The following is a 72,089-nucleotide window of genomic DNA, read 5'->3' as shown; positions in this document are numbered from 1 at the left end:
TCATTGAGGCCTCGGGAGTTAATGCACGGGAGCAGGTTTTGTCCTTCTTCTCCACAAACAAGAATCCTGCGCCAGCGGGGGAGGCAGAAGGACAGATACACCCTGCAGCTTGGGAGTCCTCTATGAACAGTTGAAGTCGGAAGTTTACATACACCTTAGACAAATACATTTAAACTCAGTTTTTCACAATTCCTGACATTGCGCCCGTCCAGCGCTCTAACGTCCATGGGAATGGATAGGGGCTGAGTGAGGATGCCCAGCTCAGACGCCAGGGTAGGATCCAAAAAACTCTCATTGGTCCCAGAGTCGATGAGTACCCGGAGCGATTTTGACTAGTTCCCCCACAGCAGGATGGCATGGAAAGGGGTGCGAGTAAGGGGAGAGGAAAAGTTCTCTGTATGACCCACCAGAGTAATCGCCCCTTCTTGATGAACCTGGATTTTTTATGGGCAGGTAGCTACGAAATGTCCCATAGCTCCACAATATAGATAGCTCTGGGTGTGGAGTCGGTGTAAGCACTCAGCTGGAGACTTCGGGGGCGAGGTGGGAATCGAGGATGAACGAGGGTGACGGCACAGATTCCTTCTCCCTTCTACGTTCTCGAAGCTACCCATCAATCCAGATGGTCAAGCGTATGAGGGAGTCAAGATCCATGGGCAGCTTCCGGGCTGCGAGCTCTTCTTTGATCACCTCTGATAATCCGTGAAGGAACATGTCGAACAACGCTTCCAGGTTCCAGGCACTCTCAGCCTCCAACGTGTGAAAATCCATTGCGTAGTCTGCCGCACTATAGGAGTCTTGAATTAGCTGGAGCAGCTTACGAGCAGCCTCTCTCCCGGACAACAGAGAATTAAACACCTTCCGAACTTCCTCCACAAACTTCTTCAGACTAAGGCAGACAGTGGACTGTTGCTCCCACACTGCCGTGGCCCAGTCGAGTGCCCTCCCGGACATCAGCGTTATGATGTATGCTATCCTCGAGCGGTCCGAGAGGAACAAAGGAGGCTGCAGCTCGAAAATGAGGGCGCACTGGGAGAGAAAAGCCCGGCAGGTTCCGGAATCTCCAGCAAAGCGCTCCGGAGGAGGTAAGCGTGGTTCTCGGGACACTGGGGTAGGCTGGGAGATTATGGTTGTGACCTGCTGCCCAGTGGGAAATCGGCGGAATTGCTCCAGCAATGTATCAAACGCCTGGTCATGGATTTCTGCAAGGATATGGAGTCCCTCCATAAGACATTGCAGGAACTCCTCGTGTCTTCCAATGGTAGCTCCTTGAAGGGAGACAGCATTGTGGAGCTGGTCTGAGTCTGCTGGGTCAGTCATGGCTAGTTCGTACTATCAGAACTCGGGATAAGACCCAGATGCAGACAGCTAGACTCACAGATGTTTATTGACCCAAACAGGGGGCAGGAAAAAGACAGGTCAAAGGCAGGCAGAGGTCCGTAATCCAGGGCAGAGTCAATAAAGTACAGAACGGCAGGCAGGCTCGGGGTCAGGGCAGGCGGTATGGTCAGAACCGGGGAACTAGGAAACAGAACTTGAGAAAGCAGGGAGACCGGAAAACATGCTGGTAAGACCTGACAAGACAAGACGAACTGGCAACAGACAAACAGAGGACACAGGTATAAATACACAGGGGATAATGAGGAAGATAGGCGACACCTGGAGGGGGTGGAGACAGGTGACACTGTGTATGTGCCATTCAGAGGGTGAATGGACAAGACAAAAGTTTAAAGTGCCTTTGAAAGTGGTATGGTCTTAGTTCCAGGTGTACTGGTTTGTGTCAAAAACTGCAACACTACTGTGTTTTTCACACTCAACAGTTTCCTGTGTGTGTCAAGAATAGTCCACCACCCAAAGGACAGCCAGCCAACTTGACACAACTGTGAGAAGCATTGGAGTCAACATGACCCAGCATCCCTGTGGTACTCTTTGGACACCTTGTAGAGTCCATGCGCCGATGAATTGAGGCTGTTCTGAGGGCAAAAGGTGCAACTCAATAAATGTTTGGTATACTCAGTGACGTAGCCTAATGGGGAATCTATAGACACTAGCAATCAAAGAGCAAACCATTCAATAAATGCACACAAATTGGTGGAGAGATTGCATTCTGGAGAGAGACGTGCCTTGTGCATCTTAACCACACTCCCCTTCTTTTTGGACTGTGCCATCCCCGTGGCCTCTGTAATGGATTAGTCCACTGAGACAGGCGCGAATTAGACAGGTGTCTCACGTGCCATTAAAAAAATGTATCTATTTGCGACTTCTCGACTAAAACAGTCAACAGCCTATCGACCAGACTATCGACTAGTCGACTAACACGCACGCACGCACGCACACACACACACACACACACACACACACACACACACACACACACATACACACACACACACACTGAGCCTGGATGTGACAAAAGCAGAGTCATATATTTAGCCAAATATATGGTTCTGTACCAAAATATGTGTGTGTTCTTTGGTTCTTTGTTAGGTGAAGTGTGTGTGTATTATTCATTTATTTGATTTTCCGGAGATATGCCGGGTCAACTCTGTCTGAAGGCATAATACGGTGGAACGGCTTTCATCTGCAGATCTGCTATAGCTTTCTCCTCAGCTGATGAACATTTGAGCAACCGTTGCTCATCGAATAGCCTGCAGACATTCTTTATTCACATTACAAACTTTAGTACTAACTGTACGATCTCACAAAATATTGAATATATCCTGAAGGATGACTGAGTATCTTTCCACAACTCCGATATTATGTTCTGAAAATTCACAAATCAGAAATATCTGCCATCGCTGGTGTTTGTACTAATGAGTTAGCAGTAGATGATGGAAATTGTGACCGTGAAAGATGCCTTGATTCAGACAAGGGAAAGAGTATCTACTCTTCTCTTTCAACTCTTCCATTTGTGTGTGTGTTCGTTCGTGCTTGCATGTGAGGTGTGTCTGTGTTTTATAATATTTTTGGGGGGTGTAAGTGAATGTTTTATGTTTTGGTAATTTAACACTCTGACCCCTTTTTCAGCGTTCCAGCTTTACTGTACATCCTATTTGGGGCTTGTTTAAATAAAGGGAGCGTAATTCTATGTTCAAAGCTATTTAAATCTAGTTTGAGAGGTGATCCGTGAGGGTGTTTCCATTCTCTCTGTCTTTACCGTCTCCCTCATACATTTGAAATTCAAATAGGCTTAATTTCCATATAGGCATTATGTATAAGGATGGTAATTTTTTAAAGCCATTACTTGATGTCTCTCTCTAAGTCTCGATTGATATCCAAGTGGGCTATTCCTATATGACACACACACACACACACACACACACACACACACACACACACACACACACACACACACACACACACACACACACACACACACACACACACACACACACACACACACACACACACACACACACACACACACACACACACACTGATCCTGGATGTGACAAAAGCAGAGTCATATATGTAGCCAAATATATGGTTCTGTACCAAAGTATGTGTTTATTCTTTGGTTCTTTGTTAGGTGAAGTGTGTGTGTATTATTCATTTATTTGATTTGCTGGAGATATGCCGGGTCAACTCTGTCTGATGGCATAATACGGTGGAACGGCTTTCATCTGCAGATCCGCTATAGCTTTCTCCTCAGCTGATGAACATTTGAGTAACCGTTGCTTATCGAATAGCCTGCAGACATTCTTTATTCACATTACAAACTATAGTACTAACTGTACGATCTCACAAAATATTGAATATATCCTGAAGGATGACTGAGTATCTTTCCACAACTCTGACATTATGTTCTGAAAATTCACAAATCAGAAATATCCGCCATCGCTGGTGTTTGTACTAATGAGTTTAGCAGTAGTCAGAGCAGAACTGTAGTCATTGTGTGAAGACTGTCTGAAAATCCCAGTAAATAATGTGATTCTGTTTCATGTTGCCAAGTAACATGAGACGAATGTGTTTTAATAAGGCTTTTTCCACACATCGTGTTTTCTACTCGAGCTGCGAAGGCCTCTTCTAGCAAAGCAACGCTCCTCCTATCAAGAGCTGCTCAGTAAGTCTAGGAGCCGTGTAGGCTCTGCCGAGTCCCCAACAACCGGATGTTCCGGTTTACAGGGGAAATGGAAAGAGCCTGTAATGCCACTTCCACTTTTGGACGTTAACAATGCGACACACAAACTTAACTCCTTCTCCACAGTTACTGGATTGGTTGAACAATGCAGAAGAGAACCTCCCCCAACAGTTTTTTTTCTTCTTCTCGTCAAGACCAGTATGTAGGGGATCTAGTTTCGGGTGTTTCTTTTACGCCTGCTACGCTAGGTTAAGAGCTGTGGAACAGCTTGGCAAATGACCTCTTTAGATGAAGTGAGGTTTGTGGGTGATGTTACCTGGCTGACATGACGTCTAATGAGTCAGCCCACAGCTCTCTGTTTTCTAACCACAAGGGTTTGGGATGGCACGGTCTGTTCCCAATTAGTGTGGGATAACTTGGCTTGCGTTATGACCGTGAAAGATGCCTTGATTCAGACAAGGGAAAGAGTATCTACTCTTCTCTTTCAACTCTCTTCCATTTGTGTGTGTGTTTGTTCGTGCTTGCATGTGAGGTGTGTCTGTGTTTTATAACATTTTTGGGGGGTGTAAGTGAATGTTTTATGTTTTGGTAATTTAACACTCTGACCCCTTTTTCAGCATTCCAGCTTTATTGTACAATCCTATTTTGTGCTTGTTTAAATAAAGGGAGCGTAATTCTATGTTCAAAGCTATTTAAATCTAGTTTGAGAGGTGATCCGTGAGGGTGTTTCCATTCTCTCTGTCTTTACCGTCTCCCTCATACATTTGAAATTCAAATAGGCTTAATTTCCATATCATGGCTGATCTAATGTTGCTAAGGCATTATGTATAAGGATGGTAATTTTTTAAAGCCATTACTTGATGTCTCTCTCTCAGTCTCAATTGATATCCAAGTGGTCTATTCCTACATGACACACACACACACACACACACACACACACACACACACACACACACACACACACACACACACACACACACACACACACACACACACACACACACACACACACACACACACACACACACACACACACACACACACACACAGAGCCTGGATGTGTACAGAAGCAGAGTCATATATTTAGCCAAATATATGGTTCTGTACCAAAGTATGTGTGTTTTCTTTGGTTCTATGTTTGATGAAGTGTGACTGTATTATTCATTTTTTTGATTTGCTGGAGATATGCCGGGTCAACTCTGTCTGATGGCATAATAAGGCTTCATTTCCATATCATGGTTGATCTAATGTTGCTAAGGCATCATGTAAAAGAATGATCATTTTTAAAAGCCATTACTTGATGTCTCTCTCTAAGTTTCGATTGATATCTAAGTGGTCTATTCCTATATGAAAATGTATTGTTAATGCATTCGGAGACCCTTCATAAAAGTTGTATTTGACAATGTGTAAAAGCCGGGATGAAAGACTCTTGAAAAGGGATGGAGACTCTGGGAGATACTCAATTGGGCAAAAGTCTGTCCTCTCCTGGACTCCTCCATCCTCCGTGACACGGAAACTGATAAGTGGTCGAGTGGAGGAGTCTGCTCATCTCGATTACCTACTTCAGGTAGTTTTAAACAACTAGTTACATTTGTTTTTATCCCATTACACATTTATTTGGGTATTTCACCCCTCTAAATGTAATTTGCCCGATGACCTGCAAGTGGAGAAGGAGAGTCTCATTTCATACAAGCGCATTTGTTTCCAAGTTTCCTCCGCTCCTCGATTACCTTTGACATTTTTTCAAAAGCAGGTGAGGAGAGGACGGAGGAGAGAGGCGATAGGAGTTGAGCCAACCAATTGAGATTGTCCCCGCTCTTTAAAAGAGAACAGTTGACTTGAAATATAGGGCACCTGGTTTGATTAACAAGCTCAACTTTGGACGTTAGATGCGTGTAGGCTATAGGCCTCTGAAATCACACGTCAGCTCTCCATTCCAAAGGCTTACTGAGAGCCTTTTAAGTTCTCCTCTACTTTCTGAGAGACAGTTGTCAGCTCAGACATGATCCCACTGGCTGTCTTCTCACAATCACTTCTTAGGAGGAAAGCCCGTGTAGAGCTCAATGGCAAGGGAAAGAGAGAGGAAAGAGAGCCAGAGAGAGACAAAGTGATTGAGAGAGAGAGAGAGAGAGAGAGAGAGAGAGAGAGAGAGAATGTCCGTGGCTTACAGAGAACTCCTGAATTTGTTCCAATCTCTGTCATTATTTTACTGTATGGTGAGAAGGAAACAACTCTCATAAAACCTGCATTGATTCACAAACATCACAGGGAAATGGTGCAAGTTTATGAGGCGTTAAGCAGAACCTGGATGTGAATAGATTCTATGGATGTGAACTGTTGTGCAGTTAAAGATCAAGGCATCATATTTCTGTCTGGAAACCTCAGATTTGATGCTTTCTGCTTCATTTCTTTCATGCCCTGCATTTGATAGTGAATGATGAAACTGCTCTTGGAGTGTGAACATCTGCAATGGATGTTTGTTAATCAGTGTTTTCTTCAAAAGAAAGCTTGGTCTTACATTGACATGGGATACGATGGGTAACCATTGTATAAAAGTGTAAGGGATGGTTTGAAATGTACAGAATGGTTACCTAGATGAAAATGAGGGAGGGTCATGCTTTTTCAATTTCAGTCAAGGGGAGGGTTTAGTAATTTAAAAAAAAAAATCTAGTCAAGGGGAGGGTCACGTAGTTTGTAATTGATGTAATTTCAATATTTCTCTGTGTTTTAGAATTAGTTGCTTATTAGGCTATATGTCGTTGTGTGCCGGATGCCGCCCCTCAGCTCTGATTCTACTCTGGGCGCACAATGTCAAGTACGCCTATAGGCTATCTAGTGTGATCTCAATCAAATGATCCATAGCCTATAGTATATAGGCTACGAAGTGCATGCTGGGAGAAGAACAGAGCAAAGTAATATTTCTAGTAGAAAAAAAATCAACAATACGTTTCTTGCCCATCAGAGTTATTGACCTCATAATAAGACAGATTCAAGTAACTTCCATTGTAGTGCTGAAACTTGAAGCAGCAGCCGCGGCAGAATTAATCAGAAATGAACAGCTCATGGTGCTGAAAGTAGGAAATTCGAGTAGGCATAATTCATTTAAACCGTCTACATTTTAATTTAACAACAAGAGGGCTTTTTGTTGGAGCCTATATATTCATTTTTAAGAAATACGAGGTAGGCCTACCTGTTTGACAGACTAAATTAGACTATAGACTGCTAAATCCATAGATTTCTCTGTCAATTACTCCACCCACCATGCACTTTAAATAGCCTACCTCCATGTCAGTGAAGTGCTGTTAAGTTAAAACCAAGACTCGAATTGAGGGGGTATGAGAGGGTATTCCATAGGCCTACCTTTTATTAAAGATAATGACAAAAAGCACAGGTCTACCCCTTGTCAGCTTAGGATTTTGAATAAATTAAAATATATAAGCGATCGATAACAGCGCTTTGGTCCACAATGCTTTATGCTAGAAACAAGCTGTAAAATATCCTGTCCGGGAAAGACGTGACTCCGATGCATATGGGGATGTCATTGTTTAATTTCTTTGACATTTAGAGGCTGAGCTACAACTTTCTATCGCCAAGGAGACAAAACAATGGACTTTGCTTGGGAACTAATCTAATTCTCTCACTATCAATTGATTAAGCTATTCACTTTCTGTACAATAGAAGATGTGGAAAGGTAAGCCTAACTTTTGAAAGTACCATGCTCAGATTCCTAATGGTGTCCCAGATTAAATGATTTGCACACTGGGACAGTTTCACTGTAAACAAGACACACTGATTTGGCATTAGAGAAATATGCTAAGATGAACACATACACTTATCTCTCTGTTCATTCTTAGCCTGCAATTTCAGTTATTTGTGTGGTATTACAAAAGTATGTAAAATGATGCATAATTGACATTTTTATAAAAGGCAATTTTCTCTCGGACCTGCAAACACAATGATAGAGTCACGCAATGCTTTCACTATAAAGAGGATCTTTCCACCCCACTCTTGTCCACGGTGGTCTGCAAACCGACAACCTTCTGGCCCGCAACCCTGTGTGTTATTCAAAATCCTGCGTTGCCATGTAATGCGTACAGGACGAAGAACAGTTTCTTAACTTCTTAAGACTAGGGGGCGATATTTTAAACTGCATGTCCATGGCTCTGGTCTGTCCAAGAAGTGAAGGTAAATGGTAGGCATGGTTTCTGCTATCAACTGTCAGAGCTGCTAGGAGTACTGGATGGAGGAGTCAAGCGCAGAGAGCAGGTATTCAAGAACGTGGATATTTATTTCCTGTAGACAGGGAAAACGATCATGCCCAAACACACGGGCGCATGAAAATACCAGTCCAAACACATAGGACTAAACTGTCCGGAAAATATAGAATCCACATAAAATCCAACACCAAAATAACAGAGAACAAGCCCGTACAAAAGCCAGCGGGCCTACTGCCCTTAAATAGCCTACCCACAAAACTAAACTCAAAACAGGTGCACCCAATCAGCCCAAACTAACAGAAACAAAAAGAAGGGAATCGATGGCAGCTAGTAGGCCGGTGACGACGACCGCCGAGCGCCGCCCGAACAGGAAGAGGCACCATCTTCGGCGGGATTCGTGACATCAACTTTATGTTTAAATATTATTTTGGGTTCAAGGGAGGGTCACTCGTTTTTTTTTCAAGCATTCAGGGAGTGTTTTCGGTCAAATATATTTTGCTGAAGGGAGGGCCATCCATTTTCATTTCAAAGAAGTCAGATTTTCTCCAGGAAACCCTTATTATAAATAATGTTCACTTCCTAAATGATAGATGAGGAGAGTTGTGAATAAATGGGATGTTGCAGGGCATGAGCATGAGGCTGATGTTTGCTGATGTTATGAAAACAGAGAGGCGAAGAGGAGAATCACCCCAGAAAAAAGAGAGAGAGATGGTGAGAATAGATGAAGAGTAATATCGTTGTTATTGCTTTAGTGTGCATGGAGCCTGGAGATAATGATTAGAGTGACAGGAGAGTAGAGGCAGACTATTGTTGTAGACAGAAAGACAGACAGGCAGACTAGCTGTTGGGGTATTCTGCTGTTTTCAATAATTGCAGTGAGAATTCTGTGCTGGATGACAGATGCCATGCTGGCCAAATGCTTATATATTTATAACAGAACAAAGGAAAAATATCACTAGCTAATATCACTCTGGCTGTCAGATTTCAGGCTGAAGTGTCATGTTGGATCAAACAGGGACATCAATGGCCTGGTTCTGTCAGTCATGTCCTTTAAGTGTTTCGCGGGAGGGGCCAACGAGTTACCTGGGATTAACACCTCTACAGGATCGGTGTCCCGACCTCGGGAGGGTTGAGCGAACGTAGGCTAATGCGATTAGCATGAGGTTGTAAATAACAAGAACATTTCCCAGGACAAAGACAGCCAGAGTGATATTAGCTGGTGATAATTTCCCTTTGTTCTTTTATAAATATTTAAACATTTGGATAACATGCCATCTGTATACCAGAATACCCCAACAGGTAGTCCGTCTGTCTGTCTTTCTGTCTACAACAAAAATCTACCTCTCCTCTCATTGGCTCGATTCATTATCTCCAGGCTCCATGCACAGTGAAGCAATGCAGCCGCTTTTATCTCAATATCAAATCATTTCTGGGTAACAATTAAGTTCCTTACTGTAATTGTTTTCATTTAAAATGGTCAAAAAATAAATAAAAAACTGCTTCTTAGCAAATTTTGCCAAGACTGTCTGGGAGTGGTCTGCGTAGGGAGGGGAAATGGAAAATGACCTGTTATTGTCAGAGAGGTTTGGAATTCTCTCTTATTTGTATTTGCATTTATTAGGGATCCCCATTAGCTGCTCTTCCTGGGGTCCAGCAAAATTAAAGCAGCTATACAATTTTAAAAACATTACAATACATTCACAGATTTCAAAACACACTGTTTTCCCACAGGCCCCTACTCCACCTCTACAACATAGCTACAACACAAAATCCATGTGTATGTGTGTGTATAGTGCGTATGTTATCATGTGTGTGCATGCATGTGCATGTGCCTGTGCCTGTGTTTGTGTTGCTTCACATTTCCTGCTGTTCCATGAGGTATATCTGTTTTTTAAATCTAATTTTACTGCTTGCATCAGTTACTTGATGTGGAATAGAGTTCCATGTGGTCATGACTCTATGTAGTACTGTGCACCTCCAATAGTCTGTTCTGGACTTGGGTACTGTGAAGAGACCTCTTGTCTTGTGGGGTATGCATGGTTGTCCGAGCTGTGCGCCAGTAGTTCAAACAGACTGCTCGGTGCATTCAACATGTCAATACCTCTCATAAAGACAAGTAGTGATAAAGTCAATCTCTCCTCCACTTTCAGCCAGGAGATATTGACATGCATATTATTAATGTTAGCTATTTGTGTACCTTTTTGTGGCACCTGACCACATGACTGAACAGTAGTCTAGGTGCGACAAAACTAGGGCATGTAGGACCTACCTTGTTGATAGTGCTGTTAAGAAGGTAGAGCAGTGCTCTATTATGGACAGACTTCTCCCCATCTTAGCTACTGTTGTATCAATATATTTTGACCATGACAGTGGTCAACAAAAACCCACAAATTCTGACAAACTCCAAGCATTGATTATGCAAGAATGGGCTGCCATCAGTCAGGATGTGGCCCATAAGTTAATTGACAGCATGCCAGGGCAGATTGCAGAGGTCTTGAAAAAGAAGGGTCAACACTGCAAATATTGACTCTTTGCATCAACTTCATGTAATTGTCAATAAAAGCCTTTGACACTTATGAAATGCTTGTGATTATACTTCAGTATTCCATAATAACATCTGACAAAAATATCTAAAGACACTGAATCAGCAAACTGTGGAAATTAATATTTGTGTCATTCTCAAAACTTTTTGGCCACGGCTGTAGACTGCTTTACGGGAGGCCACTGTCTTCGGCTTCCATGGCTCGTGACATGCGACCATCGTTGATTGCCATGCTCCTCTTGCTGTGCTCCTTCGACTCCACTATCAGAGGGGGAGCTCCAGGCAACACCGGACAGTCGTATAACGACAAACGACAAGGCAGAGATGCATCCTACAAGCACAAACGCCGTCCAGCCTCCGGCGTTAGAAAAGGTAAACATTCCACTCTGTGTTTTCCCTAATTTCTTGCGTAGGCTGGTGACCTGCGTGATCAAGGAAGCCACCTCAAGCCTATAATCCACGGCAAGCAAACAATTGCTGCTTTGGAACTCTGAGTGATCCGGTTTGTCCCGAAACAAAGCGTTGTAGATACAGCTCCTACAGCGCTGGAACCTTTCATGTATTTCTCCAGACAAGGAGGGTTCCATTGCAAAACTCATCTGGGAATAACTTTGTTAGCTTGATGGCTAGCAGCTTAGCGGCGCTGTCAAGCAGGTTTCAACCTGTCTGTTAAGCTGGATTCCGGGACAAGAAATAGCGGTCCTAGCTGTAAGAGGTTGGATTTCTGTTGGACAACACCTGTACATTAAATCATTTTGTAGTACTATCATTCATGGTTTTCTGTTACACCAATAATATTATGCATTACATTAACATAGCCATTGCTATTCTGCATGTGTTTATTGAGATGTGTAGACAGAGACAATGTGATTGAACACAGCTCCAGCCCTATCCATATCGGTAGTATGTAGTCCCATCCTGTTGTTTTGCTAGCGGTATAAATGATTGACAAAACCGGGCATTTAATATCACTGCTGAGTCACGCTGTAGCAAGTGACAGAGACACTGCAAGGTCTGTTGAAACATATAGCCTCAGGAGCCAACACACACAGGCAGGCTGGCGCACAAACACGCACACACAGGCACATATAAAACACACGTGTACACACACACACACACACACACACACACACACACACACACACACACACACACACACACACACACACACACACACACACACACACACACACACACACACACACACACACACACACATAAACACACAAACACACACCCTTGTCCTGTCTGGAAGCTGAGAGGCCCGTGATGATTGTGCAGAACAGAATGGGCTGTAATGTGAATGAGTGGCCTCTTCTGTGAAATGTGTTAAAGTCAGCATGGTCCTGGGGGAGGTGAATTACTGAGTGTGTATCTGTCCCCCTGTCTCTCTGGTCCTCTGTTACCCCATTAACCTGTCCCCCATCATGTCCTGCCACCCTGTCCTTATTTTCCCCGACTTTGTGGGGGTCCCCCAGTCCATAGCAGCCACAGGCAGGGGCCTGGATGATGTAGTGTCAGAGCAGCTGACAGCGGCCAACCCTGCCTTCATCCCCTCCCATCCTCTCTCTCCTCAGGTCCCCTGGCTCCAACCCTGGCCCCCACCCTGCATCCCTTTCTCTTCACCCCTCCTCTCCCCAGCCTTCTAAGTCACAGAAGAGAAGGGGCTGATGGGGGCTGACATGCTGCCTCTGGACATCCCCGTGTCATGACGCTCAGACCACAGAGACCTCATCCCACCAATCAGGAGATTTGTCCTGCAAAGTGCACGCTCACACACACGCACATGCACACGCACAAAACCCCCACAAGTGTTGTTCTTCTACCCTCATGGGGACCTAAAATTATTTTCCATTCAAAATTATATTTTTCCCTAACCCTAAACCTAACTCTTACCTTAACCTTAACCCTAACCTAATGCCTAAATGTAACCACTAACCCTTTTCCCTTACCCTAACCCTAATCCTAACATAACCCTAATTGCAACCCTAAACCTAACCCCTAAGCTTAAAAAAGCCTTTGTCCTCGTGCACACACACATGCAGTCATTGTGATCTCCAGTGGTTAGTGTAGGAGTGGGAAGTTGTGTGTTGAATAACAGGGCGGTGGGCTGGGTAACTGCAGTGGGTCTCAGACAGGTCACATGACCCAGCTTCTCTTCCATCCCCACCAGGCGTGTCAATTCCTCTCTCTTATCAGCCACGGTAACAAGATGGAGGGAACTGCATCTTACTGATTGCCTCTGTATGGCCCCTCTGAAACGGCTCTGGTCAAAAGTAGAGCACAATAGGGAATAGGGTGCTATTTGGGACTCAGACGGAGACTACTTCTGTATGACAGACTTTTAAACAGGCACAAAGACAGAGAGGATGGAGGAAAGGAAAAGGATGGAGGAAAGCAAGCAAGGGAGTTGTGGAGCAGAGTGGAATATGTGTATTAGACCATAACAGTAAGCGAGTGTGGTGTGTTATTAGGTGTGACATGTTGATTCTATGTGCTACCTCTGTAGTGGCAGGGCCCAGCGGTGAGCCTGAGGCCCCACTGAGAGAGAGAGACAGACTCGCTCTGAGACAGACTGCAGGGCTGGGACAGGGACACACGGAAGAGGAAGTTAGTCTCACACCATGCCCTTTATATCCACACACTCCTTAGGGGGGTGATCCAAAATTGTCCGCTGAAGAAAGGGTTTCGAGGCGTAAGAAATGCCAGGTGCAAAGGTGTTGTTAAGAAGTGATAAAGAGCTACTCTCCTTCAAATCACCTCCTTCTCTTACTAGAAGATAAAAACATATTTCTGCTGGCATGGATTCAGATCAACACACTCGCTCTCTTTATCTTAATTATCTGAAAGCTTAAGTGACCGGTCATTGACATTAGATGTGGCATCATTTGAATGTCTTTTAATGGTGCAATAAACGTGACCACATTTTTCTAATAACTTAAGTAAGTAATTATTCACCACTAATGTCCTGCTTCATTATATGTCATTTAAATAATTTTTAAGTTGTCAAAGTGACTGTTTTGACCTCAGACTCTCCAAACGATTTCTGCTGCTGTCATAATGATGAGAGGGAATCTAATGAAATCTGTCTGACCTCTGAGCTGGAGAGAAACTGCAGGCCATTTTTATTTTTACTTCTGACTGTGAATCAGACACGGTCGCCTGAGAGGATTGACTATGCTGAAATTCAGTTCTTCCATAACGATAGTTTGTGTGTATGTGTTTATGTGTGTGTGTATGCGTATGGGTGTGATCAAAGTCCTCTGTCAACACTTAGAAAGCGATGTATCTTTGATGTATCTTTGAACATGAAACATCTTAAGTGAATCTACCCAAGTGTGGACAAACACATAGGGCCCACTGACACCCCATAAACATGACAGACTGACTGGACCACTGTAAACTCACATGAGATCCATATTCCATAAAACTATAGAGGTGAGGTGCGAGTGTTTCTCTCTGTGTGTGTGTGTGTGGGTGTGTGTGTGTCTTCTGTAAGCACACCTCCCACGTCCCCTAGCCGAGTGCTCTCCAGCTGAGCCTTCAGCACTAATTTATATAATTGTCAAAACCACTTGTGAGGGATTTGTGAGAAGGTCAGAGATGGAAGAGAAAGAAACAAAGAGAAATGGAATTACGTCTGCCGCCTTTAGAGGAGTATCGATCAGAGCCTGTGAATGATTTAGAGCTTCTGAAGGAGAGGTTCCAGTGCTTTTCTCCATTGTCTGAAGTGCTTACTGATGAGAAGCTTCGTACTAATAAGACATGAAGCTTTTAGCCACACGCACACACACACACACACATTTTAGTCATTTAGCAGACGCTCTTATCCAGAGGTTAGGTGGGAAAACCACATATCTCAGTCATACTAAGTACATTTTTCCTCAATAAAGTAGCTATCATCAAAGTCAGAGTTAGTTAGGGGAGAAAAAGTGTGAGTGTTCGTTCATGAAAGGGGGGGTGCAGGGTGAGGAGGGGTGCGAGGGGGTGGGGTGGTATGGGATTATTTAAGATACTCTTTGAAGAGGTAGGGTTTCAGATGTTTCGGGAGATGGGTAGGGACTCTACTATCCCAGCTTCAGGAGGAAGCTGGTTCCACCATTTGGGTGCCAGGACAGAAAAGAGCTTTGAACAGAATACTTGGGTTGTAGGGTTTGGAGGGTAGGGAGGGTCTTTTAGTGGATGCAAGCTTCTACTGGAAGTCAGTAGGGTGTGTGTGGAGGAGTGGGGTGACATGGGAGAACTTGTGGCGTTTGAACACCAAGTGGGCTGCAGTGTTTTGGATAAGTTGCAGGGGTTTGATGGCACAAGTGGGGAGCCCAGCCAACAGCGAGTTGCAGCAGTTCAGACAGGAGATGAAAGTGCCCTGAGTAGGACCTGCACAGCTTCCTGTGTGAGGAAGGGTCATGCTCTACGGATATTGTAGAGCATGAACCTGCAGGAGCGTGTCACTTCTTTGATGTTTGCAGAAAACGACAGAGAAGGGGACACCGTGGAATTGTCAAATGTGATGGAGAGGTCTTGGAGTAGGCAGCCCTTCCCCGGGAGGAAGAGCAGTTCTGTTTTGTTGAAATGGAGCTCGAGGTGGTGGGCCGACATCCAAGCCGAGAGACCTGCCAGGCACCAGATGCCTGTCGCTACCGGGGTGTCAGAAGGGGGGAAAGAGAAAAGTAGCTGTGTGTCATCCGCATAGCAATGATAGGAGAGACCATATGAGGATATGACCGAGCTGAGGGACTTGGTGTATAGAGCCAAAAGGAGAGGGCCTAAAACGGAGCCCTGGGGGACACTAGTGGTTTGAGTACATGGTGCAGACACAGATCCTCTCCACGTCACCTGGAGCAGCCAGGTAGGATGCAATCCAAGAGTGTACAGAGCCTGACGCCCAGACCTGAGAGGCTGGAGAGGAGGATCTAATGGTTTACAAAGGCCGCGGATAGATCTAGGAGGATAAGGACAGAGGAGAGAGTCAGCTTTGGCAGTGCGGAGAGCCTCCGTGACAAAGAGGAGAGCAGTCTCGGTTGAGTGACCCGTTTTGAAGCCTGACTGGGTCAAGAAGATCGTTCTGAGATGATAGCGAGAGAGTTGGTCAGAGACAGCATGCCAAGTGTTTTGGAAAGAAAAGAAAGATGGGATACCTGTCTGCAGGTTGACGTCAGAGGGGGAGGTTTCTTGAGGAGGAGAGCGACTCTGGCAAATTTTAAGTCAGAGGGGACACAGGCAGTGGTCAGGGATGAGTTGATGAGGGAAGTTCTCCAGAGATGGTGTGGAGAAGGGAGGAGGGGATGGGGCGTCTGGACCTCAGTAGTCACAGGATTTCATCCGGAGAGAGAAGGGAGAAAGAGGTCAAGGCGCAGGGTAGTTCTCTGTGAGTTGACTCAATAGGCTGAGTGAATGAGGAGCGGATGTCGCCAACCTTCTTTTCAAAGTGATTGACAAAGTCATCCGCAGAGAGGAAGGAGGGAGGGGGAGGAGGTGGAGGATTATGGAGGGATGAGGTGAAAACTAGTTTCCTAGGGTTAGAGGCAGAAGCTTGAAATGTAGACTAATAGAAAGTGACTTTAGCAGCGGATACAGAGGAAGAGAAGGTAGAAATAAGCGAGTGAAAGGACAATAGGGCCGATGGAAGTTTAGTTTTCCTCCATTTTTGCTCAGCTGCCTGCAGCCCTTTTCTGTAAGCTCGCAAAGAGAGACTCAGCTACTGAGCAGGAGGGGGAGGCCGAGCCTGCCTGGGGGAAAGGGGACTTTGCGAGCCATAGGATGCGGAAAGGGAGGAGAGTAGAGTCGAAGAGGCAGACTCAAGAGACAGGAGGGTAAACGATTTAGCGGAAGGGGGAGATGATAGGATGGAAGAGGAGAGAGTAGTGGGAGAGAGAGAGCAAAGATTGCGACAGTGCATGGCCATCTGGGTAGGGACTGAGTGGGTAGGGTTGGAGGAGAGGGAGAGAAAAGGAAACAAAGTAGTGATCAGAGACCTGGAGTGGGTTTGCAGTGAGATTTGTAGGCGAACAACCTCTAGTAAAGTCAGTGGTGTATAGTACTTAAAGAAAAATACTTTAAAGTACTACTTAAGTTGTTTTTTGCGGTATCTGTTCTTTACTTCACTATCTATATTTTTGACACCTTTTACTTTTACTTCACTATATTCCTATATAAAATAATGTACTTTGTACTCCATACCTTTTACCTGAAATCCAAAAGTACTTGTTACATTTTGAAGGCGTAGCAGGGCAGGAACATGGTCAAATTCACACACTTATCAAGATAACACATGGTCATCCCTTCTGCCTCTGATCTGGCGGACTCACTAAACAGACATACATCTTCTGTAAATTATGTCTGAGTGTTGGAGGGTGCCCAGGGCTATCCCATAAATTTTAAAAACAAAAAAATGGTGCCGCGTGTTTTCCTTATTAGAAGGAATTTAAAGTATATTTTAGCAATTACGCTTACTTTTGATACTTCAGTATTTTTAGAATCAAATACTTTTAGACTTTTACTCAAGTAGTATTTTACTGGGTGACTTTTAATTTTACTTGATTAACTTTCTATTAAGGTATTGGGTACTTTTTCCATCACTGAGTAAAGTTGAGGTCAAGCGTATTGCCTGCCTTGCGAGTGGAATGGGACTGGGAAAGTGTAAGGTCTAAAAAGGCACAGAGGGGAAAGAAAGAGAGAAGAAATGAATTGAAGAAAGACGTTGGGAGGTTGAAGTCGCCCAATATGAAGAGCAGTGATCTATCATCGGGAAGTAAGCTTATCAAGGTGTCAAGTTAATGGAGGAACTCTCTAAGGGCACCTGGTGGGCGATAGATTGAGTGGAAAAGTGACAGTGACAGCATGGAACTTAAATAAAGAGATGGACAGGTGAGTGAGGGAGAAAAGAGAACATCTCCAAACACACACACACACACACACACACACACACACACACACGTGTTAAAACACATGCTTGCAGACAGTAATGTTAACAGCCCATCCACACACAAACAGATTAATGCCCACTGAGTCGAAGAATCACCTGTCACTACAATTTCTCTCCCCTCTCTTCAAACCAGGCAGGCATTCGTAATCAGAAATGACAACTGATACATTTTAATCTGGAGGCGAAAGAAATGCACACCTGTTTAGGCGAGGTGCTGGCTAGCGGAGTAGAACACCAGAAAAAGAAAAGGAGTGCTGCACACTCTAGGAGCTCAGATGCAATAATTGAATAACCTGATAACCAACATTTCGACAGATACCCCGATGAAGACAGCTTGTCTGTGGAAACGTTTGATATTAGGTTATTCAATTATTCCCTCTGAGCTCCTAAAGTGTGCGGCTCTCCTTTTCAACCGATACATTTTAAACCTCGAGCGTAGCGTGGCTGTGTGGGCCCTTTTTTTACCGTAACTTGTCATTCTACAAATCCTGCTGGGTAACGTGTTGGACGGGAAAATTCTGAATCATCAATCCCCCTTCGGGAGCAGCTCTTCACTGTGACAAAATAACAACTGTAACAGCTGCATGTAAGCCATAGTGGTCCTTTCTATGTCACTATCTCACTATAGGCCCTGAATAGCCTTCAGTGTTGGGTCAAGCTTTTACTATGAACTAGCCAAATGTTTTTCTTTATATTAATTTAAGCCTACTCTCCATTATTCAGTTAAAAGGGAAACATTAATCACATGAAGATGTGAGTGAGGATACAGCAGTAGTGGTGGGTGGGTAAAATCACTGGGGGAAGCGAAGCCAGGGAAAAAAGCCCTATTACGACCTACAGTGCCTTCAGAGAGTATTGAAACCAATTTACTTTTTCCACATTTTGTTGTTTTACAAAGTGGGATTAAAATAGATTTCATTGTCATTTAAAAAAAATGATCTACACAAAATACTCTGTAATGTCAGAGTGGGCAAACAAATCTAACATTTGTAAAAATAAATAATAATAATAATAATAAATACAACAAACTAATATATCTTGATTAGATAAGTATTAGATAAGTAGATAAGATAAGATAAGTAACAAGTATTCAATGTCAGAATCAACTTTTACAGTGATTAAAGCTGTGAGTATTTCTGGGTAAGTCTCTAAGAGCTTTGCACACCTGGATTTTACAATATTTGGCCATTATTCTTTACAAAATTCTTCAAACTCTGTCAAGTTGGTTTCTGATAATTGCTAGACAGCCATTTTCAAGTCTTGCCATAGATTTTCAAGTCGATTTTAAGTCAAAAGTGTAACTAGTGCACTCAGGGTCATTCAGTGTCGTCTTGGTAAGCAACTCCAGTGTATAGGATTGTATAGGAGTTGAACAATACTCACTAATCGTTGAACTGTGATGACAATGGCCCAGTCATCTTGAACCACGCGCCAGGCTCCAGGTTTAAACCGCCACGGCATTCCTTAATGATTCAAATTCTTGCACAACTTGCAATACGTTAGCCTAATATGATCCACTATTGATAGCGACCCTCAGGAACAACCACACTAATGTGACAGAGGAAAGAAAGGTAGACTAATGATATAATGGAATGATTCAAAATTGAAGGAAACTAAGACTAAAGTGAAAGTTATAAATGTATGTGCGTATTACTGATGGTTGCTAACAAAAGTAGCTAATATTTACACGATACAAATTGTAATTATTATTTTTTTAAGTCTGGAGATATTATTAAAACATTCTAAAGCGCATAAATCAACTCGGTAGTTTCAGCGCTAAATTGTCATTTGCACATGGCTTCCCATAGGCTACAGCTTTAATCTCCAAATTTCATCCCTGAAAGTTACAAGGCCAAACAATTTAAATTCTGCATAATGGGACAGAATTTCTTAGAAAGGGGCATAAATACCTGTCATGTTGATATGTTTTTCAGTTTGCTGAAATTTGACTGGTTTCACATTTGTCTCCAGGGTTCATAAGGTAAAATAGATCTAAAACAAGTAATTTGTATTTACAATTCCCTCATCCAAATGAATTACTAATTTACCTAACTCTTACCAATAGCTCTTAGATATGTATGGAGGTTGGTGTTATTTCAAATGGGAAAAAGAATGTAGATGTTTTCCACTTGGAACTGACAGGTTGCTCGAACTTATAAAGGTGGTGGAATTATTAGAGAATTAAGTCAAGGTCAGAATACACATAACTGTAGACACACCTCTGCCACACCTCCATTTCATTGATGTCTACCCAAAACGAATAGCTTGCTGGCACATGGTTTACCCATGGTTAAGTTCAAGGTCATAATACGCACAGAGAGAAAATCACATAAAAAGGGAATAGTTGTCACGCCCTGGCCTTAGTTATCTTTGTTTTCTTTATTATATTAGTTAGGTCAGGGTGTGACATGGGGGATGTTTGTGTGTATTTGTCTCGTCTTGGGTGGTTGTATTGTATAGGGGGTTTTGTAGAGTGTATGGGGTTGTGTTCAGTGTAGGTGTTTAGGAAAGTCTATGGTTGCCTGGTTTGGTTCTCAATCAGAGACAGCTGTTTATTGTTGTCTCTGATTGGGAGCCATATTTAAGGCAGCCATAGGCATTAGGCTATTTGTGGGTAATTGTCTATGTGATGTTGCATGTTTGCACTCAGTGTTATAGCAGTCACGTTCATTTTGTATTGTTTGTTAAGTGTTCTTCATTATTAAAAGGAAGAATGTATTCTAATCACGCTGCGCCTTGGTCCTCTCTTTCACCTATAGACGATCGTGACAATAGTTCCCTTTAAGAGCCCTTAACTCAGATCAAAATGTAATTTCTATAGATTATATAGGCTGAGTCTATGCTTAGTCTAACACAGTGACAACTTAAAGATACCAAAAGCGATTTAGTCCACTCAATGTAAGCTAAATATCATGTGGCTTTCCTTGGTACTGATGTGAGTGTGAGCGCGTGTGTGGAAAAAACCATGGTGACTCATAGGAATGCCAATGCAATACTCCTCTCTTTCATGTTGCAAAAAACAGTCTGACTGTCATACAGTACACACTTTAGTTCTTGTTGTCCTGGACTAGGTTGCCTGGCTAAAATGCTTGCTAGCCTAACTCCCTCGCATTGGCAATGATGAGCCAGCTAGTTAGCGTTAATCTAATATATCTACATATTGAACTTCCATCCTCTCAGGCCAAGAGCACAATGTATGAGTTCATGGTTGGCTCAGAATCGGCCAAATCCAAAATCCAAATCCGAACTGGCTTCCCTTGTTAATCGAAGGAAAATTAGGAAACACATATAGACAAAATATACACTATGTGTTAGTACTGGCTGAGGCTGGATGAGTTGCACCCCCTTTTCCCCTCAGAATAGCATTAATTCATCAGGGCATGGACTCTACAAGGTGTCGAAAGCATTCGACAGAGAGGCTGGCCCATGTTGACTCCAATGATTCCCACACTTGTGTCAAGTTGGCTGGATGTCCTTTGGGTGGTGGACCCTTCTTGATACACACGGAAAACTGTTGAGCGTGAAAAACCCAGCAGTGTTGCAATTCTTACGACACTCAAACGGTGTTCCTGGCATTTACTACCATCACCCGTTCAAAGACACATTTTTTTTGTCTTGCTCATTCAACCTCTGAACGGCACACATACACAATCCATGTCTCAATTGTCTCAAGGCTTAAAAATCCTTCTTTAACTCGTCTCCTCCCCTTCATCTACATTGATTGAAGTGGATTTAACACGTGACATCAATAAGGGATCATAGCTTTCACCTGGATTCACCTGGTCAGTCTATGTCATGGAAAGAGCAGGTGTTCTTAAGGTTTTGTATACTCAGTATATACTGTGCCAGTTAGTCTAGCATGATTGGTTGCATGGAGTCAGGTCAGGGCTGGCATCATGATCCTTTCGATGAAGTCATGCATGGATGGTGTGGCTGGAAAAAATAGAAGAATGAAGGAAAAATTGGGGACAAAGAGAGAGGAAATACGGGGGGGAAAATGATAGAATCTAATAATAATATATGCCATTAAGCAGATGCTTTGATCGAAAGAAACTAACAGTCATACGTGGATCAATTTCACAAATGGGTGGTCCCGGGAATCAAACCCATTATGCTGTCATTACAAGCGTCTTGCTCTACCAACTGAGCTACTGTTTTGCACCAACAGCTAAATTACAACAAGAATGAAAACATTTCCCTGAATATGACTAATTGAGGCTTCCCCGTCTTAGGCGGTTGACGTTAATCATCATGAGACTGAGATTGAAATCAGGGAAATTGCTGACATATTTTCATTGTGTTTTCCTACGCTCAGATGGCTGCTTTTAATAACGTTTTATCAGCGCGTCCTGATACACGCAAAATCCATAAAGCACAATAAAAGACAGGCCCCAATGCCGCGTACTGTATCTCCCTGCCTCTATTTTGAGAAACGACCGGCTCGTGAAATATCTGTGACCAACCACACATGGAAGGAAACAACCAGGAAATATGGCCTTAAAAGTAATGTGTCTTCAAAAGCCTCATGGAAGTTCAGGAGAAAATGAGGATCAATTCTGTTGAATAAGATGAAAATACTGCAAACACTTTCCCTATAATCATGGGTCATTTGAGTTATTGGCTACAATGACGATGGGGATCAGGATTGTTTTATGTGAATTGCACCAAATGACTGCCTATTGTAGCTGTCTTTAAAATGCATGTGAGAGGAGGGCAGTTTATGTGATTCTTGGATATATCTCTTATGGAAATATATCTGTGCCAGTAATGACGGGCTGAGCTCAGTACTGGTGTCTAGTCAGTGTATTGCTGATGTTGTCCCAGTGTACTCTCTGTACTCCTTTATCAGGGCCTGTTCCTACTCACAGTTTTTTTGTCCAGCTCCTCTCGTCTACTGGTTACCAGGGAACAGTATCAGATGAACGTCGGGTCTTATCTTGTCACACTCCTAATTTCCTGTGCTCTCCCCTGTGGCCGCTGTTCCCATGGCCAGAGCCGGGAGGCCCTATACGCTCGCTACGCAAGTTGCGTAGGGCCCCGCAAATTACGCAAGGGCCCTACCTCCCCCTCGTGTCAAAGCGGGTGTCAATGTTTACAACTTTGATGAGAGGATGAAGCGGAACTGTCCTTCTGGTCACGAAAAGAGAAAAACAACACCATGATAGTGAATTGCGGGAACAGCAATCAGGTAAACTTGTGTTCTCTCCTCTCCAAGTTTGTTGTCAGCAAATAACAGTAACGTTAAGTTGATGTGCTAGCTGGGCAGTGCATCTCTTGGTCTGTCTGTGTCTTGCTTGCTTGCCAGCCACTTCCAGAGCTGTGTTCTGGGACTTTGTGCCTGTGTAACCGATGTGAAATGGCTAGCTAGTTAGCGGTGGTGCGCGCTAATAGCGTTTCAATCGGTGACGTCACTCGCTTTGAGACCTTGAAGTAGTGGTTCCCCTTGCTCTGCAAGGGCCGCGGCTTTTGTGGAGCGATGGGTAACGATGTTTCGTGGGTGACTGTTGTTGATGTGTGCAGAGGGTCCCTGGTTCGCGACCGGGTCAGGGCGAGGGGACGGACTAAAGTTAAAACTGTTACACCTGACAAAAGTGAGAGTGAAATATAACGATTTATTGCGTTTGATAAACGGCAACGGGCAACGGTGTTATTAAACTGCAGCTCGGAAAAAATGACTGCATCGCGCGTGAACACGAGTTCATATGCGTGTGCACGAAATTAAACTTGCGCTTTCCAGCAGCAACCTCTGTGGGGCCCATCTAGACAATATATGGGCGCGATGACACTCCTCATAGGCGCACATAATTTTAAAACAAGACAATGATTATCTAGTCTCTCAGTCAAGGTTTAGTTACAACTCTGGACTAATGCAAGATGGAAAGCAATGGATTGACATTGACTATTGATTTATATAATGAATTTAAAATGTTGATTAGCTGGACATACTGGGCAACATGGATGCACATCCCTCAGTAAATAATAACCATCAAGTATTCAGCCAAGCCGTAGTATAAATAGTATTTTATATTTTAATATGTATAAAAGGAAATCTGGGGGAGCAAGTTTGAATGGGCCTGATGCTGCTGATAAAATGAATAATAGTATTGTTATCTATAATTTAAAGGTGCTATGCTTATGTTGGCCAGTAGAGGAGATGATGGATCATCAGCCAGGACAAGCACAGACTCAGGTAATCAACATCCAGCCTCAGCCAGTACTAACAAAGACTCAGTACAGCCGGCTTCAGCAAGTACTAACACAGACCCAGTCCTGGCAGCTTCAGCAAGTACTAACACAGACGCAGGTGAAGTACAGGCAGCCTCAGCCAGTACTAGCACAGACCCAGGTGAAGTACAGGCAGCCTCAGCCAGTACTAGCACAGACCCAGGTGAAGTACAGGCAGCCTCAGCCAGTACTAGCTCAACCAGAGGTGTACAGCCAGCATCAGATACAAGCAGCTCAGACACTAATAGAACAGTTTCTGCTCGACCAAATGCCCCAGCAGATTGGCCCCCAGTCTTAACAGACTTCATGAGGACTGAGTTAGTGCGCAGAGGTCCATTCAAACCAGGTCCGGATTTTCTTACCCTAAAGACAAGTCTAGAAGAGGTTTCCATTCAGTCTTATTACAGAGACAGCTGTCAAATGGGGAAAAGATTACAAGGACCTGTCTTTCATACTCAATCAAAAGCAACGCGGTGTATTGTTTTTGCTGTAAGCTCTTTACTACAAAATAATAAAGGAAGGCGTGAATGACTGGTCAAATATCAACGCCATTCTGAAACACCGCGAGGGTAGTCCTGAACCCACAAACAGTATGATTAAGTGGAGAGAACGTGATCTTCGCCTAAGCCTGGTACAGACACTTGACCAGATACAAATGACAAATTCCCAGAGCCGTTTTCATTCCATGTGGAGCACATACTCTAAACCTTGTCATTGTAGATGCTGTCAAATCTTCAAAAGATGCAGTTGGGTTTTTTGGGCATGTGCAAAAGCTCTTCACCTTATTTTCAGCTGGCACACAAAGATGGAGTGTTTTGAAGAAACATGTGAACACAACCGTGAAGCCATGGAGTGACACAAGATGGGAGAGTAGACTCCAAAGTGTTCATGCAATCAGGTATCAGGCTTTTGAGGTTCGGGAGGCATTACTGGAAGCCAGACAGACGATCAACGATCCTGTGGCCAAAGTGGAGGCACAAGCACTTGCAGAGGAAGTTGGGTCCTACCGCCTCTTTATTTGCTGTGTCGTATGGTGTGAGATACTGGCAATGACAAACAAGGTGAACATGCTCCTCCAATCTTCCTCAATGCAGTTGGATATCGCAGTGAATTTAATCTCAAATGCAAAGGCCTCCCTCACCACATATCGGGAAACTGGATTCTCTGAGGCCCGGACAACAGCCAAAAGCATTTGTGAAGAAATGAATGTGGAGGCTGTTCTGAAAGAGAAGAAACTGAGAAACAGCAAGAGGAATTTCAGCTATGAGGCTCCTGATGAACCAGTGACTGACGCACTGAAAAACCTTGAAGTCAACTACTTCAACATTGTGGTCGACTCTGCTGTGACATCCATGGATGAGAGATTAGAAACACTCAACCAGGAGAAAACCAAATATAGAGTGCTGCTGAACTTCAGCACTGCCTCTCTTTAAAGGCTCACTGCATGGAAGTTGAAAACACTCTAACCTTCAGAGATGACTGTGACAGCAGTGGAATTGATCTGGCACACGAGATTCAGAATTGACCTGATCTGTCATCAGCCTTTGGGCTGCTTTCCTTTCTCTGCGAGAAAAACCTGGAGGAACTCTAACCTAACCTTTGGCTAGCCCTAAGAATTGCAGTCACCCTACCAGTAACAGTAGCATCGGCAGAGAGGAGTGCTACCAGATGTCTCATCAAAAGCTACCTGAGGTCTTCCATGTCACAGGAACGTTTGAGTGGTCTGGCCATCATGATCATAAATCATGACATGGGGAAACACATGTCCAATGATGACATCATTGATTGTTTTGCCTCAAGAAAGCGCAGAAGAGGAATATTTAGATGGTAAGATTTTAATTCAAACATTCAAATGTTTACACACTTAGTAACATTTAAGATCGTATGGCAGAAGTGTATTTGTGTAAATGACTGCAGTACTAACTATGTGACATACTTTCTCAATTTCTTCCAGGCAGACTGGTGTCCATGCTGATGCTGAAAATGCCCAGGCTCTAGAGGGAACCAAAGTTAATCACACAGCTGTATAGGTTTTATTTTACTATTTTATACTATTTTACTATTTTAAGACATATACTGTAGCTGCAGCCAAGCCTATAGGCTTATGTATACATTGTACGGACATAGCTAATTGTATAATATTGTGAGGGCTGGACTAATTATCAGGCAGCGGAGCCAAATCTCAGTGTTATATTTGATTCTTTTCTACATTTTATATTTTCTACAATTTCTTATTTATGTCAATGTTAATATTCACTTATCTTAAGATTCTATAAAAAATATTATATTCAATAAATATTGCTTGTTTATACCTCCTTCTGTTCTGTATAGGTCTATTCTAAGACCAACAGATGGAGCCAACTGTTTTAAAGGATTGGATTGGGACAATTGTAGTGGGAGCACTGAGGTGTGACAGTGTGGCAATGGCAAATGGTTTACATGGCTCACGGGTCAGGTAGGAGGGCCCCTTAGCAGAATTTTGCTTAGGGCCCCAGGGAGGTCAGGACCGGCTCTGCCCGTGGCGATGGAGACGGAGACGGGGGTGTGACAGCGCCTGCTAAGTCATCACTGTACTCACACAGAGTGGAGAGGGCTGTAATGACTAAGTAAACAAATACTGAACATATGGAAGCCCCACTCGCCTGGGAGTCAACTCTCAACAAATACACCTCACCGTTAAAAATAGGATTCGTTAGGATTAAAGATGCTATTGAAGTAAAGAAGCAAAGATGATAGGCCTTGGCATGTTCGCAAATGCTTACGTTTCTGATGGATTCAAGCATGCACACTGCTGCACACAGTTTAGACATTTCCTATTTTTCTGACCAATCCAGAAGAAATCTAAGGGCGTTTTGGCAGAATTGGCAATTCAATTGTTAGCCAAGGCCATTTACAACCCAATCAAGGATAGATAGCCAAGGCATTTTTTCCCCCAGCTAGAGGTAGATAGCAAAGAATGTTTCCATCCCAGTCAGAGCCATTTAACTGCGTTTCTATTCAGTGTGTGAGGCGCTCGGTGATTACAGCAGAATAATGGTGTTTTTTATATGGACCTGCTGCCACTTCTATAATGAAACCCATCTACCTCCCAGACTACCTCATGTCTTCATACGCTCACTTCTCGTATGAGACGATGGGGAAATGCTGAAATACTTTACTCCTACGTAGACTGTCTGCACTCACTCACACACACACACACACCTACCACTATGCTACGTGTGGTGACTGCAAAATGTCCCTAGTAATGTCAATTTGTGGACCTGAGATCATAGCCATGTGTGTTAACACTCTAACCCTGTCGTCTCTGCCTGATTACTGATGAGTCTGGCGCTAACTGACTGACCATTCCACACACAGCCTGATTGGTCCTTTAGTTCATAGTCATTCTGGTTCTAGAGGACTGGAATCTTCTCTGTTTACCTTCCTGCCAGTCAATACAAATGTGGAGGAAATGATTTACAGTGGCAAGAAAAAGTATGTGAACCCTTTGGAATTACCTGTATTTCTGCATAAATTGGTCATCAAATTTGATCTGATCTTCATCTAAGTCACAACAATAGACAAACATAGTGTGTTTAAACTTATAACACAATTTTTTTGGTATTTTTCTTGTAAATATTGAATACATAATTTAAACATTCACAGTGTAGGTTGGAAAAAGTATGTGAACCCCTAGGCTATTGACTTCTCCAAAAGCTAATTGGAGTCAGGAGTCACCTAACCTGGAGTTCAATCAATGAGACAAGATTGGAGATGTTGGTTAGAACTGCCCTGCCCTATAAAAAACACTCACAAAATTTGAGTTTGCTATTCACAAGAAGCATTGCCTGGTGTGAACCATGCCTTGAACAAAAGAGATCTCAGAAGACCTAAGATTAAGAATTGTTGACTTGCATAAAGCTGGAAAGGGTTACAAAAGTATCTCTAAAAGCCTTGATGTTCATCAGTCCACGGTAAGACAAATTGTCCATAAATGGAGAAAGTTCAGCACTGTTGCTACTCTCCCAAGGAGTGGCCGTCCTGCAAAGATGACTGCAAGAGCACAGCGCAGAATGCTCAGTGAGGTTAAGAAGAATCCTAGAGTGTCAGCTAAAGACCTCTACGTGTTTGCGATACGTAAAACACCAAATAAGAATGGTGTTCATAGGAGGACACCACGGAAGAGGCCACTGCTGTCCCAAAACCACATTGCTGCACGTCTGAAGTTTGCAAAAGTTTACCTGGATGTTCCACAGCACTGCTGACAGAATATTCTGTGGACAGATTAAACTAAAGTTGTGTTGTTTGGAAGGAACACATAACACTATGTGTGGAGAAAAAAAGGCACAGCACACCAACATCAAAACCTCATCCCAACTGTTAAGTATAGTGTTGGGAGCATCATGGTTTGGAGCTGCTTTGCTACCTCAGGGTCTGAACAGCTTGGTATCATCAACGAAAAAATGAATTCTCAAGTTTATCAAAACATTTTGCAGGAGAATGTTAGGCTATCTGTCTGCCAATTGAAGCTCAGCAGAAGTTGAATAATGCAACAGGATAACGACCCAAAACACAGAAGTAAATCAACAACAGAATGGCTTCAACAGAAGAAAATACATCTTCTGGAGTGGCCCGGTCAGAGTCCTGACCTCAACCCAAATGAGACGCTGTGGCATGACATCAAGAGAGCAGTTCACACCAGACATCCCAAGAATATTTCTGAACTGAAACAGTTTTGTAAAGAGGAATGGTCCAAAATTCCTCCTGAGGGTCTGATCCGTAACTACAGAAAACGTTTGGTTGAGGTTATTGCTGCCAAAACAGGGTCAAGCAGTTATTAAATCCAAGTGTTCACATACTTTTTCCACCCTGCACTGTGAATGTTTACACGGTGTGTTCAATAAAGAGATGGAAAAAGTATCATTGTTTGTGTGTTATCCGTTTAAGAAGACTGTGTTTGTCTATTGTTGTGACCTAGATGAAGATCAGATCAAATTTTATGACCAATTTATGCAGAAATCCAGGTATTTCCAAAGGGTTCACATATTTTTTTGTTGCCACTGTAACTCTTTATGGGTTAATGTGTGACTATTCAGAGACTAATTACATAATGAAAGAGGATACCTAGTCAGTTGCACAACTGAATGCATTCAACTGAAATTTGTCTTCCACATTTAACCCAACCCCTCTGAATCAGAGAGGTGTAAAGGGGCTGCCTTAATGAACAACCATAGTTGTTTTTTTTTGTTGGGTTAATTGCCTTGCTCAAAGGCATAACACCAGATTTGACCACTTTCCTGGCTCAGGGATTCGAAGCAGCGACATTGCAGTTAACGGCCCAACACCCTTAACCGCTAAGCGACCTGCCGCCCCTCTAGGTAGACTTGTTTGTGTAGCTGTGGGTTAAATGTATGTTTTTGGTTACCGCTAGTTTATGACTATTGTCTCCATGGCAGTAGCTTTCTAGCTGGGATTGTGTGTGTTTGGACTTGGTTGTCCCCACCCACTCTGTGTGATGTCATGCCAGGGAGATAGGATAGGAAAGGCTTACTGCTTGTGTCGTGTTTGTGTGTGTCTGTGTATACACCTTCTGTCCTGATTAAGATATATTACACAACACAGAACAGACATTCAATTAGTCAGGCCCTTTCCCCCTGCTATTCCCGTGCCCCGCTGCTCAACTGTACATGAAAGCAGTTCCCCTGTCTGCCCCTCCACACTAACACCTCGGTAACCATCAGCAGCAGGAATCTATCTGGGAATTAGTATTAATCCCACTATATCAAATAAGTCATTTGCATTTATCCCCTCCCTTACATCACAGTAAAATATGTACTGTGGTAATGTATGTATATTTGTGTATGTGTGTGTGTGTGTGTGTGTGTGTGTGTGTGTGTGTGTGTGTGTGTGTGTGTGTGTGTGTGTGTGTGTGTGTGTGTGTGTGTGTGTGTCTGTTTGTGTATGTGTCTGTGTCTGTGTGTGTGTCTGTTTGTGTGTGTGAGAAACATGTTAATAGCTCCTTCCCCAGTGAGAATGGGGACTGTCGCCGAAAACAAAGACGGTTCTGCCAAAATATTCTGCAGAGGTATTAGAGGAAGGAAAGGCAGGAAGGCTTCACACCACTCACTCACTTGAGTATCTTCGCTAGTTATTTTCAGATGATCTCATTTTGCTATTTTGTAGATTTGTCAACTATGTGTGTGTTTCTATACCTGTTCGCTCCTCTCCCTGTAGGCTTTACAGACGCTCCCCACTCCTTGGCTGCAACCCTTCTAATTTAGTGTACCCTGCGCGCACAGCCCATGTGGAATTCCTGGTCTCCGGCCGATCTGCAAGAACAGTGCTACTCCAGCTGCTCTCTCTTCATTTGACTACGTGTTCTCTCATAGTCCGAGAGCATCTGGTCATTGCGGTGGTGGCACACAAGTGGAGATTTTCTCTTTTCTCCCTCACTCATCTGTCCATCTCCTCATTTGAATTCCATGCTATCACTGTCACTTGTCCACTCAAGCTTAACATTGTTGTCATCTATCGCCCACCAGGTGCCCTTACAGAGTTCCACAATGAGCTTGACACCTTGATGGTGGCAGGTAGCCTAGTGGTTAGAGCGTTGGACTAGTAACCAAGAGGTTGCAAGATTGAATCCCCGAGCTGACAAGGTAAAGATCTGTTGTTCTACCTCTGAACAAGGCAGTTAACCCACTGTTCCAAGGCCGTCATTGAAAATAAGAATTTGTTCTTAACTGACTTGCCTAGTTAAATAAAGGTTAAAAAAAGGAGCTAATTTCCTGATGATGGCTTACCTCTCATTGTACTGGGCGACTTCAACTTCCCAACGTCTACCTTAGATTAATTTCTTTCCACCTCTTTCTTTGCCTTCCTGGCCTCTTTTGACCTCACACCTTCCCAGTTCCCTTCCACTCATAAGGCAGGCAATATGCTTGACGACTAATCTCACTGCAAACCCCGTCCAGCTCTCTGATCACTACGTAGTTTCCTTTTCTCTCCCTCTCATCCAATCCTACCCACTCAGTCCCTACCCAGATGGTCATAAGCTGTCGCAATCTTTGCTTTCTCTCTCCCACTACTTTCCCCTCTTCCATCCTATCATCAAATCAAATCAAATTTATTTTATAAAGCCCTTTGTATATCAGCTAATATCTCGAAGTGCTTTACAAAAACCCAGCCTAAAACCCCAAACAGCAAGCAATGCAGGTTGCCCCAAACCCCAAACAGCAAGCTTCGCACGGTGGCTAGGAAAAACTCCCTAGAAAGGCCAAAACCTAGGAAGAAACCTAGAGAGGAACCAGGCTATGAGGGGTGGCCAGTCCTCTTCTGGCTGTGCCGGGTGGAGATTATAACAGAACATGGCCAAGATGTTCAAATGTTCATAAATGACCAGCATGGTCAAATAATAATAATCACAGAAGTTATCGAGGGTGTAGCAAGTCAGCACCTCAGCAGTAAATGTCAGTTGGCTTTTCATAGCCGATCATTAAGAGTATCTCTACCGCTCCTGCGGTCTCTAGAGCGTTGAAAACAGCAGGTCTGGGACAGGTAGCACGTCCGGTGGACAGGTCAGGGTTCCATAGCCGAAGGCAAAACAGTTGAAACTGGAACAGCAGCAAGGCCAGGTGGACTGGGGACAGCAAGGAGTCATCATGCCCGGTAGTCCTGATGCATGGTCCTAGGTCTCAGGTCCTCCGAGAGAGAGAAAGAAAGAGAGAAGGAGAGAATTAGAGAGAGCATACTTAAATTCACACAGGACACCGGATAAGACAGGAGAAGTACTCCAGATATAACAAACTGACCCTAGCCCCCTGACACATAAACTACTGTAGCATAAATACTGGAGGCATGCAGATGCAGAGCCTCAGTCTGACGCCATTCAAATTTACCACCTTCACAAGTGCAGTCTCAGTGCTATGATGGGGTCTAAAACCAGACTGAAGCATTTCGTATACATTGTTTGTCTTCAGGAAGGCAGTGAGTTGCTGTGCAACAGCTTTTTCAAAACATTTTGAGAGGAATGGAAGATTTGATATAGGCCGATAGTTTTTTTTTTCTGGGTCAAGGTTTGGCTTTTTCAAGAGAGGCTTTATTACTGCCACTTTTAGTGAGTTTGTACACATCCGGTGGATAGAGAGACATTTATTATGTTCAACATAGGAGGGCCAAGCACATGAAGCAGCTCTTTCAGTAGTTTAGTTGGAATAGGGTCCAGTATGCAGCTTGAAGGTTTAGAGGCCATGATTATTTTCAACATTGTGTCAAGAGATATAGTACTAAAACACTTAAGTGTCTCTCTTGATCCTAGGTCCTGGCAGAGTTGTGCAGACTCAGGACAGCTGAGCTTTGGAGGAATACGCAGATTTTAAGAGTCCGTAATTTGCTTTCTAATGATCATGATCTTTTCCTCAAAGAAGTTTATGAATTTATTACTGCTGAAGTGAAAGCCATCCTCACTTGGGGAATGCTGCTTTTTAGTTAGCTTTGCGACAGTATCAAAAATAAATTTTGGATTGTTCTTATTTTCCTCAATTAAGTTGGAAAAGTAGGATGATCGAGCAGCAGTGAGGGCTCTTCGATACTGCACGGTACTGTCTTTCCAAGCTAGTCGGAAGACTTCCAGTTTGGTGTGGCGCCATTTCCGTTCCAATTTCCGTTCATTTCCGTTCATCTCTCCCTTTTTCTAAATCCTTCTCCCTCCTGTCTCCTGGTTCTGCCTCTTCGACCCACTCTCCTCCCTTTCCACATCCTATGACTCGCTCTGTCCCCTTGGCTCCCGGCCGGCTTGGTCTTCCCCTCTTGCTCCGTGGCTGAGTGACTCATTGTGAGCCTACAGAACAGGGCTGCAGGCAGCTGAGCGAAAATGGAGGAAAACTAAACTTCCGGAGGACTTTCATCCTTTCACTCCATCCTCTCTACCTTCTCTTCCTCTATATCCACTACTAAAGCAACTTTCTACCACTCTAAATTTGAAGCCTCTGCCTCTAAACTATTTTCCACCTTCTCCTCACTCCTTAACTTCTTATGGCTGCAGGGGCAGTATTGAGTAGCTTGGATGAAAGGCGCACAGAGGTGCCCAGAGTAAACGGCCTGCTCCTCAGTCATAGTTGCTAATATTTGCATATTATTAGTAGTATTGGATAGAAAACACTCTGAAGTTTCTAAAACTGTTTGAATTATGTCTGTAAGTATAACAGAACTCATGTGGCAGGCAAAAACCTGAGAAGTTCCACTTCCTGTTTGGATTTTTTCTGAGGCGGCAGATTTTCAACCAAGCTCTCATTGAAATTACAGCGAGATATTGATGAGTTTTCACTTCCTACGGCTTCCACTAGATGGCAACAGTCAATAGAACTTTGTCTGATGACTCTAATGTGAAGGGGGGCTGAAGGAGACAGGAACTAGTCACCACTGCCACGAGCTGACCATGCTTTGACCACGCGCGTTCACATGATAGGCAGTTCCGTTCCATCGCTCAACTGAAGTCAATCTAATTCTCCGGTTGGAACGTTATTCAAGATGTATGTTAACAACATTCTAAAGATTGATTCAGTACATCGTTTGTGTAACGGCGGTCCTCCTCCTCTTCGACCGAAAAGGAGGAGTATTGAGGGAACCAAGGCGCAGCGGAGTTTGAACACATAATTTATTAAAGAAAACAAGAACTTTACTAAACTAACAAAAACAACAAACGGTGTAGACAGACCTGGACGACGGACTCACATAACACGAATAACGCACGAACAGGGAATATAGCCTACACATAAATTAACAATGAACAAACCAAACCGAACCGAACAGTCCCGTATGGTGCGACAAAACACAGACACAGGAGACAACCACCCACAACGAACACTGTGAAAACACCTACCTAAATATGACTCTTAATTAGAGGAACGCCAAACACCTGCCTCTAATTAAGAGCCATACCAGGCAACCCAATAAACCAACATAGAAACAGAAAACATAGAATGCCCACCCAAACTCACGTCCTGACCAACTAACACATATAACAAACTAACAGAAATAGGTCAGGAACGTGACAGTTTGACATGTCTACTGACTGTTATGGAACTTTTGGACATTTCGTCACGTTATAGTGGACGCGCTTTGTGACTTTGGAATTGTTTACCAAACGCGCTAACCAAAGTAGCTAATTGGAAATAAATAACGGACATTATCGAACAAATCAAGCATTTATTGTGGACCTGGGATTCCTAGGACTGCATTCTGATGAAGTTCATCAAAGGTAAGGAAACATTTATCATGTATTTTCTGGTTTCTGTTGACTCCAACATGGCGGCTAATTTGGCTATTGTTCTGAGCGTCGTCTCAGATTATTGCATGGTTTGCTTTTTCCGTAAAGTTTTTTTTTTAAATCTGACACAGCGGTTGCATTAAGGAGAGGTATATCTATAATTCCATGTGTATAACTTGTATTATCATCTACATTTATGATGAGTATTTCTGTTGAAACGATGTGGCTATGCAAAATCACTTGATGTTTTAGGAACTAGTGAATGTAACGCGCCAATGTAAACTCCGATTTTTTTCTATAAATATGAACTTTATCAAACAAAACATGCATGTATTGTGTAACATGAAGTCCTCTGAGTGTCATCTGATGAAGATCATCAAAGGTTAGTGATTCATTTTATCTCTATTTCTGCTTTTTGTGACTGCTATATTTCGCTGGAAAAATGGCGGTGCTTATTGTGGTTTGGTGGTGACCTAACATAATCGTTTGTAGTGCTTTCGCTGAAAAGCATATTTGAAATCGGACACTTTGGTGGGATTAACAACAAGATTACCTTTAAAATTATATAAAACACATGTATGTTTGAGGAATTTTAATTATGAGATTTCTGTTGTTTGAATTTGGCGCCCTGCACTTTCACTGGCTGTTGTCACATCGATCCCGTTAGCGAGATGCAGCCATAAGAAGTTAATCCTTTATCCCATTCTCCTCCCTCCTCCCGCTCTGCGGTTGACTTTGTCAGCCACTTTGAAATGAAGTTTGATGACATCCGCTCCTCGTTCACTCAGCCTATTGAGTCCACTGGTCCCACTTACACAAATATACCCTACGCATTGACCTCTTTCTCCCCTCTCAATCCTGCGACTAGTGAGGTCCAGCCGGCTCGACAACCTGCCTGCTGGACCCCATCCCCTCCTCCTTTCTCCAGACCATCTCTGGAGACTTTCTCCCATTCCTCACTTCCCTTATCAACTCATCCCTGACCACTGGCTGCATCCCCTCTGACCAAGAAACCAACAGCCCCTTCTAACGTTAAAACCTACAAACCGGTATCCCTTCTTTCTTTTCTTTCCAAAACACTTTGGTGTGCTGTCTCTGACCAAATCTCTCCCTATCTCTCTCAGAACAATCTTCTTGACCTTAACCAGTCAGGCTTCAAAACGGGTCACTCAACTGAGACTGCTCTCCTCTTTGTCACGGAGGCTCTTTGCACTGCCAAAGCTGACACTCTCTCCTCTGTTCTCATCCTCCTACATCTATCCGCTGCCTTCAACACTGTGAACCATCAGATCCTCCTCCCCTCTCTCTCTCTCTCTCTCAGGCTCTGCACACTGTTATATTGCATCCAACCTGGCAGGCTGCTCCTACCAGGTGATGTGGAGAAGATCTGTGTCTGCATCACATACTTTCACTAATGGTGTCCCCCAGAGCTTGGTTGTAGGCCCTCTCCTCATCTCTCTATACACCAAAGTCCCTCAGCCCCATCATATCCTCACATGGTCTCCTATCATTGCTATGCGGATGACACTCAACTACTTTTCTCCTCCTCCTTTCTCCTTCCCTTGTGACACACCGGTGGCGACGCGCATCTCTGCATGCCTGGCAGATATCTCAGCTTGGAAGTCAGCCTACCTCAAGCTCAACCTTGACAAAACAGAGCTGCTCTTCCTCCCAGTGAAGGCCTGCCTGTTCCAAGACCTCTTCATCACGGTTGACAACACAACGCTGTCCCCCTTCCAGAGTGCAAAGAACCTTGGCGTGACCCTGGACAACCTCACACAGGAAGTGGCGCAGGTCCTAATCCAGGCATTTGTACTCTCCCGTCTGGACTACTGCAACTCGCTGTTGGCTGGGCTCCCTGCTTGTGCCATCAAACCCCTGCAACTTATCCAGAACGCCACAGCTCGCCTGGCATTCAACCTTCTCAAGATCTCCCATGTCACCCCGCTCCCCCACACATTCCACTGGCTTCCAGTCAAAGCACACATCCACTACAAGACCATGGTACTTGCCAATTGAGCAGCAAGAACTCAGCCCAGGCAAAGCTTTTTTCTGAAGCTAGGACAACAGAGTCCCTGCCCATTTTCTATAAGCATCGGAAACCTTACCTCTTCAAAGAGTATCTTAAATAATCCACCCCCTTGTTATACACCTCTTATCTAATGAGTGTGTCGGGAGAGCAGGCGTGTGGGGAAGTGCCTCACATCGATAAACAGCTTGATTAAATCACAGCAGCACTTGCTTGGAATTATCAAAAAGCTGCGCTGAGTTAACACTGCCATTAGGCATTTCCTGTGTGTGTGTGTGTGTGTGTGTGTGTGTGTGTGTGTGTGTGTGTGTGTGTGTGTGTGTGTGTGTGTGTGTGTGTGTGTGTGTGTGTGTGTGTGTGTGTGTGTGTGTGTGTGTGAGCAAGACTTCCACACAACCCCACTCTGGATTCCTCTGGTAATGACTAGAAGACCCCATCCCCCACTCAACTCGTTCTTTAAAGTCACAAAATGCACACTTATTGAGAAACTGCTGCAGGAAGTTCATTCAAAGAAAACCTCTCCGTCCCAAGTATAATACTGTAGAAAGATGCCTCTGGAGCTAGATTAGGTCATCAAATCAAATCAAATGTTATTGGTCACATACACATGGTTAGCAGATGTTAATGTGAGTGTAGCGAAATGCTTGTGCTTCTAGTTCCGACCGTGCAGTAATATCTAACAAGTAATCTAATCATTTCACAACATCTACCTTATACACACCAGTGTAAAGGAATGTTTTTACGAATATTTACATGTAAATATATGGATGAGCGATGGCCGAACGGCATAGGCAAGATGCAGTAGATGGTATAGAGTACAGTATTTACATATGAGATGAGTAATGTAAGGTATGTAAACATTATATAAAGTGGCATTGTTTAATAAGTGACTAGTGATACATTTATTATATCCAAATGTTAATTATAAAAGTGGCTAGAGATTGAGTCTGTATGTTGGCAGAGGCCACTCAATGTTAGTGATGGCTGTTTAACAGTCTGATGGCCTTGAGATAGAAGCTGTTTTTCAATCTCTCTGTCCTAGCTTTGATGCACCTGTACTGACCTCACTTCCTGGATGGTAGCGGGGTGAACAGGCAGTGGCTCGGGTGGTTGTTGTCCTTGAGGATCTTTTTGGCCTTCCTGTGACATCGGGTGGTGTAGGTGTCCTGGAGGGCAGGTAGTTTGCCCCCGGTGATGCGTTGTGCAGACCTCACTACCCTCTGGAGAGCCTTACGGTTGTGGGCGGAGCAGTTGCCGTACCAGGCGGTGATACAGCCCGCCCGGATGCTCTCGATTGAGCATCTGTAAAAGTTTGTGAGTGTTTTTGGCGACAAGCCAAATTTCTTCAGCCTCCTGAGGTTGAAGAGGCGCTGTTGCGCCTTCTTCACCATGCTGTCTGTGTGGGTGGACCATTTCAGTTTGTCCGTGATGTGTACGCCGAGGAACTTAAAACTTTCCACTTCTCCATTACTGTCCCGTTGATGTGGATAGGGGGGGGGGGTGCTCCCTCTGCTGTTTCCTGAAGTCATCAGTGTGTTCCAGACAGTAACAGATATATTGACCTTGTATTGTATAGTGTATGCTTTCTGAACCTCATGTGCAGTGGGCTGGCACCCAGTTCAGTGTGCATATTACACCACTCATTTCATATTAGTTATACAGACACACTCTCCTATTGACTGTGGACGAAGCTCTTTCCCATCACACTCTCTCTGGTCAGTCAGGGGGTCAGGGGGTTCATCCCAAATGGCACCATATTCCTATATAGCACACTGCTTTTGACCAAAAAGTTAAAAGTAGTGCACTATATAGGGAATAGGCTGCCATTTGGGATTCACTCTCTGGCCAGTCAGGGTGACAGGTGTTTTAATTGTCCTGTTCTGATGGTGGTGGTGTGACAGAACAAGGGAATCAGTTAATCCTGTCCCCAGCAGTGTCACAGACTGTTTTTCACACCTTCAGACAATGGATCTGATTGCCTCCTGGCGCTCTCTGTCTCGCCCTCTTTCATTCTCACTTTCTATCTGTCCCTTTGTCTTTCATTCTCACTCACTTAAACACTGTCACACTCCCCTTTTCATTTTCTCTATCCACCCTCCCTCTCTCCGCTGCGCCCTCTGTCACCGTATCACCGTATCACCCCATTTCTCCCCCCCTCTCTGTTTTTGAGGTAACTCATCAGTGTGTCACAGAGTCACACAGGGTGGAGGGACACAGTCTAATCAAACTGTGTGTGTGTACGTGAGGTCCTGCTGGTGGCGTCCAGTGGTGTGTGATTTAGAGGAATATAATTGTGGAGGAGGTGCTGTTGTGTTCCTCTCCACATCCTGGTTATTAGTTTTGCTCTTTGTCAGGGGTTGTTTTCTGTCTCTATCCTTTGTGTCAGTACCAGAGCAGCGCAACTCACTTAGCGGCCATGTTCCTATCTATCTGAATGGCCTTCTCTGCTCCCCTATATACTTCTTCCCATCCAGACAAGGCCGGAATTGATGGCTGTGTGTGTGTGTTTGTGTGACACAGTGTGTCCCCACTGTGCGTTGGTAGTATAGGAAATCAAACAGATGGCTGACGTTATTGGCAGTGATGGGGGACATGCTGTGATGGAGACCCGCCAGGGTAAATGTAATAGATGCTAAGAAGTCTTCCTGCTCTGCTCTACAGGGCTGGGGGAGTGGGTGCGTGTGTGTGATGGGGTATTTTATTTTTATTTATTTATTTAACTTGGCAAGTCAGTTAAGAACAAATTCTTATTTACAATGACGGCCTACCCCGGACAAATCAAATCAAATCAAAGTTTATTTGTCACGTGCGCCGAATACAACAGGTAGACCTTACAGTGAAATGCTTGCTTACAGGCTCTAACCAATAGTGCGAAGAAAAATAAATAAATGTAATTTAAAAAAAATAAAAGGCATGTGTGTGTGTGTGTGTGTAGGTAAGTAAAGAAATAAAACAACAGTAAAAAGACATTTGAAAATAACAGTAGCAAGGCTATATACAGACACCATTTAGTGAGACAAACCCTAACTCGGACGACGCTGGCCAATTGTGCGCTGCCCTATGGGACTCCCAATCACAGCCGGTTGTCATACAGCCTGGAATCGAACCAGGGTCTGTAGTGACACCTCTAGCACTGAGATGCAGTGCCTTAGACGGCTGCGCCACTCAGGAGCTGTAAGCAACCAATTATTTGTCTATCTACCCCCACAGAGAGACAGCAACCCAGTGGAACCTCGCTTGAGCGAAACAGTAGTGTTTGGCTGAAATGCTTTTGAGAGAGTAAATAAAGTACTCAATCAGTATAGGGCTGCATATGGTCCAGTTCACTGTGGCTGAAGAGAAGAGAACTGTAGTGGATTCATTATTTACTTGCACACTGTATGTCCTAAATGAGTACAAATGGCGTAGTTTCTTGCCTGACATGGTTGAACAACATCATCAGATGCGTTGAGAGGACCCTGGCACGCTAGCAACCATGCATCTCTTATGGACAAACACACCATAACGAATGTGGGCCAAGGACGGTGGCGATTCAACATGTAGAAGCGTCGGGACATGAACAGCAAATAACGGCCTATGATCTGTAGTCAGAGGCGATAGGACGGCCCCCCGCTGCTTTAAACCGTTGATCGGCACGGTCTGTTTTGTCCTTTAGATCTCTCATTAAGGAAAGTTCTATTGGGTAAATGCTGACGTTGAAACCTCACCTCACTAACTGGCTGGTCTCCCTGCTGTGCTGTTTTCTCTCACGTCTATTCGTCAGTGGTGCCACCATGCAGCCCTATCCTCTCCTCTTTCTGCCTTCCTTCACCACAAATGACCTGGGCTGCAGTCTATCATTGTCCCTGAATCACCGCTAAACTCCCATCTAGCCCTGAATGGACATCGGCCTGCTTTATGATAATACTAATAATTTGGAGGGGGCTTATATTCTCCCTGTTTCACACATGTAGAAGTGTGTATGGTATCTATTTCCCTGGCATAGGTTTACTACTAACGCAAACTACTTTTTTATATGGTGGTCTGTTTCAATGGGAAATGGGGTGAATTGAGATGCAGTGTTGTGTACATCTTTGCTTCTACCCTTCCACGAGGTACCTCATCTGATTCAACTAATAAGATGGTGCCACGTACTAGTGTGGTGCCGAGTACACTCTGTGTGCGTGTGCCAGGCAGCATTGCCATGTTCGCGGTTTTCTAGCAAATTGGGCTACTTTGAAAACAAAAGTCGTGGGTGAAAATGTATTGGTCACAGGCAGTGAGGCAGGCTATTGCTGAGTGACTAGTGGGGAGGACCGGAGGGGTGTGTGTTATGAGAATACTGCAGCTATTGGCTGTGTCATGTGAGCAAGAGGAGGGAGCAGGACTCGCGCACGTTGTGGCAACTTATTTTTTACCAGTTGTAGGTAGACTATTTAGTAGTGATGGGCATTCCGGCTCTTTTCAGTTCGGCTAGCTAGCTAGTTCGGATCAGCTCACCAAAAAGAGCCGGCTCTTTTGGCTCCCAAACAGCTCTTTAAAAAGTATGTTTTGTATTTTTTCAAGTCAAACAGTTTGCGATAGTTTGACTATGATTGGTGTTAAAACAATTCTAATTAAATTATTAAATGAAATCCTACTCTACCTTAACCACAATGTATTTAAAATGGCATTGGTTTGTTATAAGAAATAATGCTATTAGACATTTGCATTTAAGGTATAACTTTTTTATGTATATAAACAAAGTGCATATAAATGTAACAACTCAAAACGAATACAATCTGAACAACATAATAGAATATTGCACCATATCAAAGAAAAATAAATAACAATTTGCAAAACTGCAGCATCCCACAAATTGAAATAAATGTAAAAAAGAAGGATGCTATTACACATGTGCATTTAATGCATAACTTTTTTAATGTGTATAAACAAAGTGCATATAAATGTAACAATTCAAAATGAATACAATCTGAACAACATAATAATAGAACATTGAACCATATCAAAGAAAAATAAGTAACAATGTATTAAACTGCAGCATCCCACTTAAAACATTAAACTGGTCCCTCTTTTCTCTCTCTTCTTTATTGCCATGTTATAACCAGCAGCGCACAGCAATGCTGACCATATTTAGCTTTAATGCGAGATTTGTATTCAGAAATGCAAGCTGCCTCACTTTCGAGGGGCTGATGCGGTTTCTTCTCTCAGTAATGATTTGTCCCGTTTTCGAGAAGACCCTCTCAGAGGGAACGGATGTGGCCACTGTGCAGAGTCTCCCCGTCATGGTAAGCCGTGGATAGACAAAGGCCTTGTTGTTCCACCAGCTCAGAGGATCTGCAGATCTTTCAGAACGAATGTGTGTGCGCTTGAGCATTTAGGCCTCTACAATTTCATTTATTTTTTCGTTATTTGAATTAATTAAATATATATATTTTTTATATTTTTATAAATAGATTCTGCTCTTCAATCCGTTGTCAGTTTAGCCTACATTTCACTGATTTTAGTAGCAGAAAGCATTTTTCTCTGCAGTTTTCGGTTTGGCTATTTGTTTGAAGTATATGTGGCGGTTCTAGTTTGTATGGCCCCTTGGGCGAACCCCCCCTTCAGCGCCTGCCCGTACCCGGGGCAAGATGCCGCCAGTACCTATATCCGTTACTGATTTGTATTAGTCTATAAATAAATCTCTGCCAAAATTCGTCATCTCTCTCATGTCTTATTCGACTAGTATTATTGTAAGTGTAAGGATAATAATTCAGCCATAGTTGTTCTGAAATGTTTATTGCTCAAAATTATGGAAATTAGAACGGGGGAGAATTCTGGCAGGGGGGAGATTTTCGGCACAACACCGGCTCCCAACGTTCACCTACAAGAGTCGGATCGTTTGCGAACGATCCATCACTACTATTTAGATTGTTACGGAGACTTATATTTCTAACCCTATTGCCGTAAAACATGTTTTAAACGCTAGAAATGATGCACATCAAGAAATAATGTAAATAACACACTAGAACGCATTATATATACTCACTCAGAGGTGGTTTAAACTGCATTGTAATGTTGACTTTTGCTTTAAAAAAAGAAAACGGTTTCAAGTGTTTTATGTATGCTCAGTTCGTGGGTCTTGGGGGCTGCCCGAGTGGAAATTCGAAATGAGAGTTATGGAACTCCCTCGTGTGGTTATTTTTATGGGAAAAGTCCTCAATGAAACTGACATGAAATATGGAGAATTATACTTCAAGTAGCCTATTAATTTATATACCATTGTAGGCAACCATTTGATACAATAAATATGTTCAAATGACGATATCACTGGAGTCCAGAAAATCGATTTAATAAATAGCCTATAACTGCAGTTTATTATTGTTGTAGCCTTATGTTATTATGCAATTATTAATAGACATGTTTAGTTAATTAAATTGGAAGTTATTAAAGCTCTTGCAATTTGCCGATCAGTTGTTAGAGCGCATTAGATTGATGGCAACAGTAGTCAGATTAAGCTACATGGGAAACCATTTTAATAAACACGGGCTGTTGTTGACAAGCATATTCAGTTCAAATATAGTACCAGTCAAAAGTTTGGACACACCTACTCCTTCAAGCGTTTTTTTAAATTTTTACTATTTTCTACATTGTAGAATAATAGTGAAGACGTCAAAACCATGATAAACAAATGAAATCATGTAGTAACCAAAAAAGTGTTAAAGAAATAAAAATATATTTTATATTTGAGATTCTTCAAAGTAGCCACCCTTTGCCGTGATGACAGCTTTGCACACTCTTGGCATTCTCTCAACCAGCTTCATGACGCATCACCGGGGGCAAACTACCTGCCCTCCATGACACCTACAGCACCCAATGTCACAGGAACGCCAAAAAGATCATCAAGGACAACAACCACCCGAGCCACTGCCTGTTCACACCGCTATCTGCCAGAAGGCGAGGTCAGTACAGGTGCATCAAAGCTGGGAACGAGAGATTGAGAAACAGCTTCTATCTCAAGGCCATCAAACTGCTAAACAGCAATCACTTACTCAGAGAGGCTGCTGCCCACATTGAGATCCAATCACTGGACACTTTAATAAATGGATCACTAGTCACTTTAAACACTGCCACTTTAAATAATGCCACTATAATAATGTTTACATATCTTACATTACTCATATCACATGTATATACTGTATTTTATACCGTATACATTGACTACAGCTCAGCTTTCAACACCATAGTACCATCAAAGTTCATCACTAAGCTAAGGATCCTGGGACTAAACACCTCCCTCTGCAACTGGATCCTGGACTTCCTGACGGGCCGCCCCCAGGTGGTGAGGGTAGGTAGCAACACATCCTCAAAACATCCTCAACACTGGAGCTCCCCAGGGGTCCGTGCTCAGTCCCCTCCTGTACTCCCTGTTTACCCTAGACTGCATGGCCAGGCACGACTCCAACACCATCATTAAGTTTGCAGACAACACAACAGTGGTAGGCTTGATCACTGACAACGACGAGACAGCCTATAGGGAGGAGGTCAGAGACCTGGCCGGGTGGTGCCAGAATTACAACCTTCCTGAACAGGTAATTAAATGGCTACCTGGGCTATTTGCATTGTGTGCCCCCCAACCCCCCAAACCCCTATTTTTATGCTGCTGCTACTCTCTGTTTATCATATATACATAGTCACTCTAATTTTACATTCATGTACATACTAGCTCAATTGGGCAGACCAACCAGTGCTCCCGCACATTGGCTAACCGGGCTATTTGCATTGTGTCCCACCTACCACCCACCAACTCCTCTTTTATGCTACTGCTACTCTCTGTTCATCATATATGCATAGTCACTTTAACCATATCTACATGTACATACTACCTCAATCAGCCTGACTAACCAGTGTCTGTATGTAGCCTCGCTACTTTTATAGCCTCGCTACTGTGTATAGCCTGTCTTTTTACTGTTGTTTTATTTCTTTACCTACCTATTGTTCACCTAATAACTTTTTTGCACTATTGGTTAGAGCCTGTAAGTAAGCATTTCACTGCACGTGACAAATAAACTTTGATTTGATTACTGCACCTTGCCTATGCCGCTCGGCCATCGCTCATCCATATATTTATATGTACATATTCTCTTCACCCCTTTAGATTTGTGTGTATTAGGTAGTTGTTGGGAATTGTTAGATTATTTGTTAGATATTACTGCACTGATGGAAGCACAAGCATTTCGCTACACTCACATTAACATCTGCTAACCATGTGTATGTGACCAATAACATTTGATTTGATTTGATGAGGTAGTCACCTGGAATGCATTTCAATTAACAGGTGTGCCTTGTTAAAAATTCATTTGTGGAATGTCTTTCCTTCTTAATGCGTTTTAGCCAATCAGTTGTGTTGTGACAAGGTAGGGGTGGTATACAGAAGATAGCCCTATCCGGTAAAAGGCCAAGTCCATATTATGGCAAGAACAGCTCAAATAAGCAAAGAGAAATGACAGTCCATCATTACTTTAAGACATGAAGGACATGAAGGCCAGAGGAAAGGAAGACCCAGAGTTACCTCCTCTGCAGATAATAAGTTAATTAGAGTTAACTGCAGCCCAAAAAAATGCTTCACAGAGTTCAAGTAACAGACACATATCAACATCAACTGTTCAGAGGAGACTGCGTGAATCAGGCCTTCATGGGTTTGCTGCAAAGAAACCACTACTAAAGGACACCAATAAGAAGAAGAGACTTGCTTGGGCCAAGAAACACGAGAAATGGACATTAGACCGGTGTAAATCTGTCCTTTGGTCTGATGAGTCCAAATTTGAGATTTTTGGTTCCAACCGCCGTGTCTTTGTGAGACGCAGAGTAGGTACGGATGATCTCCACATGTATGGTTGCCGTGAAGCAGGGAGGAGGAGGTTTGATGGTCTGGGGATGCGTTTCTGGTGCCACTGTGATTTATTTAGAATTCAAGGCATACTTAACCAGCAAGGCTTCCACAGGATTCTGCCGCGATACGCCATCCCATCTGGTTTGCGCTTTGTGGGGATATCATATGTTTTTCAACAGGACAATGATCCAACACACCTCCAGGCTGTGTAAGTGCTATTTGACAAAGAAGGAGAGTGATGGAGTGCTGCATCAGATGACCTGACCTCCACAATCACCTGACCTCAACCCAATTGAGATGGTTTGGGATGAGTTGGACCGCAGAGTGAAGAAAAAGCACCCAACAAGTGCTCAGCATATGTGGGAACTCCTTCAAGACTGTTGAAAAGCATTCAAGGTGAAGCTGGTTGAGAGAATGCCAAGAGTGTGCAGTGCTGTCGTCAAGGTAAATGGTGGCTACTTTGAAGAATCTCACATATAAAATATATTTTGATTTGTTCAACACTTTTTTGGTAACTACATTATTCCATATGTGTTATTTCATAGTTTTGATGTCTTCACTATTATTATACAATGTAGAAAACAGTAAAAATACAGAAAAAATCTTGAATGAGTAGGTGTGTCCAAACTTTTGACTGGTGCTGTACATATTATTAATATTCAAGTGATAATTTAAGTGATTTAAATTATCCTAAGTAGACTATTCCAGCAGGCTATATGGAAACACAAGCAGTTACCTCGAAATCGCCTCACTATGTCGAGTAAAATTTGTCTGTTAATTTGAACTAAGCAAGCTGCTAAATTGTTCAGTTTACATCAATGCCTACATCTTGTTTAGGCTACTGTAGACTAAATTAAATGAGATGTAGGCCTATCAGGCGCTATAGGCTACCTGCCTGTATCTAAGTTCAATTACAATCATAAACCCAGATTTTAGTCTGTAGCCTATGCCTATTGAAATGACAAATCAATCTCGCAAATGTAGTCTTAACATCTGGCACATAATAACAGTCCAATTGCCAGAAAATAGTCTAACATTCGTTTTTATGTTCGTCCAAGTGTTTCTTGCTCAGAGATTTCGAGATCCTCTGTCCAACTTTCATCACTCAAACTGTGCTGTTGGATTTATCTATTGTTATGCACAGGTGCAAAGGAGATTTATTTACAATTATAAACCTGGTTCGAGCACCGAATGCTGATTGGCTGAAAGCCATGGTATATCAGACCAAATACCACGGGTAAGACCCCCAAAAACATTTTACTGTTCTAATTACATTGGTAACCAGTTTATAAAAGCAATAAGGCATACCCCGGGGGTTTGTGTTATATCTCCAATATACCACGGCTAACAGCTGTATCCAGGCACTCCGTGTTGTGTCATGCATAAGAACAGCCATGGTATATTGGCAATATACCATACCCCCTTGTGCCTTATTGCTTAATCGTAGCAGTCAAGGGCAAATGATCTTTTCTATTGTGACATATTAAAATTCCTTTATTAGGTCATGTCATAGCTTGCAATTATAACTTTGAGGAAAACAACATTTTGCTACTAAATGTCATTGCAAGTTACTACAATATTCCTTCTTAATTGGCTCAATAATGTTATGGAAAAGGGTTTATTGTATAAATATGGCAAAAATGGGCTAGTTTTCAGGCCTTTCCAGTGGCCATTGAAAATTTTAGCTAAATCTGGCAACCTTGGATCCATATCCTGATTAGGGCGGCGTCCACCCACAGTGCTCAGAACGACAGAAATCACATTTAGATTATGACAATTCATTTTAACAGAACATGCAACTGCGTGTATCCTTCTTACCGAATTTCAGATGCGCACATTTGATTCATTTAGCAGAAGCTCTTATCCAGAGCAACTACGGTTAAGTGCCTTGCTCAAGGGCACATCAACAGATTTTTTACCTAGTCAGGTCGTGGTTTTGAATCAGCAACCTTTCAGTTACTGGCACAACGTTCTTATCCGCTAGGCTACTTGCCGCCCCATGTTAGAATAACTGTCCACATTTACTTCTCCTAAGCCAACAAGAGTCACGAACAACAAATTCACTAGTTTATGTCAATCTGCTATCCCACATAGAATAAACATTTACGTATTCTATTGGTCAGTTTGTCATACTGTGCTAGAAAGAAACTGTAACGCCCGTCGGAAGAAGTTGACCAAGGTGCAGCGTGGTACGTGTTCATGATTCTTTATTTCTCAGAACACCAAACAAAACAACAAAAGAATAACGAACGTCACGTTCTGTAGGCTTCAACGAGCTAACAAAAAACAACATCCCACAAAACTAAGGTGGCAAAACAGGCTGCCTAAGTATGATTCCCAGTCAGAGACAACGATAGACAGCTGTCTCTGATTGAGAACCATACCCGGCCAAAGCATAGAAACACAAAACATAGAATGCCCACCCCACATCACACCCTGACCTAACCAAATAGAGAAATAAAACGGCTCTCTAAGGTCAGGGCGTGACAGAAACAGCCTATTCCTAACAGACTCTGGGACAGTTGTGTGCCGATAGATCCTAAATTCATACAACCAGTAGGTCTAGCTTACTTTTTTTTAAAGCAATGAGGCTGATGCAACAGGTCAGATCATGAATCGTAAAAGGTTGATACACTTCTTCACATTTTAAGCGCAGCAATTGCGCACAGTTAGTGGGAAAACGCAGTTGTCAAAAGCACAATGCCCATGCATATCAGAACTCAGGATAAGACCCAGATGCAGACAGCTAGAATCACAGATGTTTATTGACCCAAACAGGGGGCAGGCAAAAGACAGGTCAAGGGCAGGCAGAGGTCCATAATCCAGGACAGAGTCAATAAGGTACAGAACAGCAGGCAGGCTTGGGGTCAGGACAGGCAGAGTTTCATAAACGGGTCAGAGTCAGGCAGGTACAGAAAGGCAGGGAGGCTCAGGTTCAGGACAGGCTGAATGGTCAGAACCAGGGAAACTAGGAAACAGAAACTTGAGAAAACAGGAAGACCTGAAAGCACACTGGTAACACCTGACAAGACAAGCCGAACTGGCAACAGACAAACAGAGAACACAGGTATAAATGCACAGGGGAAGATAGGCGACACCTGGAGGGGGGTGGAGACAAGTGAAAGACAGGTGAAAGACAGGTGAAACCCATCAGGGTGTGACAATGCAAGCGGTTTCATGTGACAGAGATGAAAATATCCATTAGAAATGTTGAAAAAGGAGTGATCTAAAGATAGCATGGGTTGCTAATATGACTAGGATTGTGCCTTTGACTACTGGACAATGAAAGAAAGTTGATTTGAAAACCAATAGAACATGAGAGAAATAGACTACTGGTTTCAATGGCACACGGAAGTTTTTATAAAATAATTGCCACCATGTTTCTATGGTCGGATTTTGGATAGGCTACTTTGAAGCACGATAAGCCATGCCTCATAATATGAAGTAAAACGTTCAGGTTTCAAACAGTTAAGTATACAGTATGCTTTCAAAATGCATATGGCTTCCAGCTCATCAAAAACTGGTGTGTGACGTGCTAAAGCCTGCCTACCGTTGCTTATGCACTTGATTGGCGAATGGTAAGTGCGCTTCAATTGCCAGTTGAGAAATACAAACAGTAGGCCTAGCTCTTTTTACTCATGGCCCATCAACATTGTTTTTTTGTTTTTTTACACGCGATTGAATTTAGGATTGTTGCGCAAAGATTGGGCTTATAAAAGCACTTTTCACTCCAGCAGCAACAAAGGAGCTGTTTGTGGAGCTGTAGCAGCAGCTCTCGAGCAGTCTGACAGATTTTCAGCTCAAACTGGGCTCTGTATCCGTATGCTATGTGTGTGTGATACATAACATACATAACAACTACAGAAAATACACACTTGCCTATTTAATTCCACTCAATTAGGCTATGCAAATGTACCTATAGACAGATAAGCATGACTGGTCAAATGTATTTACATTGACTGGTATTTTCATCAGTGAATAGGCAAAATACGATTATTTTGCAATGGGATTTTTTTTCTTCTGGACAATTGGCTGGTGCCAATTTTGTTTATCGACTTTTAATTTATTTTTGCACCAGAAGTGTATGTGTGTGAATGCCTTTAGACCCTAGTGTTCATACTGGTTAGATTCATTTGTTGGAGAGAGTGTGTTTTTCTGTTGTTTTCATTCTTTTGTTTAGCTGTCTGTATGCTCAGACAGTCATCTCCATGATTACGCTCACCTAGGGGTTCTCTGTTTGTGTTCCATATGCTAATTTGATGCTAAGATTAACGGATGCCAGACAGCACGGCTCACCCATTTCTGAGGGCCGGGGGGATCTCACTATTCATCTGGGACCAGTGTTGTGTAAGGAATGGAATCAAATCATTAAATGACATAGCTCTATACAATCTGCTCCCATCAGCCCTTCATTAGCAATCAGGGACAGCTGGAGCACTCAAGTGTGTACACACACAGACAATAACAGGAGAAAAACATCAAAGTAAAATATAGAGTGGTACTAGTAGACGATGCTTAAAGGAGTGGTTCACTTAAAAAATATATATATACACTGCTCAAAAAAATAAAGGGAACACTTAAACAACACAATGTAACTCCAAGTCAATCACACTTATGTGAAATCAAACTGTCCACTTAGGAAGCAACACTGATTGACAATAAATTTCACATGCTGTTGTGCAAATGGAATAGACAAAAGGTGGAAATTATAGGCAATTAGCAAGACACCCCCAAAAAAGGAGTGATTCTGCAGGTGGTGACCACAGACCACTTCTCAGTTCCTATGCTTCCTGGCTGATGTTTTGGTCACTTTTGAATGTTGGCGGTGCTCTCACTCTAGTGGTAGCATGAGACGGAGTCTACAACCCACACAAGTGTCTCAGGTAGTCCAGTTCATCCAGGATGGCACATCAATGCGAGCTGTGGCAAAAAGGTTTGCTGTGTCTGTCAGCGTAGTGTCCAGAGCATGGAGACGCTACCAGGAGACAGGCCAGTACATCAGGAGACGTGGAGGAGGCCGTAGGAGGGCAACAACCCAGCAGCAGGACCGCTACCTCCGCCTTTGTGCAAGGAGGTGCACTGCCAGCACCCTGCAAAATGACCTCCAGCAGGCCACAAATGTGCACCGCCAGCATTCAAAAGTGACCAAAACATCAGCCAGGAAGCATAGGAACTGAGAAGTGGTCTGTGGTCACCACCTGCAGAATCACTCCTTTTTTGGGGGTGTCTTGCTAATTGCCTATAATTTCCACCTTTTGTCTATTCCATTTGCACAACAGCATGTGAAATTTATTGTCAATCAGTGTTGCTTCCTAAGTGGACAGTTTGATTTCACAGAAGTGTGATTGACTTGGAGTTACATTGTGTTGTTTAAGTGTTCCCTTTATTTTTTTGAGCAGTGTATATCAACATTTTTGATGTCAATCGCATATTATAGAAGGGTCCATCACTTTTTTTAGCTATTTCAGTTGGTTTTGAGAATCTTACCCCACCCGCAATAGACTTCCTTATTGCTCGTTCTGCGGTATGGGTGCAATGGAAAACAGGAACAAAGGCTCCAAAAACGTAATACGTCCTTTTAGTAATGTCAAACACCCAGATACGTCCTTTTAGTAATGTCAAACACCCAGATACGTCCTTTTAGTAATGTCAAACACCCAGATACGTCCTTTTAGTAATGTCAAACACCCAGATACGTCCTTTTAGTAATGTCAAACACCCAGATACGTCCTTTTAGTAATGTCAAACACCCAGATACGTCCTTTTAGTAATGTCAAACACCCAGATACGTCCTTTTAGTAATGTCAAACACCCAGATACGTCCTTTTAGTAATGTCAAACACCCAGATACGTCCTTTTAGTAATGTCAAACACCCAGATACGTCCTTTTAGTAATGTCAAACACCCAGATACGTCCTTTTAGTAATGTCAAACACCCAGATACGTCCTTTTAGTTATGTCAAACACCCAGATACGTCCTTTTAGTAATGTCAAACACCCAGATACGTCCTTTTAGTAATGTCAAACACCCAGATACGTCCTTTTAGTAATGTCAAACACCCAGATACGTCCTTTTAGTAATGTCAAACACCCAGATACGTCCTTTTAGTAATGTCAAACACCCAGATACGTCCTTTTAGTAATGTCAAACACCCAGATACGTCCTTTTAGTAATGTCAAACACCCAGATACGTCCTTTTAGTAATGTCAAACACCCAGATACGTCCTTTTAGTAATGTCAAAGTTATCAGTATACAGTAGCAATGCAGATCTTTAGATGTTGTGCACATGAAATTGTGTATTTAAAAAAAAAAATATCCGCAATGTTGTATTCCATTCTGTTAGACTCAAGCGACACATTTCTGTGAGAGGAATGAAAGTAGAGGAATGAAAGTGAATATTTGCAAATTGGCCCATAACTCCAGCTATACGACAACATAGGACTAGGACTATACATCCTTTAAGCAGGGTTCATACAGACATTGACTATTCAAATTCAAGGACTTTCAGGGACTTTTTCAAGAACTTCATTGTAATTTTCAAGAACCTCAATGTTATACAATTGTACAATGTATATAATTGTACATATAGGGCCTAATATACAACTCCCCCTCGCCCCAAAAAGCATGCAAAAAGTGTCCAAATAAAGTAGGCTATTACCACTTTAAGAATAATGACTTTTTTAGGCCTTGCCAATGTATTGATATTCAAATTATTATATATTGGCTACAATAATTGCAGACTTTTCAAGCACCAAATGTCTGATATGCAAGGTAGACTAATTCCAGTACTTGAATTTCTGAGCTCCAAATTCAAGTTCAAGTAGGCTACTTCAAGCCCCTTGTATTGTTTAAAATTGCAGGTGTAACATGGGAAATGTTTAATTACCCGATCAAATTGTGAATAAGCCCACTAGGCTATGTCATTTGTTGTCATTATGTCCAGAATAATTAATAGGACACAGTGTTGGGTACCGATCAGTACTTTATCCTGTGCACAGTAGACTCTGTGTTTAATCCGAGGCACAAAAACATGTGAAAACATGAACTTATTACCTTGATGCTTTCTCGGACCCTTAGTCTACAATTTCCACGCTCCTGCAGTAATCACAATCTGTCTGTTTAAGCTAGAGATAACTGTTTTTATGCATGGGCTACATCTCAATCCACCGCATCCGCCGATATCGCCCTTCCGCATCTGCGGTGAAAGATAACAGAGCTAGAGCTCTGTTAGTCAGACCATGAGACATCCCGAAAACCGGTCTTCTCACAAAAACATCTGTAGTGTCCAAACGGTTTGGCCTACAAAGTATTACCACTGTATTGAAAGATGAGACTCTTGCGAACACATGTAGTGAATCTGTTATTCAATGCATTTCTATTGGCTAATAGCACTAATGCCAAATTCAATGTTTCATCCAATATTATTGTAAAGGTTGTCAATGTAGTTCTCCTCCTCAGACGAGGAGGAGCATGGATCGGACCAAGATGCGGAGTAGGAGGTATTCATGATTTAATGGCAAACCAACAAAACACTACAAATTAACAAAACAACAAACGTGACTAACCTGCAACAGTCCTGTGTGGCCCAAACGCTGACACAAGAACAAACACCCACAAAACACCAGTGAAACCCTGGCTGCCTTAGTATGACTCTCAATCAGAGACAAACGATACACACCTGTCTCTAATTGAGAATCATACCAGGCCGAACACAAAACCCCACATAGAAATAGAAAACATAGACTAACCCACCCAACTCACGCCCTGACCAACTAAAACAAATACATAACAAAGGAAAACAGGTCAGGAACGTGACAGAACCCACCCTTAAGGTCCGAACTCCGGGCGCACCAGCACAAAGTCTAGGGGAGGGTCTGGGTGGGCGTCTGTCCACGGTGGCGGCTCTGGCGCTGGGCGAGGTCCCCACCCCACTATAGTCACTCCCCGCTTCCGTATCCCCCGCCCAATGACCACCCTCCAACTAAACCCACCTAAATGAAGGGGCAGCATCGGGATAAGGGGCAGCACCGGGATAAGGGGCAGCAGCTCCGGGATAAGGGGCAGCAGCTCCGGGATAAGGGGCAGCTGCTCCGGGATAAGGGGCAGCTGCTCCGGGATAAGGGGCAGCTGCTCCGGGATAAGGGGCAGCTGCTCCGGGATAAGGGGCAGCTGCTCCGGGATAAGGGGCAGCTCCGGACTGAGTGGCAGCTCCGGACTGAGTGGCAGCTCATGACTGTAGGGCAGCTCATGACTGGCGGGCAGCTCATGACTGGCGGGCGTCTCTGGCAGCTCCTGACTGGCGGGCGTCTCTGGCAGCTCCTGACTGGCGGGCGTCTCTGGCAGCTCCTGACTGGCGGGCGTCTCTGGCAGCTCCTGACTGGCGGGCGTCTCTGGCAGCTCCTGACTGGCGGGCGTCTCTGGCAGCTCCTGACTGGCGGGCGTCTCTGGCAGCTCCTGACTGGCGGGCGTCTCTGGCAGCTCCTGACTGGCGGGCGGCTCTAATGGCTCGTGGCAGACGGATGACTCAGATGGGGCTGGGCAGACAGATGGCTCAGACGGCGCTGGGCAGACGGATGGCTCAGACGGCGCTGGGCAGACGGATGGCTCAGACGGCGCTGGGCAGACGGATGGCTCAGACGGCGCTGGGCAGACGGATGGCTCAGACGGCGCTGGGCAGACGGATGGCTCAGACGGCGCTGGGCAGACGGATGGCTCAGATGGCGCTGGGCCGGGATAAGGGGCAGCAGCTCCGGGATAAGGGGCAGCAGCTCCGGGATAAAGGAAAAAGGAAAACAGGTCAGGAACGTGACAATTATTATTCTTTTTTTGATACCTTAAGGGGTGTTAAAATTCAAAATTAAATATCTAAATGATCCTGGGTATGACCATCTTAAAACAATTGCATATGTTAGCTTAGAACCCCCCCCCCCCCCCCCCCCTCCCGGCTTAGATTCTAGAGGGTTTTAAATCTAACGAAATCCTGCGGTAAATCAAGCAGACAACAACAGACGATCAACATCAATTCGCTAAGGATTTTAGATCCATTGTGGATCCAGGCATAACTGTCTCCATTGGTGCAACCCCTTTTATCCATCACTTGGGCTGTTGTTGCATCCCATGCGCTAGCAGTTTGTCACGTGACTGTCATTAGGAAAATTCCTTCCTGGATCAGATGATGATGTGTGAAAATATCACAGCGTAACTAATCAGCTGGACACCAAATGCACAGGTATTATGCATAATGATTGAAGAACCACGTTAATGACCGTTTTGATTTAGGTTCAAAGTATCAAGTTAAGGTGACTCTTTCGGTTAGAAGCATTTTATTTTGCAATCGCATTCATTATTTTGGATTTGTGTGCCCTTTAAAACTGTTTTCACCCTGTAACATAAGGAGACAGGAAATGTGACGTAGTTACACTGCATTTCTGACATCTCTATGCAAAAGACTGTCAGACAGCTTGATCCAGGATTATTACAGGGTTCAAGTTCAATGTCTAATTTAACTGATTAATGCTTAATATATGATATAACGACAACTTACACGGCCTGAAATGCAAGGACAGAAAAGTAATGTTTTATGTCACACGATTTTGGGCAAATCCGTCAAAACACCAACCATGATAAAGGGTTAAACATATAAATAAAAAAACTTGTGAATTTCATTGAATATAGCTATGATCCCCCTTATATCTTAATGTAATGACTTGAAAAACTTGGCAGATTATTATCAATGACTTACCAACAGCTATAACAAGTTGTCCAGTGTAGGAAATCCTCACTGATACCTTAGTTTATAGAATACCTTATGCATTGGTTGAAATGATCAAATCGTCACTATATTTGTGAAGCAAGTTCTAAATCATCTGGACATCATATACTGTAGGATATCAGAGATTTTGTGTGAGTCAGTCAGTCAGTCTCTCTCTCTCTCTCTGTCTCTCTCTCTCTGTCTCTCTCTCTCTCTCTGTGTGTGTCTCTCTCTCTCTCTCTGTCTCTCTCTCTCTCTCTCTGTCTCTCTCTCTCTTTCTCTCTCTCTCTCTCTCTCTCTCTCTCTCTCTCTCTCTCTCTCTCTCTCTCTCTCTCTCTCTCTCTCTCTCTCTCTCTCTCTCTCTCTCTCTCTCTGTACATGGCCAATATTAGAGAACATGGTTCTTTGTGTCTTTGAGTTGTGAAGCGAGGAAAAGTGAGGCTGATCTAGATTGGCCCAGTGAAGCACAGACGCGTTTGTTTGAGCCGTACAGTAAACAAACATGGCAGACAGTGGAGTTTCACACTTCAAAGCTCTGTGTGGAGATTGGCTGTCATATGGTCGGGTGGCCAGCAGCTTCCAGATAAACAGCGTTGGGACTCGTACATTACAGACTATAGGATGACTCCCCAGGCTGTGCCCCAAATGACACCCTATTCCCTATATAGTGCACTACATTTGACCTGGAACACTAATGTATTTCTCCACTCCTGTATTATTTACTCTTATCATATACTACATGACTACATGACACCTGCCTGTCCAATATTTCATTCCAAAATCATGGGCATTAATATGGAGTTTGTCCCCCGGGGTGGCAGATAGCCTAGTGGTTAGAGCAGGAGGCCAATCTGTAAACTACCCACCCAATTTACCTACCTCACCCCCCATACTGCTTTTATTTATTTACTTTTCTGCTCTTTTGCACACCAGTATCTCTTCTTGCACATGATCATCTGATGATTTATCACTCCAGTGTTAATCTGCTAAATTGTAATTATTCGATTTATTGCCTACCTCATGCCTTTTGCACACATTGTATATAGATTCTCTTTTTTTTCTACCATGTTATTGACTTGTTTATTGTTTACTCCATGTGCAACTCTGTGTTGTTGTCTGTTCACACTGCTATGCTTTATCTTGGCCAGGTCGCAGTTGCAAATGAGAACTTGTTCTCAACTAGCCTACCTGGTTAAATAAAGGTGAAATAAAAAATAAAAAAATAAAACTGAAAGGTTGGTGGATCAAATCCCTGAGCTGACAAGATTTTAAAAAATGCCGTTCTGCCCCTACTCCTAGGCCGTCATTGTAAAAATAATTTGTTCTTAACTGACTTGCCTAGATAAATATAGGTGAAATAAAAAATACATTTAAAAAATTGCTGCTTTAACAGCCTTGACTCTCCTGGGAAGGTGTTCCACTAGATGTGGGGACTTGCTTCCATTCATCCACAAGAGCATTAGTGAGGTCGGGTACTAATGTTGGCTTTCCAATTCATCCCAAAGGTGTTCGACAGGGATTGAGGTCAAGGCTTTGTGTGGGCCAGTCACGTTCTTCGACAAACCATTTCTGTATGGACCTCGCTTTGTGCACTGGGGCATTGTCATGCTGAAACAGGAAAGGGCCTTCCCCAAACTGTTGCCACAAAGTTGGAAGCACAGAATTGTCTAGAATGTCATTGTATCCTGTAGCATTAAGAACTCACTGGAACTAAGGGGCCTAGCCCGAACCCTGAAAAACAGCCCCAGACCATTATTTATCCTCCACCAAACTTTACAGTCGGCACTATGCACAGCGTTCTTCTGGTATCCGCCAAACTCAGATTTGTCCGTCGAACTGCCAGATGATGAATCGTGATTCACCTGTCCGCAATGGGTGTGGCTGAAATAGCCGAATCCACTAATTTGAAGGGGTGTCCACATACTTTTGTATATAGAGTGGATTTATTATAATATGTATTATATCTACTGCTTTCTAATGAACATGATCATATTTATTATACTGTATGCATTTATAGATTATTATAATAATGTGCATGCTCCCCCCTCACTCCTAGATGGAGGGAAACACTGTGGTACATTACGGTTCACTAAGCACAAAAACTATCGGAATGTTTGAGGCTTTTAAATTCCCAGGATGTTGCCTGCCTCATTCTCCATAGATCATGGAGACATACAGGCTACACTGTAAAACATCAAGTGTTGAATCTACTTTTAAAAAATTACAGCAACAAGATGACACTTAATATTATTAGTAGATTAACTCCCTTTATTTTAGAGTGAAACATTTTGAATAAATAGTTTGGATTTACACAAATAAAGTATGTCCAGGGAATTAATAATAGCAATAAAAAAATGGGATTTACTGACAATATGAGTAAATATGAGTTGATGTCACACACATATTCAGTACCCTACATACTAGGGTATTCAATCATTTGCCATTTTAACCCGCTTTGGCAGGGATTGTTTAGGACAGTGCTCAACCCACCAGCAGTAGCCTACCTGGAGATAGAACTGCAAGCAATGCATCATGTTGAATTTGCCTCTGTCATTAAGAATGGTGACGGTGGGTGGTATGAACGAGCGGTATGATCATTGAAAGTACATTTGCCTGACGATTTTGATATCCGTTCATCATGATCCATTACACCTCATGGCACAACAAGCTGCTTAATACTAATATAGAAATGTACTTTTCCTTCTTCAAACATGCACACAACATTGTGTAAAAGTTTTTTTTTTAATTAAATACCCACAATCCTTTTATGAACTTAAAATTATTAGGTTGAAATAAATATTATTATTGTTATCTCATAAAATATATACATTTTGGTAAAAATAAATTAACAAATCATTGAAATAACTTAAACTAATTGTTATTATGTATATGTTGGTTGTTTTTATTGTACATTTTTATTCTTCCCAGAATAATGTTTTACAGTGTACGATTTGTCATGTATGTGGATAACAAATGATTAGCATTATCTCTCTCCTCCTCTCAATTAATTTCAATTCAATTCAAAGGGCTTTATTGGCAATGGAAACACATGTTTACACCGCCAAAGCAAGTGAAATAGATAATAAACAAATTGAAAAAACAAAAAAATGTACAGTAAACATTAACTATTTGCACATCATTATAACACTGTACATAGCCATAATACAAAAGTTGAAATGTCTCTATTCCTACTTTTGAGAGTGTAAAGTACAAAAGGGAAAATAAATAAACATAAAAATGGGTTTTATTTACAATGGTGTTTGCACTTCACTGGTTGCCCTTTTCCTGTGGCAACAGGTCACAAATCTTGCTGCTGTGATGGCAAGCTGGTATTTCACCCAATAGATATGGGAGTCGATTTTTTTGTGGATCTATGTAATCTGAGAGAAATATGTGTCTCTAATATGGTCATACATTTGGCAGGAGGTTAGGAAGTGCAGCTCAGTTTCCTCCTCATTTTGTGGGCAGTGTGCACATAGCCTGTCTTCTCTTGAAAGTCTGCCTATGGTGGCCTCTCTCAATAGCAAGGCCATGCTCACTGAGTCTGTATATAGTCAAAGCTCTCTCTCTCTCTCTCTCTCTCTGCCTCTCCCTAGGTTTCTGAATTGGATTATAATTTACAGCTGGACTGGGAGACTGTAGATGCTGCAGACTCCATCAGATACGGAGATAATGGTCCTTTATGATGGATCCTGAGGTAATGAAATGCCAGTGTCTGTAATAAGATCAGTGAAAAGTGACCTTTTGACCCTCAGAAAGGCTGACTTCATGTGGAGAATTTCTAGTGAGGGTAGTAGTTCTGAAACCAAGTGCAGAGTAGTTCTGAAACCAAGTGCAGAGTAGTTCTGAAACCAAGTGCAGAGTAGTTCTGAAACCAAGTGCAGAGTAGTTCTGAAACCAAGTGTAGAGTAGTTCTGAAACCAAGTGCAGAGTAGTTCTGAAACCAAGTGCAGAATGTGGCTTCTCACTGTTCTGTTCTGAATTATTGGTGATTATTCATGTATTTTTGGGTCAGTGAATAGAAACAAAATGCCACACAATCACTGCAACACCAATGCACATGATGCAACAGTACGTGCACATCATGACGCACACGGGGACACACAAAGTCACAAACTGTTGAAATGCCAAAATGCTAATGGCAACATTTACCAATGGCTGGGAGGCAGGGCTGTTCAAACAAGAAGAGATGTTGTAAGGTCGAGGAGGGGATTACACATTCACACAGCAGCAGCAGCGCCTGCCTGCCTGCCTGCCTGCCTGCCTGCCTGCCTGCCTGCCTGCCTGCCTTCCAGGCAGCTCTGCCCAGATCCCCAACACAGAACCACTGGATCACCATTGTGGAAAAACCCAACCACTGGTCCCATCCTTTTATAACCACATACATGTTTGTGTGAAATCTTCACATACTGGCTTTTTGGAAGTCCTGAAAAACAGTAATATGTATGCATTTTTAAAAAATTATACATTTGAGATCATTTTAAATGGTAAATTATAGCTACATCACTAAAACACAACTCAGTTATCCACCTGACTAATCATCAAGCTAATTTGTTAGTCATTGCAGTGTGGCTGGTAATTGCTGTGATGCGTAATTGCGTGATCAAAGAAATGAATTATGCTGTTCCCTCCACACAGCAAATAGTTTTCTCTGAGATGTATAGTAGCTACAGTACAAGATGGTGGCAAAGATGTTCAAGGTTTATATCTTACGCAAATGTAGTTGTATGCAAAAATAGAGAGGTATAGTTTATAGAAAGAGACAAAATTATTGGGTAGTGAGGGAAGATGGATTTCCTCTGAAATGTCCTCTCTCTCTCTCTCTCTCTCTCTCTCTCTCTCTCTGTGCCAAATCAAATCCAATGAAATTGTATTTGTCACAGGCTTGGTAAACAACAGGTGTAGACTAACAGTGAAATGCTTACTTACGGGCCAACAATGTAGAGAGAAAAATAGAAAACTAATAATAACATTAGGAATACATACACAATGAGTAAGTATACCAGTACCGAGTTGATGTGCAGGCATGCGAGGTGATTGAGGTAGATATGGACATATAGGTAGGGGTAAAGTGACTAGGCAACATAATAGATAATAAACAGTAGCAGCGTATGTGATGAGTTAGAGCAAAAAGGGTCAATGCAGACAGTCCTGATAGCTATTTGGTTGACTATTTGGACTCCGTGTCATGGATTCTGTAGTGGGGGAATCCACTCTGGACAGTGACAGTGGCCTGAACCACAGACTGGTTGGTCCTCTTGTTCCTCCACATAGTCAACCTCCATGGGCTCCTCCTCATCTAGAGGTGGACATAGAATTACAGATTGAGGGATGTTAAAGGGACACTCTTTCATTTGTTTAGATGGAGCTATGAATGCAAGGCCTGACAGGTAAGCCTACAGATTTAAGATCTTAATTTGATCACCCTGTTGCAGAAGAGCTTTCCTGCAATGCAGGAAATGTAAAGTGTGTAGTGTATTTGAGGTTTAAAAAGGCTTCTGAAGTTTGTAATTTGAATTTCCCTTATGAAAAATGTATCAACCCCTACAAAAATGTCAATTAATTAGAATTCACATAATAATTCGTATTTCCTGCAGTAGCAAACGGGCTCAAATTATGATCCTACATCTGTAGACTATATTCTTTAAAAAATCTATGGGTATTCAACAGCTGTATATATAGCAGATTGTACCTTGCAGGATCTTTGGCCCTTCAGTCCACTCCATAAAATCGTCTTCATCGTGACAGTTTGGGTTGGCATTTACAACCTTGAACTTCCCTGTGCCACTTGCAGAGTATATCAATGGTCCTGGTTGACTTTGTCCCTGCAGTTCATGTCCTCCACAGAGGTTCACGCGCTGTGGGGTGTTCGGTAGAAGTAGCAGGCTAAGTGGGTTGCAGGCCAGTTAAGTTCTTCCACACCAATCTCGACAAACCATTTTTGCATGGACCTCGCTTTGTGCACAGGGGCATTGTTCATTATTCCTCGTCCACCAAACTTTACTATACACCTGTCAGCAACGGGTGTGGCTGAAAAAGCCGAATCCACAAATTTCAAGGGGTGTCCACATACTTTTGTATTTACAGTACAGTTTAAGTGACCAAACTACAGTGCATTCAGAAAGTATTGAGACCCCTTGACTTTTCCACATTTTGTTATGTTACAGCCTTGTTCTAAAATGGATCAAATAGTTTTTCCCCCTCATTAATCTACACACAATGCCACATAATGACAGAAAACAGAAATACCTTATTTACATACAGTGGCGTCCGAAAGTATTCACCCCCTTGGCATTTTTTATTGTGAAACAAACAAGAAATAAGACAAAAAACAGAGAACTTGAGCGTGCATAACTATTCACCCCCCAAAAGTCAATACTTTGTAGAGCCACCTTTTGCAGCAATTACAGCTGCAATCTCTTGGGGTATGTCTCAATAAGCTTGGCACATCTAGCCACTGGGATTTTTGTCCATTCTTCAAGGCAAAACTGCTCCAGCTCCTTCAAGTTGGATGGGTTCCGCTGGTGTACAGCAATCTTTAAGTCATACCACAGATTCTCAATTGGATTGAGGTCTGGGCTTTGACTAGGCCATTCCAAGACATCTAAACGTTTCTCCTTAAACCCCTCGAGTGTTGCTTTAGCAGTATGCTTAGGGTCATTGTCCTGCTGGAAGGTGAACCTCCGTCCCAGTCTCAAATCTCTGGAAGATTGAAACAGGTTTCCCTCAAGATTTTCCCTGTATTTAGTGCCATCATTCCTACAATTCTGACCAGTTTCCCAGTCCCTGTCGATGAAAAACATCCCCATAGCATCATGCTGCCACCACCATGCTTCACTGTGGGGATGGTGTTCTCGGGGTTATGAGAGGTGTTGGATTTGCGCCAGACATAACATTTTCCTTGATGGCCAAAAAGCTACATTTTAGTTTCATCTGACCAGAGTACCTTCTTCCATATGTTTGGGGAGTCTCCCACATGCCTTTTGGTGAACACCAAACTTATTTGCTTATTTTTTTCTTTAAGCAATGGCTTTTTTCTGGCCACTCTTCCGTAAAGCCAAGCTCTGTGGCGTGTACGCCATAAAGTGGTTCTATGGACAGATACTCCAATCTCCGCGGTGGAGCTTTGCAGCTCCATCAGGTTATCGCTGGTCTCTTTGTTTCCTCTCTGATTAATGCCCTCCTTGCCTGGTCCATGAGTTTTGGTGGGCGGCCCTCTCTTGGCAGGTTTGTTGTGGTGCCATATTCTTTCAATTTTTTAAATAATGGATTTAATGGTGCTCTGTGGGATGTTCAAAGTTTTGGATATTTTTTTATAACCCAACCCTGATCTGTACTTCTCCACTACTTTGTCCCTGACCTGTTTGGAGAGCTCCTTGGTCTTCATGGAGCCACTTGCTTGATGGTGCCCCTTGCTTAGTGGTGTTGCAGACTCTGGAGCCTTTCGGAACAGGTATATACTGAGATCATGTGACACTTAGATTGCACACAAGTGGACTTTATTTAACTAATTATGCTACTTCTGAAGGTAATTGGACGCACCAGATCTTATTTAGGGGCTTCATAGCAAAGGGGTGAATACATATGCACGCACCACTTTTCCTTTTTTTTTGTATATCATTTTTTGAAACAAGTTATTTTTTCTATTTCACTTAACCAATTTGGACTATTTTGTGTATGTCCATTACATGAAATCTCAATAAAAATCCATTCAAATTACAGGTTGTAATGCAACAAAATAGGAAAAATGCCAAGGGGGATGAATACTTTTGCAAGGCACTGTAAGTATTCAGACCCTTTGCTTCGAGACTCGAAATTGAGCTCAGGTTCATCCTGTTCCCATTGATCATTCTTGAGATGTTTCTATAAGTTGGTTGGAGTCCACCTGTGGTAAATTCACAACTGGCTATATAAGATCCCACAGTTGACAGTGCATTTTAGAGCAAAAACCAAGTCATGAGGTCAGAGGAATTGTCTGTAGAGCTCCAAAACAAGGCACAAATCTGGGGAAGGGTACCAAAAAATGTCTACAACATTGACGGTCCCCAAGAACACAGTGGCCTCCATCATTCTTAAATGGAAGAAGTTTAGAAACACCAAGACTCTTCCTGGAGCTGGCAGTCCTGCCAAACTGAGCAATCGGGGGAGAAAGGCCTTGGTCAGGGAGGTGACCAAGAAGCCGATGGTCACTCTGACATAGCTCGAGAGTTCCTCTGTGTAGATGGGAGAACCTTCCAGAAGGACAACCATCTCTGCAGCACTCCACCAATCAGACGTTTATGGTAGAGTGGCCAGACGGAAGACACTCCTCAGTTAAAGGCACATGACAGCCCCCTTGGAGTTTGCCAAAAGGAACCTAAAGGACTCTCAGACCATGAGGAAACTTGGCACCATCCCAACGGTGAAGCATGGTGGTGACAGCATAATGCTGTGTGGATGTTTTTCAGCGGTAGAGACTGGGAGACTAGTCAGGATCGAGGGAAAGATGAATGGAGCAAAGTACAGAGAGATCCTTGATGAAAACCTGCTCCAGAGTGCTCAGGACCTCAGACTGGGTCGAAGATTCACCTTCCAACAGGACAACGACCCTAAGCACACAGCCAATACAACGCAGAAGTGGCGTCGGGACAAGTCTCTGAATGTCCTTGATTGGCCCAGCCAGAGCCTGGACTTGAACCCAATCTAACCTATCTGGAGAGACCTGAAAATAGCTGTGCAGCGACGCTCCCCATCCAATCTGGCAGAGCTTGAGAGGCTCTGCAGAGAAGAATGGGAGAAACTCTTCAAATACAGGTGTGCCAAGCTTGTAGCGTCGTACCCAAGAAAACTCGAGGCTGTAATCGCTGCCAAAGGTGCTTCAACAGAGTTATGGCTCTGAATATGTGACAGTGTTTTATTTGTAATACATTTGCAAACAAAACATTTTTTAAACTGTTTTTGCTTTGTCATTATGGGGTATTGTGTGTAGATTGATGAGGAAACATGCATTGGGTTAGGCTACTGGTTCAAGAGCTGTACGAGGAATACACAGAGAATGGAAGAGAGAGAGAGGCCAGTGGAGATGTCAGCGGAGATGCAAGAATTGCTCAAGAAGGGAACAGTGAAGAGAGAGATGTGTACATTTGAATTAAATTCATTGACTGGGCTATTAATCCACCATTGATATGCTGCCCTAATTAGACCTAGCCTACTTCAGTGAATTTAAGCGACTACTACATGTACAAGCCAGAGACAAAAAAACATCATTTTATCTGGTGCAGGGTTTGTGCCAATGAATTGAAGTTGAAAATGGCGTCAGTTCAATTAAATGTGTAATGTATAAGTATAGTGCCAAGGTCTATTTAAGGAAACCTTGGCTGACAGTGGCTGTTGACGACAGATCGCAATGCAGGGAATCCCTGATTCCCTGATCCCTGATTCCCCACGGAGCTCCTTTTTGGAAATGGCAAATGGCTTTCTCATCCATAAACGCATATCAAGTGCAACCGCTGTCCAGCAGCATACATCAGCAGGATGGGGGGGCCTTTTCATTAGGAGGGACATCGTGGATCATAATTATGATTATGATCACATTTTCTCAATTTAAATATTAGGCCTATGGGGACCTACACATTTGACAGCTAAGCACGAGTTATCAGTAGAGCCTTTTATCGTTTAGACGTGATGTTGAAATATCTTCACGCCTAGATTAAAAACCACCAGGCTTTTGTCATAGGCAGTTTGGAAAAATGAATCAAGTGCAAATATTCTTCTGGAATAAGGCCCATGCTAGGATAATAATGACATAAGCAACGTCTCTACTAATAGGCTACTACAGTGCTCTCTCCCTTCAAACCTTCCTTGTTAATTCATTTCATATGCTACATTATTTATGATACATTATTTTAGCATTATACTATAGGCCTAATACAGTGGTGGTCAGTGCCTTTTAAGATGAGGGACAACAATACATTTTTTTTTAGGAGTGTGGCCTTATTTCTATTACAGCATATTGGATGACTGTCATTCATATTCAATTCACCCAGCTCAATGTAACATCGATAGGTTTAGGCAACTACACAATACTGAAATTGTCCCTATACCCATCATGAGGTTACTACAACCCAGCCTATGAATGAAATGTTTACAATGTATGTGCACAGGTCGAGAGAAAATGTAGAAGAACCAGTTGAAAGTTTCTGTCGGCTGAATGAGCGACCGGTTGAGCATTCCTACAGCATTTCCTTCCAGAAGTTATGAGAAATTTGTCCAGCTGCGGGGACTGTGCGAGGGGATTTATACTACTTTCTGTACTTACTGGTGGCACAGACACTGTTTCACCCTTTCCTACACTTAAATTACCCTTGCCTAACGATCGCGTCTCTGAAGCTATCCTCGCCATAAGGCAATAGTTCTCCTGTATATTATGAGTACAGCGACTGCAATTAGAAGGCATAATGTTCATGTTACTACTTAGCTTCAGCTGGTGGAGGTCGTGTAGAACCATGTTTAAATAAAGCGTCTGGGGTGAAAAAGTTGAATGAAAAAAGTTGAACGAGGGAATTTTTTAAAATATAAAAGGGTAATTAAAAAGTAAAAACCGTGAAGTTAGCAGGTAGCAAAGAAACGTTAGCAACAAACCACACAGCAGCACGTAAACAAGTCTACAAGCTGTCTGTGTCCAGCCGAAAGAGCCCTTCCACGCCAAACCTTCAGATAATAAACGCTAACCACTACACATAGCTTACATATTTGTCACCATATTAGCTAATGTCATAGTCAACATAGCTACTAACGTTAGAACTAACACGTTATTAAACCTGCTACAATCATGCAGTACAGTGTACAGTCAGCAAGCAGTTTAGCAGTTACACCAGCAGGCCCCGGTGGCAATAAATTAATAAAACCAAAAGCTTACCTTGAGTTCCAGTGTTGGTTAGCCATAGCCAGCTAGCTCACATAGCATCCTTGTCTGTTTTAGCCAGGTGTTTGAGTAGGTTAAACTAGCTAGCTGCATTTGCTATTTTTTTATATAAAGTTTCCTAGAGTAGCCTGTCTGGACTCCATCTCTTAATAAGAGCTGAAAGACAAATAATATAACTGAAATGAGCATAACATATTTTTGTACAAATGTAAGCAAGTTATGATGATCAGGAATGACGACAGGTGCCAGTTTTGCATTTTCGTTCCTCATTAATGGGATGCAACTGAAGCAAACGTAGCTCGATTTAATCTTGTAGGCTAATATTTTCCATACAATTATTTCTCTCTCTCATTACGGAGTCCTCTCTAGCCACATAATCTTGCATTGACACTGCCTTCTCACAAGGGAATGACAGCAACAGGTCGTAACAGTATGTTTTGCTGTTATTCTTAAAATTTGAATTCTATAATCTATAACGTTGTCATATGAATGTTGTTTCCAACTATCGATCATCAACTGCGCTGTAAATCTGTCTGCATATTGAACGTTGAGATTGCCGAAAAGCCAGTCTCTTTGGCAAATGACAGGAGTGGCAAGGAGTGGAATGTTAGCTAAAAGACTGGTACCCAGTCTGTAGCAGTGGTCGGTCGGTGAACTATGGTCATGTTGCCTGAAACCTGAAGACTCATGAATTAATATGGTAGTTTAGCAGATGCTTTTATCCAAAGCAACTTTCAATATGACCAGTGGCACATATATTTAGTATAATATGGCCAATGTGGGAATCAAACCCTCACCTGAACCAGTGAAGAAGAGCAGCTAATTAGTGAGATGCTACTTTCACGGATGCACAATTCAGAAGATAACTATCTACAGAAATAAGTGGACACTCACTGTGCTTGATAGGTTCGTATTTTGTGAGGTTTGCTACTTCGAACCCCTCACACACCACCTTGCTGCTCGGAAGGTGCTCGGGCTGAGCAGAAACAGACTCCTTTCATCTGTTCTACATTCATAACAGTGTAAAATATATGGAGAATAATTCTAAGGAAAAGTCACTTTTAATTAGATTTTCACAAGCAGTTTTATAAAAATACATTTTCACATGATATACAGCAAGTTCCAAAAGTATTGAAACAGTGACATATTTTGATTCTGTACTCCAGCACTTTAGATTATAAATGGTATAATTACTATGAGTTTAAAGTGCAGACTGTCAACTTTAATTTGAGGGTATTTTCATCCATATCGGGTCAACCGTTTAGAAATTACAGTACTTTTTGTACGTAGTCGTCATACCCACCCCCCCCCCCATCAAGCTTGTGACTCTAGACATTTGTTGGATGCATTTGCTGTTTGTTTTGGTTGTGTATGAGATTATTTTGTGCCCAATAGAAACTAATGCTATTGTGTCGTTTTGGGGTCACTTTTATTGTAAATAAGAATAGAATATGTTTCCTGCTAGGTGTGGCATATCAAAAAGTTGATTGAACAACATGATCATTACACAGGTGCACATTGTACTGGGGACAATAAAAGGCCACTCTAAAATGTGAAGTTTTGTCACACAACACAATGCCACAGATGTCTCAAGTTTTGAGGGAGCGTGCAATTGGCATGCTGACTGCAGGAATGTCCACCAGAATTGTTGCCAAATAATTTTGTGTTAATTTCTCTACCATACACTACCTCCAATGTCGTTTTAGAGAATTTGTCCAACTGGCCTCACAACCGCAGACCACGTGTAACCACTCCAGCCAAGGACCTCCAAATCCAATTTCTTCCCTTGCGGGATCGTCTGAGACCAGCCACCCGGACAGCTGACGAAACTGAGTATTTCTGTCCGTAATGAAGCCCTTTGTGGCGGAAAACTCATTCTGATTGGCTGGGCCTGGCTCCCCAGTGAAGGGGTCCGGCTCCCAAGTGGATGGGCCTATGCCCTCCTAGACCCACATTTTTTCCCAGTAATTGGTGTGTTGACGGTGATTAATGCACTGGATTATAAATTGGCTCGTTTGCTAAAGGAACAAATGAACTAGGCATGGAGCATGTCCATAGCACAGTGACATAATTGCCTCAATGCTTAATAAGTCCGTAATACATCAATTTAATACACCATGACAACAAAAAAAGATAAAGTTGCTTAGGCAGGTCTTAAGAAACATTATGCTGCGAATGTTTTATTTATTTCAATTGAACAGAATAGCACATTTGGAGTTTACTCTTCCAAAGACCGCACAGCAATATGGAATACAATCAGATTTCTTTGCATTAGATTAGGCCTACATGCTCTTACACCAAACAAATGTAATGTAAATAATAACAGTAGGCTACAGTAGAACAGTAGAATATACAGTTCAGTGAAAGAAAAAGGAAAAGAATAACATAGGCCTACCATTGCTGTCAGACTCACGGCACAAGACGACAATGTTGAACATTGAAATGATATCATCATAATCCAATGACTCAGTCGGTTCTCTTTCAAAGGAGAGCAGGGAAGAAATTGTTCAGGCGGCCTGTGAGCGTGGATGATTGACAGTAGAAACTAGATGTTACACAGTGCAGCTGGTGATAGGCAGGGTGGTGATGGCTCGAAGAAGCCTGCTCATGTTATGGAAAATGTATTTGGGACAGGTGTCATGCACCTCGATGAGTGGTGAGTTGGACCGCCCGCCTTGTACCTTTCGTTTAAACTGATTTACAAAAACATAGTTCTGCGTCATCCACAGAAATGCCGTAATGGTTGCTGGGTGGCTGTATTGCTGTCAATTGACCAAATTAGTCTGATCAGGGCAGGCAAGCAGGCAGCTGCGGCCTTCGTTATCCCGTATGAATCGTTCTGAAAACGACTGTTGAGTTCCATAAGTTGTCTGTCTTATATCTCGTTCCATAATGTCTGTAATTCCGAGTTGCTCCTAACAGGGGCTGCTTTTCCCTACTGTAGATGTAACATGTGATTCCCCAAACCTTCCTGGCAGTTTTCTGTTTCGGGAACTGGTAGCTAATATCCGATTTGTGGATTTAATTTTTGACCATGAAATAATCTGTAAACTTAATGGTTTTATCGATATCACCTTTAGAATTGTCTCTGAATGTACTGAAACTGTCTTTAACGCCTTCGGTTAGATCAATGCAATATATTAATATTCAGATATCCGAACGGACGTAGTATTCGAACACTTGTGAGAGTATTCAATTTTGTATCTTTTTTTAGGCCCCTTTTAACAATGAAAAACCTTTGTCTAAATTGAATTATCCATGCTACATTGTTCCACACAAGGATACACCATTAAATTTGAAATGCTTAATTTATGAAAACAACAAACTTTAAAATGTAGTGTTTATGTAGCCTATAGTTCATTGCCCTACTGATCCTAAAGACATCACGTGGCTTTGACATTGTTTACAGTTGCACACTCTAAATGTAGCCTACAGTTCTGAGAGCACACAAAGTGATTGTTTTATTTTCAAGCTCATTTTCTCTCTCATGGGTTACGTTTTGCGTTTTACAGTAAAAGGCATTTTACTATCACAGCACATTTAGCCCTCAGGTCAGCCCTGATAAAAGTATGCTATTTTCCCACATTAAATAGTGATTTGCCTACAGGAGAACACCAATGCAAAACACTCACCAGAAAACTTAAAAAATAGAATCAGTTATCTTTCACTGTTACTGTTAGCCCAGGCTACTGTTAGCCAAAAGCTACCAGAATAGCACCTTAAAAATAACTGCGCATGGTCTGCTGTTGTGGTATTTTGCATCATTCTGATTGGTCAGGAGAGTAGAGTGTTTTTTTTTTTTTTTTTACATATATACCTGTAATGGGTCTGGGTGTAGCTGGTGCAGAGGAGTCAGGCGCAGGACAACAGAGATGAGTAATACACATAACTTTACTCAAGACTTTCAAATACAAGTCGATAATACCGAGCCCACAATACAAACCGTAAATACAACAACACGCACAACACGCACAAACAACACGCACAAAAACCATGGGGAAAACAGAGGGTTAAATAAGGAACATGTAATTGGGGAATTGAAACCAGGTGTGTAAAACAAAGACAAAACAAATGGAAAATGAAAAGTGGATCGGCGATGGCTAGAAGGCCGGTGACGTCGACTGCCAAACGCCACCCGAACAAGGAGAGGGACCGACTTCGGCGGAAGTTGTGACAATACGACCTTTTTTCTATCCAGATATCTGAAAAGAATTCTGGATATTATTCAAATAGTGAAATCATTTCAAATGTCCATCCCTAGGAATCAGCACAGATTTTCAAAATTATACCTCCTTTCTCTCCCTCTACCCGTTCCCACTTGCCACTATTTCAACTCCCCCTCTTTCTTTCTGTCCTCTTCACACCCCCTCTCTTTTCACTCCCCTCTCCTACATTTCAACCTTATTTTCCTCCTATCCATCTGCCAGTGAGTTGTGTGACAGTGTAATAGATCAGAGGCAAGTGTCTGTACTCTCTCATTACCTTTCACTGGGCTTTCTCTCACTGGTTCTCTGGGGAAATGGAGGAATCACAGGCCACTGACAGCCTTTCATTTGAATTTTTCTCTCACTGCTCAGCTTTTCTATATTACTACTGTCTTCCCCAGAGGAAACTAGGGTCACAGTCTGATTTCCCTACTCTCCGTCTTCTAAAATGTATATTTTTCATCCTTGGAAATAAAAGGTTTAGATTTGTATCATTGTGTTATATTGTTGTTAAATACTTTTTCCCATGTTACATCTACATATGTTATAACAATTTTATAACATTAAGTAACAGTAAGTTTGGAGCACCACCTTTGCATGGAGTATTGTGGTTCATTCATTGCACAGGATGGTATATCACAGCGGCAACTACATCCATTGTACCTACCTGTCAAGAGCAGGCAGCAGCCATTGAGATCAGTGCAAAAGGTCAGACTCCTTATTTGCGATTTTTAATAAATTTCTATTATTGCTGAGAGAAAAGTCATTTCCGTGGCTAATCTCTTTTTGAAATTGATAAAAAAAATGTACAGAGCAATATACTTTGTGAGTCATTTTTTAATTGAGGGGAGGCTGGCAGAATTTAATTTTAGGGAGTCGGCACTAGGCAGTCCCAGTCAGGCAGTGGAGGAAATAGATTTTGCGGCCCTGTTTGGACTGTGACACGGTGCCCAGGGATGCTATGCCAGGTCAATGGTATTCTCCATTTCACTTCTGATGTCTCCCTGAGAGTCAGAGATGGCTAGTTCTGAAGAGAGTCAGAGAGAGGGGAGAGACGGGAAGGAAGAAAGAAAGGGCACAGATTGAGAGAGAGAGAAAGAGAACGGGACAGAGGGAGAGAGGGAACAGAGAGAGAGGGAACAACGAGAGGGGAGAGAAGAGAAATGGGAAAGAAGAGAGAGAGGGACAGAGAGAGAAAGAAGATGGAGGGTGGAAATGGATGTCACATTTTAACATTATAATATTTAGTGTGGTGTTGTAGACTAATCCAGTGTGGCTGCCAGAGGTTGATCCCCTCTCACTACATTCACTTTCAGAAATAAAGGTTTAGATTTGTTCTTAAAGGGGACAAATACGTGTCACTGTAAGCTACATCCTTTGGGAACATAATTGTAGCCTTGCAGTTCATACCTTAAAAGAGCAAACAGTGTACATTTATTTTACAGTTAAGAACAAATTCTTATTCTCAATATCCTAGTGGGTCAACTGCCTTGTTCAGGGGCAGAACAACAGATTCTTTCCTTGTCAGCTCGGGGATTTGATCTTGCAACCTTCCGGTTACTAGTCCAACGCTCTAACAACTAGGCTACCTGCCGCCCCAGGTACCTTGCGGGACAAGATAGTACATGTACAAAAGCGTGCCTTTCAAAAAGCTATAGATTTGTCTTTTTAGGGTGCCACCACAGTGACAAAGCCATTTGTTCCTTATAAGTGGCAAAAACATACCTCTAAAAAGTTTTTGGAGTGTTGTTTTTACACTGCAGGGTGTAAAGCCTTATTTGCCTATTTCCCAGAGTGCCTTTCAAGTTAATTTTAGATTTACCAGTACCACCCATTACTGGGTTTGCTAGTAACGAGACATGGTTGTTGCATTCAGTGGCTTTCAGTCCTGTAGTCTTCACCAAGTGAGTGCCTAATTGAATATTGTATAATTGAAATTAAACACTTAATGACAATACATTACATATATCATAAGGCCATACTTTGACAGTGTAGTTTTACCCCCACACACTGGTCTGAACAATGATGTGTATAAATCCTGGATGACTGAACGGGGGGCACGGTTTTTAAGCCACCACAAAGCCATTTTTGATATTAATACATTTATTA

Source organism: Salvelinus fontinalis, chromosome 2 (genome assembly GCF_029448725.1).
Source record: "Salvelinus fontinalis isolate EN_2023a chromosome 2, ASM2944872v1, whole genome shotgun sequence".
Taxonomy (NCBI): domain Eukaryota; kingdom Metazoa; phylum Chordata; class Actinopteri; order Salmoniformes; family Salmonidae; genus Salvelinus; species Salvelinus fontinalis.
This window is presented reverse-complemented; position numbering follows the sequence as displayed.